General features: G+C 39.2%; 3 protein-coding genes across 3 annotated transcripts; all 3 read left to right on the top strand.

The window, feature by feature from the left end:
• The first annotated feature begins 5,145 nt into the window (after nt 1–5,145).
• Nucleotides 5,146–22,401, top strand: IMPACT (impact RWD domain protein). The gene is made up of 11 exons (XM_088526674.1): nt 5,146–5,224; nt 5,586–5,714; nt 6,426–6,478; nt 7,024–7,086; nt 10,722–10,807; nt 12,328–12,456; nt 12,706–12,800; nt 16,172–16,245; nt 17,727–17,817; nt 19,263–19,397; nt 22,204–22,401. Exons 1-11 carry the CDS (start codon nt 5,189–5,191, stop codon nt 22,273–22,275), a joined length of 963 nt encoding a protein of 320 aa, XP_088382800.1. The 5' UTR covers nt 5,146–5,188; the 3' UTR covers nt 22,276–22,401.
• A 6,936-nt stretch (nt 22,402–29,337) lies between these two features.
• LOC104570746 (histamine H3 receptor) lies at nt 29,338–36,053 on the top strand. The gene is made up of 3 exons (XM_010217784.2): nt 29,338–29,614; nt 32,374–32,540; nt 35,222–36,053. Exons 1-3 carry the CDS (start codon nt 29,368–29,370, stop codon nt 36,047–36,049), a joined length of 1,242 nt encoding a protein of 413 aa, XP_010216086.2. The 5' UTR covers nt 29,338–29,367; the 3' UTR covers nt 36,050–36,053.
• Nucleotides 36,054–42,074: 6,021 nt separating this feature from the next.
• Nucleotides 42,075–48,216, top strand: LOC104570747 (histamine H3 receptor). Its single transcript, XM_010217785.2, has 3 exons — nt 42,075–42,321; nt 45,609–45,775; nt 47,437–48,216. Exons 1-3 carry the CDS (start codon nt 42,075–42,077, stop codon nt 48,214–48,216), a joined length of 1,194 nt encoding a protein of 397 aa, XP_010216087.2.
• The last annotated feature ends 12,732 nt before the right edge of the window (nt 48,217–60,948 follow it).

The following is a 60,948-nucleotide window of genomic DNA, read 5'->3' as shown; positions in this document are numbered from 1 at the left end:
GATTAATTTGCAGATGGTGTGAACCTGGTTTACCTGGTGGTAGGAATGCTCTTTGCTGCTCAAAGCAGCACTGAAGCAAGCTCAAGCAGCTCCTGGAGGCATCCTCCTCCAGAAAAGAAGTGCATGACAGCGAACAGCTCAATGTTCAGATCGTAACTCACTCTGCTTGTCTGAATGCAGGCATGGTGCAACCACCAAGAAGTGAGGATTCACTGCTCTCTTTTGCCCGAAGTCTCCTCAGACTTGCTGGTAGTTACTACACTTACTGAGGCTTTCAAGTTTCCCCAGTTCTGCTGAAGACAACTCTACCATGTTTTAATGCAGCGTCACAAAGCCATCCGTATGTGACACATCCTTCTCCTGTGTTTCACTAGCCACGTAGTCTTTGCCAAAGGTTCGGTCTTTGTTTAATGCATTTTTCTTGTTAATATGACTGAATTAGTGTGGTTTCATTTTAATTCGAAGAAGATAAATTGGTTGTACGCAGAGGGCTTATACCTAGGAACCTTATAAATACAGTAATTTATCATCTAGCAAAATAAATACAGTACTATGCAACTGAAATGAGGTGAACTACTTTGTACTTAAATGCATATATGTTCCTTATGGGATGATGGTGACTGAGCTTATATGAGATGTTGCTTGGTAGCAAGCTTAACGGTAACCAAAATTCTGCGTGGTCTCCGTGAACACCTAACTACTTCTGTAGCAAAATGCTTTCACTGAACTGTTGTGGAGATAAAGCTATAGTACTAGCTACTGTCAAGCACTGTCTAGCTACTGTCAAGTACTAAAGCTACTGTCAAGCAAGTAGCCTCATTAGAAAAAAAAATCATATACAAAAATAGAACACAGAATTGAGGGCATAAATTGGCAGTATATATGATTTGACATAGCAATTTTCAACTGTTAGCGTGGTTAAATTGTACCGGTTTAAAGTTTTGCTTTAAAGGGCAAACTTAATAGACAATTAAATAATTGTCTGTATAATTGTCTGTATGCTGCTTATTTCTTGACTCTCATCTTGAGTAGTTAGGCATCAAATTTGCTAACACATGAATCTATTCACTTTTGTCAGCTTTATTTAAAGGCTTATCTGGAAGGTCAGATGTTCTTGATTTTTCACCTTTGGCTCATAACCTTTAAGCATGTTTTGATACCAATGCAGAATTAAACAACACATTTGCACATGATAATTTGAGGAACGGTTTGCAGATGTTAAAATTATCCTTCCTTAATCTTCCACTTTTTTAAAAGAAGTTGCAAATGCACCATGCCAAAAATACTACAAACAAGTAGTATTTTTGCTATTTAAAATGTGTGGTTCTGCATATTTTACATATTTGTGTATTATCCCTGTATTATGCTTCTATCTTTGCATATTGTGATTCCATAGAAATTAGTAGCCAAACTCTTATGAACAATACTGAGATTAAGACTTCATGATGTATGCTTTACCTGTGATTCTCAATCACAGCCAATCTTAATTCTTTATCTGTGATTCTTTACGTCTAAATTGCATTTACTGTGTGTTATCAATCTCTGCACAATTTTCCTAACATCAACGAAATACCAGTTTGGTTTATAAAAAAAAAAAAAAAAAAAAAAAAAAACCTAAGGTTTACAAGCTTTGGATTATGAAGTTTAAAAACTCACTAACAAAGATAAGAGGACTTTGCATTGCTAGAGCAATAAAATTCACACAACCTCAACTTAGGCTTAGAGGGAGAATGATCTGTGCTCAGCTAGTTCCTTTTGCTATGTACGAACGTAAGGATGTGGCTATTTACCTCCACGCTTTGGGCAGACTTAGTAACAGACTGTAAGCATTATTATATTGAATCAAAAAGCACTTTTTTGCAGTCTTGGTATTTTTTTCTTTCGAAACTATTGGTAGACTTATATGCCTTGCATTTAAATAATGTTCTTCTTGTTTAAGCTTTCTTTATACATTTTTTCCTGAACATCATAAATATTTTTATCTGGTTTAAGCTTTTGCTTCTCTAGGATTAGATTTTAGTTCTAAAAAGCCACCAATAATGACCAAGCATACTATAACAGCAGAACAAAGAAGCTGCATTCCCTCAAGTAATTGAAACCACTTTGACCTTCAGAGTGTTTTGTGTGTGTGTGTAATTGTTTTGATTTGATCTTCGAATGTTTTCTTTTGCTATCTATGGCTCAGGAATAGAGAACTGATAGGCCAAAGGTTAGATTTAACCATTATTTTAAATAGCAACACTCATGCACTGTTGTGAAGACTTGGGACACTCCTTGCTATTAAGACCTGAGAGGTTCAGAGTAAAAGAAGATCGCAAACACTTCACTAAATCTGGTGCCCAAGTTTGAAATTTATTTCATATCCGACTTTAATATAACATTTATTTTATACAAGCAGGAAATTAATCTCCTGTTAAGTACCCTTGCGCATCATATCAATTCATCTACCCTGTCATTAATTTAGTATATATAAACAAGTTAGAGATTCACTAATTATATTTGTCTTCATTTCTGTTCAGCAAAACTTGTATAAAAGCAAATAGCAGGGTCTCCAGAAATCTGCCAGAGATGTCTCCAATCCATGCAGTTTTTGTGCTTTATTCTTTTGTGATTTTTTGTGCAGTACAGCCTCTAATCCAAATGCAGGTCGCTAAACTCCTTCATGTCAATGCTTTTATAGGGGTGATAGATAACAAAAGCCATAAATATTGCCAATAGTAACCTTAAATCATTTAATAACAAATACAGTGAATATTCACATAAACTCACTTGCTCAGCTATGTCATAACTAGCAACTTACAATGTGCAAGCACTGTATAGCTTTTGCTATCAAGAAGTTCAAAGCTGTCTCATAGCATCATTGAGATTTATAAGAAAATATAATAGTAGGACAACCAGATGCAGCACTAACTGCCCATCTTTTGTAGGTCTTTTTTAAATTAAAGCTTTGTCGTGTTACATACATAAGTTTCAACATACATTACTTTCAACTAATACAGAATGGATTAATTCACTAAGAACATTTTTTCAGACTTCTACCCTGAGCCATCTGAACGTGAGATTTAAGATTTTTGGCTCAGATATCATCAAAATTATAGTTTGTTAACTTCTGATATGCATATTAAAAACATGCTCTAATATACTTCTAAACTTCTAAATTCCAACAGATTTTAATGAAAATTTAGGAGCCAAAATAGGAGTGTGAAACTTACATACTTTTCTGGAATCTAGGTCCAAGCGTATAAGAAATTTTTGACTTCAGACCATCTCTGTGATCTGTTTGCCCTCAGGTTACACTCTTATGCAATACTGGCAATCTCTAGTAGAACTACAAGCCCAAGAATGTACACACATAAGCATCATAGGAATTACTGCTTTCATACTCATCTGTTGTACCCCTAGGATTAACTGTACCCAGGTCTAACATTTCTTAGAACTTTTCAGTCATAATTTCTCAATAAACTGTTCAGTGCTAAGCTTTTCCCTGTAATTGTGTGAATCTTCCTTGCTGCACTTTAAGGTAAGGTGTTGCTTCATCGGTACCTAGCATTGCCTCCGTCCTTGCAACAGAGTTTGGCACTTCTATCACATCCCCTCCCTTTACATGGGATGACTAACTTAATTACTGACAAGTTCTTTCTAGCGCCTGATCTGAAATACCCTAACATCCAAATCAAATATACTTCGCATCTCTGAGTGGACGAACATATCTTCTCTTCTATGCCAATTCCTTGGCATATGAAGGATGCCTACCTCCCTCAGACTTCTCTTTAAACTAAAAAACTCCTCTCCAGTCTTTTTGGATGACAAGTTTTCTAGGTTTGTGATTGATTTTACCACTTTAATCCTGACTTTATTAATTCTTCTTGAAGGATGGTGCTAAAATTGGACACAATTGCAGCTGTGGCTTTAGCAGCTCCGTACAGAACAGGATTATATCACATTTGGACATCCCAGTATGATGGGTCTCCTTTAAGCAAAAGAAGGACATTATAGATGGACACTTAGTGTGGGATTCACTATAACCTTCACATAATTTCTGTGGAAGTCAACCTAGCTAGTATTTTTCTATCCTGAATGTATTCAGCTGGTAACACAGTCCTCTATTTGTCTCTTTTTGGTTGCATCTTTTTATTTTTCTTTAAATTTTTTTTGAAAGTGTGTCCCATTTGTCACAACTGTTCTCGATTCTAATTCTGTTCTCTGAGGCATGCGCAGATTCTCCCAACTTTGGAGGAAAATGCAGTTTAACCTTAACTTTTCACAGATAAATCAGTTATAAAAATACATTAGGGGGGGAAAAAAGCACAAGAACTACAAACTGCAGGAAAAAAAAAGTGCCAGCTATACTTTGCACAAAAGCAAAAAGAGAGACATTAAGATTTTTTTTTTAACTGAGCAGATCTGTATTTAAAACAGATATGGAAACTTATTTGAGAAATTTCCTATGAGAAACTCGGATAAATGAATTGCGTTTCTGGAAGTATAATGAAAATTTCACACAATACCAGTGATTTTTCAGTAATTGTCTTTTTATTAAGTGATCTTAAGTATGCCACTCATTAAACACAAGCTTATCTATAAAAATGACTTGGAATTGTAACTGCTTATATGGTGTATTTTAAGACCAGAATGCAAAGCTGGAGATGAAAACTTTCTGAAATAGGAAATCTTAAATCTTTGGCAACACAGGCCTGAAGTAGGTTTTTTTAAACAATTTATTAGCGCTGCGTGTTGACCTAGTTATGCGGGGCAGTTCCTGCATGTGATGGTTTGTTCAATCCGGGACCACGATTAGAACAGGTCTTTGATGAACACGGCTCGTGGGACACAGGCCACGGGCTGGTCTCCCTCCTGTCACAAGTTTGTGAGTGCCGCCGCTGCCCCGCCACCCTGCGGGACACCCCGCGGCGCTCCGGCTCCCAGGGCAAGGACAGGACACAGCAAGGCCGAGACACATGGAGCGCCCCCTCCGCCATGTCACTTGGGCTCCAAGTGCTGACGCAATCCCGCTGGCGCGCACTGCGCACGCGCCCTCTACCGCCCTCCGGGCGAGGTGCTGGCAGGGGAAGGGCGGGCGGCCTCACCGCCTCTAGTGCGCATGCGTCGCCGCCGGCGCCTGCGCACTGCCGCCTGGCAGCGGCCGCGGGCTGCCTTTCCCCTGCTCCCCGCCTTCCCTCAGGTGCCCATGGCGGCGAGTGAGCTGGACACGGCCCAGCAGCAAGTGAGCGGCCGTGGGCAGGGGGTCACGCGCGGGGAAGCTGTGTGTGTAAAGGGGGCGAGGGAAGGTCTCGCGGGGGCGACTTGGCCCCGCCCTCTCCATCATGGCGGGGCGGGGCTGGTACGTATCGAGAGCCCGGCGCCAACGGCCACCAACGGCCACCAAAGGCCGCGCCAGTGCAGGGGCTAAGGGAGAGCTGAGCAAAGTCACTTCACTGTGTGAGCCTGCATTGGGCCCCTGATTTTGCGGCCGCTGGGAGTGAATCTTGTCACATTTCTCACTTGAACTCGTGAGCAGCATGTCTTAAAATTGTTCCTGGCACACAAAATTATGCTTATTTATTTTAATGCATCCCCTTTTCTAGCTTGATGAAATTGAAGCCCTTTCATCCATCTATGGTGATGACTGGTGTGTTGTTGATGAAGATGAAAAAATCTATTGCATTAAGATCAGTGACTGTCTGGAGCAACCTAAATGGACCCTCTGCCTGCAGGTATTGTTAAAGCAATGTTTTTAAAAGTTTGGCACAGAACATGCCACCAGACCACCTCACAAAACCATGTTGCAGCGTGAAACCCTTTTAAATGGGATTGAGTATGGATCAACAAGCTTCTGGATTAGAGTGCCAGATGAGCTTTTCAGTGACAGTTCCTATAGCTCATCGATGTGCTTGTAACATTCTGTGTAACACTGCATAACCTGCATGCCTGTCGAAAACTAATTTCAGTGATTTTCCAGAAGGCTTTACTTAACATTGGCTTTGCATAGAAGTGAGTGAACCAGTTGTGGCCACTTCTAAACCAGAAAATGAAATCAGATCAACCTGAGTGACTTACTGCTGTATGTGTACAGTACTGAAAATAATAGATTTATTTTGAAGAGGTAACACTGATGTACAGAAGTACAGAGCCCCTTAAATATATCCAGCAGCCATGCATGTAGCTGCTTCCTTGCTTCTTTTGTTTGTATGACATTTATTGCCCAAAGTCTACACAGTGGAATATATTATTTGTATGTATAACAATTATTGGAATCCTAAGCATAGACGTAAAGGTTTTCTTCATTCTTCGTATCAACAAAGCCAACTATTTTCTTCATTTGGAAAGGTGATTGTAACCCTAATGCTCCACATCAGAGTCTGTAAGTGAAGCTCAGGTTGTTGAGAGATATAGTCCAGTGAATATATATATCAAGTTTCTTTCAGGTAGTTTTGCCTCCAGGATACCCAACTGCGGAACCGCCTATTTATCAACTAAAGTAAGTGAAATTTCTTGTCAAGAGATTTCAAGAGTTGTTTTTTTTTTTTTCTTTCTTTTGAACATCTGCATCTCTTTTCTGAATTACCACCATTAATTGCTTAAAGTGTAAGTTGAAGTTCAGTTCAGATGACTCCTTGAATTAAAATATCCTCAGAATTGGGATGTTTCAAGCAAGAACATTTTACTCTTTCTCCCAAGCCAGCCTCGTGGAGCTCTCAATGACAATTCATCTTGTAAATGTAATAGGTGCTACAGTGCTGAAGGAGCCAGAAAGAAAAGCTTACAGATATATCAGGCAACTCCAGAGCGATAGTGGCCTACTCTGAAAAATGAGGTAGACGTAAGCCCAGTTTGGAAGGGAAACTAGATGCTCTGGTTTTGCCAAGATTTTTAAAAAAGAAATAATGTTCAGCGGGAATAATTGGCAACATTTTACTTCTGTGTTTTCTGTCCCATTTGTTTTAAATGAACATTTGTTGAGCTCATTAGAGATGCTGGAATCAGTGTATGGGCACAGTTTTCATTGTATTCTTTTCATCCTAGTGCCTCTTGGCTTCGAGGACAAGATTATATGGAACTAGCAAATAGCTTAGAAGAAATATACATGTAAGTAAGGGCGGGTGGAACATGTTTAAAGGAGACAGTAGATTTCCAGTTTCATGACATGCTCTGTGTGTGCTTCTAAGTACCCATATTAGCGGTTACAAAATGATTGTTGCAACAGCCATACAAAAGTAGGTTTCTTTTATAAATCAAGCAGTCAAATATGCTGTATATTTACTATACTTGACATTTTGTAACAACTAATTATCTTAAAGCCTATGATTTATTTCTTTTTGGCTGTTTAGACCTGCTATTCTTTGTGGATAAAATTCTTAATTTTGCCTCCTAATCTGTGATTGTTTAGAATTCTTGAGATTCTTAAAGAATTTTGTGCTATGAAATGCAAAATTTCTGCATCTGTTCTGTATTTGAATATTAAACTGTAAGATGTGAGAATATTTGTTGATATCTTAGAGAAAATAGGCAAAACAAAATTATTAACAAAATTTCAGCTAAGGGATGAGTAGGCTTTTAAAGTAAATTAAACCATGTGAAGAATTCATTAGCTATAAAGTAATAGAGAGAGTTTATTGTCACAGCATGCAGCTAACTTAGCAGTGCTCATAACACATGAGAATAAACATAGCATTTAGAAATACTCCAATTACATGGTTTTGTAGTACTGTATACTATAGAAATTGTAATAGTTTATTTAATCCTTTTTGATGCCCAGATAATGTAGACTGAACAAAACTGAAATATGTAATAAGCAAAAATGGTTATGCCTAAAATGCTGAAATCTGGGCGTAAGAAAAGCATTGCTTTTTAATGGCATGCAACAAGGAAGGCAGTACTCTAGTCTGCATGAGAGTTTTTATCTTAGGTCACTGAGTTAATTAAGCAGCAGATAATTTAAGCAAATAAAATAGAAGTGTTAAAAATGGAAGAGGACACTCAGTAAAAGTTATATGAGATCATATTAATCACAAATATTCAATGGTGCAGAAGAAGCAGAGGTTGACCTTAATTCTCTGTCCAGGTACTTGAGTTGTGGGAGACTCTACCAAAAGTAGAGCTGCTGCAGGTTGTTCCTATACTTTCTCCTTAGCATCTGGAGCAATTTGCCCCATGACACTGCAAAGAGGAAGAGTGTGCTTCCAAGGCCTTGTAATTGGGGCAGTTTTACAGTTGGTTAAGTTATGTTGCTCGGGTCAGTCCCTGGGAGCTGAGTTTTGTCTATATCAATTGCCATTCAGAAGCCTTTCTGCTCTCTTGTCATTTTTAGTTGGGCAGCAGAAAGGGAATGTGTTTCTACTTTAGGCCATATGTGTGGTTATAGACTCTGTTTCAGACAGTGATCTCCAATGTAATATAACACTAACTCAGGTTAACCTAAGTGCTCTGCCCCTGCAGTAGCAACTGATGTGCACAGTATTTCTAAAAAGCCTTTGATCTGACACAAACTCCGTGTAATTATCTGAGTAATTATCAGGTAAACACAGTGCATGGTTTGCAGGTGTTTTTCTTAGCAGTTCATAGAATCATAGAATCCTTAAGGTTGGAAGGGACCTCTAGAGATCATCTAGTCCAACCCCCCTGTACACGCAGGGACACCTAGAGCACGTAGCACAGGACTGCGTCCAAGCGGGTTTGGAAGATCTCCAGAGAAGGAGACTCCACAACCTCTCTGGGCAGCCTGTTCCAGTGCTCTGTCACCCTCACTGTTAAGAAATTTTTCCTTAAGTTCCTATGGAATTTTTGATGTTTCAGTTTCCGGCCATTTCCTCTAGTCCTATCAGTGGCCACCACTGAAAAGAGACCATCACCATCCTCTGCACTCCCTCCCTTGAGGTATTTGTATACACTGATTAGATCCCCTCTCAGCCTTCTCTTCTCCACACTGAACAGGCCCAGCTCCCTCAGCCTCTCCTCATAGGGCAGATGTTCCAGGCCCCTGATCATCCTTGTGGCCCTGCGCTGGACTCTCTCCAGCAGCTCCACATCCCTCTTGTACTGTGTTGTTTGTGACTTACTTTGCTTCTAAGCCCCGATTGTCTAAACTGCTTACTTTTGCAATCTAAAACAATTTGAACTGTACTGTTAGTTATTACTCTTCATAATAAGATGGGAAAAGCAGATAATGGCAGATCACAAGTCAATTTGGGGAGACTCAAAGCACTTAAAAATGCAAGAGATACTTGGATTTTTTTTTGGACACTGACAAGTAAAAATTTTATTCACACAATACAGTTTTTTTTCAGGACTTAGATACCTAAGTGGCAAGTTTTTTTTTTTTCTTTTTTTTTTTTTTTTAAAAAAAAAGGTAAAAGTTGAAATTGAGTTATAACTGTAGATATTGCTAATAACTTGCTCCAAGCAGAAAAGTCAGATTGATCTGTCTCATTCCAAAGAATTTCCTAATAACAACTTCATATTAAGAAATATGCTATGAGATGGGAAATGGTAAATATATTTCAGAGGACTGTGTTGCTCCATTTTTGGATCTATAGTTAAAATGTCATAATTAAAACAAATGTAGTTGTTTGTGTATTGAAATGGTGCTTCTATATGATAAGCAGTGGCATGGATTTATTCTAGAATCTGTCCAAATTTTGAGAGTCCTGCAAGTTTATAACATCCTTATAAGTTCATTGAATATTTTTATTGAAATATGTGTATGTTTAAATTTCTGATTTTGTTCATCAATAGTATTGAGCACAATTAGCAAAGTCAGAATTTAAAAATGTAATTTTGTCACTGATGTGTACTTATGTTTTGCCCCAGATGGTGGCAGTAAATATAAAATTATTAATGAGAAAATGCGAGTTACCTAAGGCTCTAAATCTTCAGTTTTGGTTTGGAGATAGACGTGCATAGCTCATATCAAAATACTCTGAAGATTCATTTTTAAAGCACTGGTTTAAATATTTTTTTGGGGTTGTTTGGTTGCCACTGTGCTTGAAGGCAACAATACTTAACTCTGAATGTACAAGTAAAAAACATACTTCTCACTGGTGCCACCTAACTAAGAACTCCCAGACCTAAATCCTTACGGCTCCTCCCCTCCTACAGGCCTGCTTTGCACCCAAACTCCAGCGCATCTGTCCAGTTTGGGCTGCTCCACTTGTACTGCCACTGCCCTAATATGCAGTCCCTCAAACTTAACCCTACATGTCAGTGTGCTGAGCACCGGCATGGGAAGGGAGGGGGCACCTTTGCCAGGAAGAAGCTTTGCAAACTCAAAGGCCAAGACTCTCCTGCAGCTGCAAGGTGGTTGAAGCAGCTCATCACTGGCAGTGCAGTGCTTTGTTATATAGAATAGCTGACTAAAGAAAGCTCTAAGGCCAGGCACTCTGGCTTAGGATTCTTTCAAAAAGTCACTCATTAAGGGAGACTGCACAGCTTACCCTTTTCTCCGTTGCTTTCACTTTCCCTGTGGCCACTTTTTATCAGTTGCCTATTTTCCTCCATCACTGGTGACAAAAACAGTGTATAATGATGCAGTTTCACACAGTGAGCTGCCTAAATAAATGATTAAACAAGCCTGTCAAAGCTCTTTATCACCCTAGGCTGTATGTACTATTTTTACATGTCTGAAATCTGCATGTTATTTAATGTTTTTAATTACACTTTCCAAGTGAAATGTGCAAAAAAAAAAAAAGGGTTCTTATTCATTGTGAATTTTAAACAACTTCTAGACAGAACCTTGGTGAAAGTATTCTTTATTTATGGGTGGAGAAGATACGAGAAGTTCTGATAGAAAAGGCACAATCGTCAGATCCAGGTACTTAAGAAAATTGTTTGTTTCTGTTTACTTTTTTTTAAAAACTGCAAAGTAAGAGTTCACTGTGACTTAAAGCTTTATGTCCTGTTTTGTATTGGATCTAGATAAAAGAGCAGTCTCTAATTTTTTATGACTTATTGTTTTAACACAATGATTTTCCTTTTCTAAAAAACAATAAGAGAAAGAGATGGAGGGTGTCAGTGAACTGGAACAAGGACCTCAGTTCTCTTAGCAATTGAATTACTTCAGTGATAGCAGGGATAGCAGGAAAAAGGATAGCAAGGGATAGCAGGAAAAGGTGTCATGCATTTTCATCCGTTCTGCATAGGAATAGCAATAGTTAACTGGTGGTGTTGAATGCATTCTTGGAAAATTGGGAGTAGCCTGAAGAGAAGACAAAGTTCAGTTGAATATGCAGACAAATGGTCTTATTCGATCTCAATCCCATTATGCTATATTGGGATGAAAATGTATGCGATCACTAGAGTTGCAGTGATTCTTTGATTTTTCTGCCCTTGCAAAGAGGTGCATTCTGTTGCTTACAATGACAGAATTTGTGTAAAGTCATAGTTCTTTTGAAGAGCTGTTTTTCTTTTGCTAATCTGCTGTTAAAAGCATGAGAGACATACATACATCTCTCGTGCACTTGTGGCAAAAGAAAACAACTTCGGCTTCCTTCTGTGAGGAGTAAACAGCTGAAGAGAAAAAATGTAGGGCTAATTTTAGTCTTTCAGTAAACTGCATTTTGCTGCTACATCAAAATAAATATTTCTCATTGGCATCGCTGAAGGAAGGGGTAGTGAAAAGCGAGTTTCAAGGTCATTATTGAAAATTTATTGCGTATTTGGACTTTATGGCTTCTACTTCAACTATTTTTTTTCTAGATCTTTTTAGCATGCTATATCACACGTTTTTATTGGAAAACACCTGAGTTAAACCCATCATAGGACCTCTAAATGGGTATTTAGATTGTGGTAAACTAACTGGTCTATATGGTAGACGCCCCCTAAATCCAGTTGCTTGAGTGATGAAAGTGTGTTGTTTATACTTTTGCTATTGACTGCTATTTTCCATATGTCATTTGCATGAGGACAAATAGATTGTAAGACTCCCAGAGCAGTTGAAAAATGTCCAGAGAGATGTTTCAAATTTAATGACTTTATAACCTCATTAAGTAGTATTGTACTATAGCTTTACACTTTTCCAAAAGTGACCAATAAATGACTAAACCTCTCTGATTTGAGACTATTTTGGTTTCTAAATTCAGACTAGATTAACAGTAGCATTGTAAATATTTAATTTTCTTTTCACCTTAGAAATAGTGTAAAAGTGGAAGGTATTATGTAATCAATTGTACACAGATCCCATATCATGAGTGTTCTGTTCTAATTTTAGGCAAGATTTTAGCTAATACTGGACTAAATATTTATGATTTGTCTGTAATTAATATTACTATTTTACATTTTGTAATTAGAAGAAAAACATCTGGAAGTGTTTTGTTAATTATCTTCTGTTAGCAGAACCAGATAATAAGAAAACCAGTGAAGAAGTTGATGAAGATAATGAAGATGATTTTCTCCTGGACTACCAGCCAGTTGAGGAAGAATCAGTTAAAATGTTAAATTTTATTACATCTGAAAGCCAAGAAGGTAAAAATATCTCCTTGCTAATTCTGATGAAATAGTTTAGAAGAGAGAGAGACCTTAAGTTTCTGTTTTTTGCTTGGCTTTGAGTAATGCAAATTAATAATATTGAAAATTACAATAAAGTTTAATGCCTTACGAAAATATATATTTATAATATATATATATATTAGTACCCTGAATATATAGTTATATAAACCCTGTAATATATATTAGTACCCTAAAAAGAAACGTTTCCTTGTTTGCATTCTGTAGACGAAGAACTGCCATTGATACAACATGGAAACCCAATCACAGACCGAAGAAGCACCTTCCAGGCACATTTGGCTCCTGTGGTGACCCCAAAACAAGTTAGTAGAGATTGAGGAACAGACTCTTAAGAGTTTTTTTTGTCTGTACGTGTCAAAACACTGCTGAAATATTGGTATTAGCTATTTATTTGTTTTGTGTTATCTGTGTATGCTAATATTGTGTGAGTACTCATCAGCTTTTAGCTTTCATTATCACCTTCAGCTAAATAATTGCTTTGCAATTCTTCCCAGTAGTCCTCCAGTTCTATTGCTGAAGAGAGTCAATGTTGCTTTTTCTTTCTGTTAAGTGCCTTAGATGTAAGAGAGAGTAAAAGAACACTGATATTTGCCTTTTGGAGCTTGAGAGTTTGCATTATGATATTTGAAAGGTACTGAGTCTGCCGTATGCTGCTTGGAAAATGAAATAAATGATATTATAAATCTTTTCCCCAGAAAGAGATTCTATAGAAAAGTAAACCTGGTTAAAGCAAATCTTCATCTAGAATTAACTGAGAGGGATAAGCATGGTTATACAGTTGTATTTGTGTGCAATTAGTGTGTGCACCAGCTCCCATCAATCAGTGCAGCTGTGCCTGATATAGGCAAGCAGTGGATGTATTCCCAGGTAGGCTGGCCATATTTTGTTTTCCAGCATCCATCCCGACTTTCAGCAATTTAATACATTTTTCTGCATTCATTTTGTCAGCTTGTGCTGAAACCTAGCTTTGTGATAAGTCGCCACTGTTATGATCCTTGTCTTACTGTTTAAATTCACAAACGCTATGCAACCGCAGTACTCCTATGCAGCAACTGTGCTACAGCTGTATCTTTGAGTCTTTTTTTTTATATTTTTATATTATGTGTTGACAGAAAGGACTTCTGGTAGGCTTCTGTTCTTTATGTGTTTGAAAAACTATTATTATTACTTTCATTTTTACACTTCCAAAACTTTGACTTGCCTCGTGATGCTTTTCACATCTGTCTTGCCATCTGTACCTTCTTGTTCTTATCTTTATTTGGACATAATTTTAGCTTTGCGAACCCAGCTTCTTCTTTTTTTTTTTTTTTTTTTTGAACTGTTCTCTTACTATTTGTAAAGTGATAGTAATTATGTTTCTGGTCTTACTGAGAGTTTTAGAGCACTCCATTATAGCTTTTGTTAAAGTAGCACTGAACCTCAAAAGTTTTCTTAGCTGTTCCTATGAACAGTGTTGCTTCAGAAAGAGAGGAGATCAGAATAATTGGTCTAATTTCCTTTTCTTTTTCTCTAATATTGTCACTCATTAGTGATGATTTATGAGTAAGACCCTACTTAAAGGGGGTCCAAACCAGCAGACATGCATTTCCAAAAGGCATGGTATTTACTTAAAACAGGAAAGTAATTTTACATACAAAGACATTATTACTTTTTTTATGACTTCTCTTTAAAGATCACATAACTGAATAGACCTGGAAATTTCAGGTCAAAACTTTTTGATGTATGGTGAGTATAAAGGGAGAGCAATCCCCCAAGGGACAAATCCATCGTTTTTTTTCACTGAGTCTTGCTACACAGTGAGACTTGATCAATCTCCAGACAGCAGTTTTACTTTGGTATGGATTCATTTTTCTGAAAGCAAGCCAAGAGATATGCAGGGTGGGATAAGCATTGCACTTGTAATAAAAGCCAGGTTCTTGATCAACTGTGATATGATCAGTGCGTGCCCATAATGCTTCATCTGCATCATCTGTATGTTGCTGTGATTTTTTTAATACAGTACATACAGTATATAGATTGCTGTGTAAACTCTTTTATTGAGTATTTTTATACTGGTATCTCACTTTTTCTGTTGTTTTCAATGACAGCCAGACTAGTACTGTAGTTGTTTATGTAACAGAATAAGCTACCGTAAACCATATGGAAAAGGAAAGCAATAGACGTATTTCATGTAGCAAGCTGCATTTAGTACCATTGCTTTTCTTTGTTGCCTTTTGGCTCGTTCTAGTGCTTAAAAAATACATCGCTGTTGGACTTAACATTGATTTTGTTAAATGGTGCATAGAACTGACCTGTTGTTTAAGGATCTTTTGTGTCTTTTATGAGCAGGTGCCTGACTCATGTAGAGAATTTACATCTCTTAATTTTGAGACTTTATTGTTCAGATAATCTGAAAGAGAACAGTAATAGAAGGGAGAAACAGGGAAAAGACGGCTAAAGAGCTGCAGCATCGAGAAGGGTATGCTACTGTCTAGCTGTAAGGCACCTCTGTCAGAGGTTCCTTGCTAATACGGACATGTAATGCATCTTTAAGACGTTTTTAGGACCTGACAGATAACTAATGTCAGAGGTGGTGATCATTTCATAGGCTTTGTATCCTAAACACATTTACTATTTCTTTTATGAGTGTGTATTAAGTAATATAAGTTGTCTTCAGTATGCCCTTTAGGGGGAAAAAAAAGAAAATAGTGTCTGAGGCAATGTTCTCATTAATAATATAAATTTTTCGTTGAGGTATCTTATATTTGAGGTAATTTTTGTAAGTTTTTATTTGAATTTCTTCCAGAAGAATTGGAAACGGCACAGTATAACTAAAACAAATATTAAGTATGCATATTGATTACTCCACAGAGACATTTTTCTCTTGAATGGAAAGCAATTTGTTTGCCTGGCATGTTTGCCCAAACTTTCTCAACTTCAGTAATGCTTTGCTCAAAGTAATATCAATTATGTATGATCTATTAAAACAATGCCTTGACCAAAGCTCTCTTCTTTGCTAGACCCAGCTGATAAGGGTTAAGCAATTGCTATCTTGTTTAATTAGAAACCAGAGATGAACTAATATTGATGTGGTGGGAATATCTGTTGTCGGGAAATGCTGACGCTTTCTGACCTTTACAGAGAATTTAAAGAGAATTGTTGTGAAATGGAAACACTGAAAAAGTTGGTTTGAGAAAGCTCTAAAAGTGAAACAGCAAAATTTTCTTAACCTTTCATGGTTTTGTGGCATTGGAAAAAGCAGTATGTAACGCATATACTGTCAAGTTGTGTCATATTATTCCAGCGTAAGGTTGTTTTTGAAATAAGCAGTAAGGTGCAATTCATGTTTAATATTGATTTGAAACTGTTTTCTAGATCTTGCTGCCTCTCCTGTTTTATGAAATGGATTGGTGCTTTTACATATTAGGCATTAGCATGAATTAAGCACACCATGTACAAATTCAAGGAACAGCTGTTTTCAATATCCCAGAAAAAGAATTTAAAACTAGCTTTAGGGTACTGATAAGATGTTCCTTGAGTTAGTATTTTGAATATTTATTTTATTGCTAAATATGTCAAAGTTTAAAACTGTTTCATTTTGTTATTAAAAAGAAGGCATTTGTTTAGCACTTCAGCTGAGAGGGTGCTTACAAAAAATTGTAAAAGTAAATTTATTTCTGTTTTCTCTTTGAAGGTAAAGAGAGTTCTTGAAAAATTATATGAGAATAAGAAAATTGCAAGTGCTACCCACAACATATATGCATACAGGTGAGAGCTGAATAGTGATTTTTCAGTGATTTGTTTTTTGACAAAAAAAATAAAGTAAAATGAATAAAATCCATTAAAGAAGTTCTTTGCTAATAAATCTGTGCAGAAATAGGGTTCTTATTCCTATGTTAAAGATTTTAGGCTTTATTTTTAATTTGAGATTAAGAAAGTAAAACATATAGTAAAAGATTTTTAGGATAGTGAAGTAGTGTCACTAATAAAAAGGAAGACTGTAAGTGGATTTAAACACATTGTTATACTTTCTTTAGGATGTGTGAGCATATGTGAGGATGTGTGAGCATGGAAATGCTAAATCATCTCAAAATAAATCTTTTTCTTTTTAATGTGAGCAAAATCACTTTTTATTCCTGAGCTTATATTTAGAAACAACCAAAAAGAGATAAAATTGAAAGCCTGAAGCACACATCTGGCATATGAAATTTCTGCAAAAATTGAAATTTTGGGAAAAATGAGGAATAGGTTTTGCAGCAGCCCATCTCTAGCAACTTTTGCAAACACAGAGTATGTGAAATGAATGGGTCTGAGTCCATGTAGAGCGATGCAGGTTTTCTGAAGAGCCTAGCCCACGATGGGGCCAGTGAATGGGAAAGGAGCCCATTCACTGCTAGAGGAACCAGTCATCTGAAACAGCACAGTGGAAACCAGTCCATTTAGTCAGACCTTGGCGTACTGCTAGTGACACATGAGAATTGGAACAGCTGAGAGCTTTCTTCCCCAACAAGTCTCCTCAAGTTAAGGTTTCTTTAAAAAGGATTTCTTTTGTCACTACTGCTATTCTGACTACTTCTGGTCATGCCATCTAAACAGACTTTAAAAAGTACCAGAGACATTCTTGTTCCTTCATATTTTTCATCTGGTCACCTGTAAATGGGAAGTTATGAAATCAATGGGGGTAACAACAGTAGATGTCTGTGAGAATTGGTTTTGGAAAATTAGATCTGGACTGCATTCCTTTGTATGAAAAACAAGAGACTCCAGAGGCTTCTGGAGTGCTCCCTGCATAAACCTTTAACTGTGCCACAGCTTTGTTCTGGAGGAGGGCTCAGTAGATGGCATGGAGAATCTGAAGCTGAATTTCAGTAATAGTTTCACATTGAAATCCAGACTTAACTAATTATTAATAGTAGTTTTGTCATAGTTCTTCCAAATTCATTCCTACACCATAATTCATACTTATTCTGATAGACTTTGTTTCAGCCAGGCTTAGGGCTTACAACCAGAGGGCTTTCTTAATAGGGACTTTGCACTGATAATGGATTATGAGTTAATTTGAGGTAGTCAGAATTTGTAACTCATATTATTCTGTACAGATAAATATTCGTGGTTTACACTAAGCCTCATCCTATTTTCATGTAAGTGCCCTTAGGTGCGTCTTTAGGAAAGATTTCTGAGACTTCAGTAATCATGTGAAAATGTTAATCCATTCTATTCTCTCTCTCTCTTTTTTTTTTTTTTTAAAGAATATACTGTGAAGATAAGCAGACCTTCTTACAGGATTGCGAAGATGATGGGGAGACAGCGGCAGGAGGACGTCTTCTTCATCTTATGCAGGTTATAGGAATTAAACTTAGGGCTTCTGGCATTGTTTAATTCTTGTTCTGCTCTTAGTCCAATCGATGGTTGCTTTCTTGGACATGATAGAGAAGTATAGTGCTGCATGCATATAAAAAATACATAGTTTTCCACTCTTTGATCATAAAAATTAGTACCATTTGTAGATTGTGTTAATAATTTGAAGAGTTCAAAGGGAATTAAATTTTGATTCCTAAACTTGCTATGTGACGTAGGTATACAGAAAATGAAAACTGGAACAAACTGATGCACAAGACAGAAAGCCTGGCCTCAGCTCAGTATTTTGTTCTATTTCTTTTTATTGTTCTTAATAATACTATTTGAACTTACAGAGTTGGACTTCAAATGGAAAAGCTAGTGAGAATGAGGGAGTTGTTTTGATAGCTTTATATATTTCTTTTTGCTGTTTCCCATCTGGGTCCTTAGCCTTCATGTTCACATATTTCTTAGTTTCAGGGTTTGCAATAATATTCTCTCAGCAAAGTTATTGCTAGATGTGAACTGAGATAGAAAGTTGTGATTCAGCAGCATGATGCAAGTCCATGAGCAGAACCCCAAGTAACGTATACAGGGAAAAACAAAATAATAAAGGTGTTGAAGATTTTCAGTGTTTCTTGGCTTATATGTCAACAAAAGAAATCATAATTTTATCTTCTGTTTAATTCTCTCCTTGTTTATTTATAGTTTTGAAAACCCCGTATAAAGCTTTAGTTCTTTTCAGTCCTATTTGCTAATGAAGACCATCAGCATGAAGTATGTGCATATATGCTGTTTGGAGCATGGAAAGCTCCTCCTGGTGGGCAAGGAATCATGAATCAAACCTGTAAGATTCAGAGGGTTTTGCATATCCTCCAGCTGCCCTTGCTGAAATCCTGCAAATGGCAACAGCCCTAGCTATGGCATTTCCAGTATCTACGTGGCCCATGCCTCGTCTGTGTGTCCCCTGGCTGTCATTAGCTGCATATACCAGCATTTGAGAAATGTGGATAGATGACTTGCTTAATAGCAGGGATTCTCTGGAAATAATAATGTGCCATGTCAAAAAAAAAAAAAAAAAAAGCATAACTGAGTAAATGTCCCTATAAATAGTATCTGAGGACTTTGACACATGGATGAGCAACTGCAGTGCCCATGAGACAGCTTTGTCCCTCTCCGAAGGGTGACTCATTCTACTGTGAAGTTCCCTTTGGGTAAAAGCTCAAAAAAGGATACTGCTGACAGTCAACAGAACTGCTGACTTGTCTTTGTTACTCTGTGATAACATGTCTATGTGAAACATAGAGAGGTGACATAGAGAGGAATTTACAGAGGTGACTGTAAATTCTTCCTGAAAGTACAAAAAAGGTAGGTCCCTTCTGTGTTTAAGATGAATGTTAGCAGCAAAACTAGATTAAAAAAGAAGTTTCTTTTTTTTTCTTTAACAGATTTTGAATGTCCACAATGTGTTAGTTGTGGTGTCTCGCTGGTATGGAGGTATTCTGTTGGGACCAGACCGTTTTAAGCACATCAATAACTGTGCAAGAACAATCCTTGTGGAATGCAACTATGTGCATTCAGTGGTAAGTTATGACCGTTTAGAGTGAAGGTATTTATATGATAACTTACAGAAACTGTTACTGTTCAGATGAAGCAGGAAGAAAAGCAATACTAAATTTCATCTTCTAGTTGCTTTGATGCATTCATAGTAAGTGTAGGATCATTGCAAAGACTAAGAATAGTTTTCGTTTTTCAGATTACACAAATCATCATTGTTCTCTTTAAAAATTTGTGTATTTTTTCAGTTGTTTGGCAGTGTTGTAAAAAGAGGGAAAAATGAAAAAAACTCTAAAAAACATGATGCTGTTAGATGGTGAGATACCTGTATTATCATATATTTCTTGAAAAGTAGTCTCTTAAAATAAAAGTTTAATAATGAGTTTTTCCCTCCAGTAATGTACAGGTGCAGCTGGGAAAAGAAAGTTTCCTGAAGGCACTGCTAGAAGGAACTCCTGGTCAAGTTGTATATGTAGCAGTATTGTCTTGAAAGATACCAGGGTTTGCTTTAAAGCCATTTCCTTTGACCAGCTTTTTTTCTGCTGTTGTTGTTGCTTCTTTTTAGTTACTGTTTAGCAACAGAGATGATTTTCAGAAATGACGGTCTTAATATTATACCACGCCTTGTATGCGGTCCACTTTAAGATGAAAATACAGCACAGCTGTGCTTTTATTAAAAACTTTCAGAGAAGGAAACCGTGAAGCTGACTGCATGTCCTTGCTGCTACTGTGCCTGCCTCCAGGCAGAGCTGGGAGCTGTCTTTCCATTCCTGTCTGTAATTTCCCATTGCATTAGGTGGCTTTGAACAGATACCGGTGCCTGCTCTCCGTCTTCCACAGAACCCTTGTCTGAAAGAATACAGAAAATACAGGGAATGAAGTTAGGGAGCTGCTTTGTAAGTGTTCACAGGTGTTCACAGAAGGGTGGCAGCAGTTGAGGGGATCAGTGCACAACCTGAATTTAAGGGTTAGGGGCAGATGGGGGACATAATGTGACTCCTTCTGCACATACCGGGGACTGGCACTTGCTGCCGGGGCTTCTCATGGTTACACAGGCCACCCCTGCCAGTGCCTCTCTGTGTGTGTGTGTGTGTGTGTGTGTGTGTGTGTAGGCGGACTGAGCTTGGGAATCCCTGTCACCAGTAGGCACTTAAAGTCAAAACTTTCTTAGATCCAAATAAGTTTTCAGAGTTATAGGATAGAACATAGTACAGCTTCATTGACTAACAGAGAAGGCGATGGGTGCTATTTAAAAAAAAAAAAAAAAAAAAAAAGCTAGACTAGGGAAATGCAAACCAATTAACCTTAACTGTTTCAGCAGAAAGCAATGGAAGAAGTTTCAGAGAGACCTAAATGACTCAGGAGACAAAGTCCCAAATGTCTTTCAATGGCATTTTACCTCCTAAGGGGCATAGGAAATTTAATAAGCTAATATTCCTGTTTTTCAGCATATATCTTCCTCTTTCTCTCAGCAGCATATTAAATATGTGTATGCACATTAAAATACATAATTGCCAGCTGGGTAAAGTTTAAGGTGTAAGGAAATAATTAAAAATGGATTTTTTTTTAAAAAAAAATGCAACTGTCTCATGTAAATAAAAGTTGTTAAGGTTGCTGAGAAGGATGCTCAGCCTTCAGCCACAATTCGTCTGCCTTCACTTATCGGGTACTTTTTGCAGTTTAGAGGCGTCTGCTATGCTTACTGATTGCCCCTTTTTATCACCTGAGCAGTGTTTTTTTGTGTGTGTGTGTGTGTCTTGCTTATACTATAGAAAATTATATGCAATTTTTTAAGCATTTACTCTCAAGAGGAAGTGTAATATCAGAAATTAATTCTCAATTTTAATTACTTCAGTCAGACCATATTTCTTCATTGTGTATTAGCCAATATGCTTTGCTATTGGTATCTCTTGGAAAATGAATAGATGGAAGCTACAGTAATGGCTATTTTAGTCCTGTGGAAGTGTTCCTGAGAAAGTATATTTTTAGCTAACTTTCTTCAGAATGGCAAAATTCAAACACCCTCTTAGGGTCTATTCCCATGCCAAGAACAAGAGGGAAGGGTCCTGTCAAGAGTTCTGTGGATTGTAGTGGCAGATTCCTCACTATGCTGGGAAGTGCCCAAGGCGAGTGCTTACTGCATTTAATTAGTGAGCCTAATCTAACAGTATTTTGAAATTCACCAAAAAACCACAAGCAAACCCTATAACTGCAGTCCTTGAAACTCAGAAAGTGCAAATACTCATTCAGTAATTGGTTTTCTGATGTGAAGAAATATCATGTTTTTTAGAATTGACAGTCAGAGTAGGCTACATGATACAATGTTGATGCAGTAAGACTGTAAGAGTTTTGTTTTTCCCAGCGTAGGTTTGTTTTACTTAGGAAGCTGCTTTCAGTGTACGGGTTTATAGTAGTATATCTTCTGATATAGTCACATCCTCACTGGGAGGAGTTTTGCAATATAGTGTGCTAGTTCTCCTGTACTGCTCAGCTCCTTCTTGAGCAGAAATGGCTTAGATTCGTTTTGCATTAGGGGTTTCTGTTGATGTAGGTATGTCAGACAGTGAGGTTAGACCCTGCCCCACTTTCTAGATGTTAAGCTAGTAATTTCAGCCTTGTTGAAGGCAGAAGTTTATAAAATAGCAAGGTAAGCAGCAAAAATAAGGAAACTTTCTGATTAAATACTCTACAATTGTTAAAAATTGTCACGAATACCCGTATATTATGAACACTATCCATATTCAAGTAAGTTTTATAGACGACCTGGAGATAGTATTAACAGTGTGTAAGAATGTTGGTTTAAAGTTTTGATTTGCTTGTTTTTTATTTCAGGAAGAATCATCTAAACAGGTGGGAAAGAGCAAAAAGATAAAGAAGGACAACAAGAAGAGAACGGAACATTAATTTATTATTAAAAACTTAAAAGAATTACTTTGCACATATTTATAGAAATGAAATATGGACATTATTGCCTTATCTGCAACAGATATTTTATATTCAAAAGAAAAACCAGTAAAGCTATAGATATTTTTTCTTGTTCTGTCATTTCTTGAGCTATTCTGAAGTGGAGATCTTACACAAATGAATTTTCTGCAGTCAAGTTCTTGCTACGAAGGGCATCATAGTATCCAGAACCATTTTTCCCCTCAAATAGGGATGATTAATACAATGTCGATTATCTGTCCTTGCTGTTGTTGGGCTAGAACTCAAACATCTGCCTTATACTAAACTGGGACCATAATTTCTTGTCTTGAGGATGAGACTGATTAAGATTGTGCCAGTGACCTGTTTTTTAAAGTTTCCAATACCTAAGAGGAAGGCAGGTGACCTAATGCTATATGTGGTCTTGAAGAGCCTGGTCCTGCCTACCCAGTTCTCAGTCATGCCTAAGAGAACCTGCTCCGTGTCCTTAGGAAGTCTGGACAAGGGTGCTGGACTACAGAAATGTAAAGCTGCTGCTTCTGAATTTCTTTGAGGAACAAACCATGAGTGTTGGGCTCTGGCATCTTGTTAAATAGCTGAGGATAAGTGTCCTGTAACTAAGCAACCAGCAATCCCAGCAAAGAATGTGGAGATTTTGAAATCACACTGATTACAAACACTTACAATAAGATTATTTTTTTCAAATTAATTTCTAAGTTTCTTTAATTATCAAGTATTCCAAAGTTTCTGAAGCTTTCATTAGAGTTAATTGTGATAGCTGCAAAAAGAAAGAAAAAAAAAAAAAACCAAAATGAGTTTCCGGCTGTTCTGTTCCAGCTGCCACTGATTCCACTGCAGTCCTGGTAAATGCGTATTCTCTCTCCAATGAGCACCCTGCCGGTTCCATGTTCAGAACTGACAGGTGATTCTGAAGGTCTTCACTTTTGGATGTTCAGCTGAACACCCTGAAGTCTGAACTGAACTTTTTCAGAAGTGTTGATCCTTGTCCAAATCTCATGGTCTAGTTTTGCATAATGGTGAAAATGAAAGCCCCTGAATGAGAGTTTTTTTTGGCAGCCAATCTTTGCCTTAATGAAATAGACTCATACAAGTCCTCCACTTGATAAGCAGAATTAAAATACGATAACTTAGAATGTCTGGCAGCAACCCTCTAGAAGCAGGTCATCAATGTGGAGCGATGTTTACATTTTCACAGTTCTTGTCTTGGTGAGTGTATGATGTGCTTGCCAGCCATCCTTCCTGTGGACACACTTTTTAGAGAGAAGTTGCATTCTCTTCCTTTTTTTTCACTTATAAGCAAATTCTAAGTTTGAACTTCCTTTATTCTAAGAACAAGTTCTACTTGTGGCTTTGCAGAAGAGTTTTGCAACACTGGATTTTGTCTTTACCTTTGAGAGCAATGTCTCAGTATAGCTGGGAATGTTAAGAGCCTGTTATTCTTGTACTTCGGTTAGTAGCTGTCCTTCAGGGAATTGGCATCCCATCATTTCACTGAATGCAATTGTTCCTCCTTTGTCACAGGGATCTAGCAGTAGCTCTTAAGTACGGGGATCATAAAATTCAGCACTGACTTAGCTGTTGGAAGTCCTTCAGGTGTGTCAAGAATGTTCTCGTACTGGGACTATCCCCTTCAAGAGGGCACAGAATATTTGCACCTAGAGCAAAAAGCAACAGCTGGGGTATATATTGTAATCCTTGCACTTTCAGAGTTGTCTATAATACATTTGCCATGTTAATAAAGACACCAAGAAACAGTCTTCTTCAGAAACTGGGCCATGAAATATTTTGTGGTTCATTCTTACTGCAGAACACCCGTGCCTTAGGACCTGAAAAACAAAATCATAAGTGTGGCCTCTCTTACAAGCAGTGACCTGGCTTATGGAGCCATCACGCTCTCCATCACAGTGGTGGACACATTTGAACCTTGGATAGACTTGCGTCTCTGATGAACTTTGACAGTGTTGAAATGTATGATTTTGACAAGTATTTTTCAGGAGCCAATGTGTTACTCTTGGCAGATGGAAATGATTAACATCTTTTCATTTAGTAATTTTAGATTGGCACTCACCTATTAAAATAGTGCAGTGAGAACAAAATAGACATAGTGATTTTGATAACCCTGTCATTTTGATAACTACTGCTCATCTGATTTTTATGGTGCTAACAGTTTCTCATTTTTGATTTTGGGTAAAGTTTATGGATTTTAAAAGTTGTTTCCTTCAATATGCCTTTATGCAGAGAAGAGAACATTTTGCTTTTTCTCCTATGTATGTCACTGATTTAGCAGGTGTCAGTGGTAACTAGGTTAAACTACTTCATACTGTGGGATTGGATGTTTTTAGTCTGGGTGAACTAAAGTCTGCTGACGGGACATCTGCTTTAGGTTTGACACAGCTCCCTCCTCTACGAGGTTACAGGGATGGGATCAGCTTTGCTTTATGAGGAAGTCTGACCTTTAACCTGGAGAATTTGGCAGGGCTCTCCATATTCCCGTTAAATATATTATGATAAATACAGCTATTCTAAACTCTTACTGTTAAACAATGCAGCAATCTGATCAATGTACCATTGTAAGCTATCATGGTTTAATGTTTTACTGCTGTTTAGCCCGGGAATTGGCAGTGCAACTTGGTGAGGGTTTAAGCTGTATTAATCAAATTTTGTGTTTGTGGACCAGCATGTAGGATGAAGGAAAGAAAAGATTGCTAAAATGATTTGCAACAACTTTAATTTTAAAATTAATATCCTAATACAATTTATACTGTTAATAAGCAAGAACAACAGTTTAACAGTTAAGAAGGTTAACAGTGAATTTCATTTTTGCCAAAGATTATAAGGTGTTTTAAGACAGTTGGTCTCTAATTGTGGAAGAATTATAAGTGTAATTGTTGAAGAAAATAAGAGAAGGACTATAGAGTTAATTCACACTTAAAATACAGTTGCTGGTCATAAAAATATGTCAATAAATAATCAATAGCAGAAAAGGGGGGATTGTCGCTTTCGTCCTCTCTCCCATTCCCTCCTGTCCTGCCTCTGTTTTACAGTTCACATTGTTCTTTGGGGAATGAATTAGAATGCAGCTGAAAGCACATTAGCCATTACAGAAGCCCAGAAGGCTACCAGGTAGTATCAGAATGACTTGTTTTCCATGTTGGTCAAACTGAAATGAGTGGAGCAGCAGCAGGAGTTTATATGTTGTCTCTGATCGGGGGATTTTTTTTAGCAAAATACCTTCCAAAGAACTGCCAGGTGATTTCTGCGTAAAAAAATAAGCTTCTGTAGAAGAGCCTTAATAAATTCAAGACAGCTGAGAAGTGGAAGAGAACTTTGATAGTTCTCTATCTTCATGATAGATAGCTCAGTGTGCTGAGCTGTTCCGAGGAATTTGTTGCCTAGCAAGTTTATTTGAATCAAAATGTCATATATTTTTGCAGCGTATCTTCAAACGCTTTATATGCTCCTCTGACTCCCGTAGAAAATCAGCAATTTATTCAGTATCTACTTAAGGTATTTTCCTTGCTACACAGTGGGTTTTTAGACTGATTTAATCATAACTGCAGCCACACAACAAAATTCTGCAAGGAAAAAAAAACTTAATGGATCTGCTATTAAGCTTCACCTATACTGCTGATGATTTCGAAAAGAAATGCTGTTGGTATAGATTATGTTTTGAATGCTAACAAATCAGTTACATGACTTCATGACTTAAACAAAATAGGTCGATGATCTTGGAGGTACATCCACAAGTCGTGGAATGTAACATCAGTGTTTTTAGGTATTTTAAATCTTGAGAAACTAGATGGTTAGCTCCAAGACAAAATTTTGAGGCACGATGATGGAGAGGAATTAGGTACCTGTGTATTCCTAGAAAGCACTCTTGAATTCAAGCCACTCAGGTCATTTTCTTCCCATGTAAAAGTGAAGCTGCTGGTTGCTCAGATGGGATGTATCCTGCCTTCTGCTTGGCTTTAGAGGCTGTAAAATCATTTTTTTTCTCAGATAAGCAGTTGTATCTGTCTAGAGGTATGTCAGAGAATGTCTGTCATCTTCTACTGTTGAGTTTATAAATTCGTAAATGCATAATTTCTCTCAGATTTTGAGAAGCTCAGTAAGCTCTACTTTCGAGTGTGAGGAAACAGAAGCAAAGACATCGAGGAAGACGCTAGAGGCTTGCAAGGGAAATCTACTTCAATCAAAAGCAGAGCCCAGAATTTTGATGTTCCCAGGGGATTCTAAGACTCTTAGAATTTATTGCATTAAAACTGATGTTTTAATCCTTATACTAAATTCTTGTATACTAAGGACATGACAAAGGAAAGCAAGAAATTCAAAGGTTGTGGGGTTTTTTGTTTGTTGTTTTTTAAGAGGTTTTTTCCACATCTTACCTTAGCAAGACACAGCTCATTTGTTATGCATCTGTACGTTAAAGCTATGGTAATCAACATGCTGTATGCTACAAAACTGAGGATGTGGTCACTGTATATGGGGAGCTATTATTTGGGCAGATTCAGCATCGATGTCTTCCAGTTCAGTACCTGAGCACTGAAAATATGGGGTTCAGATACGAGGAGAACGTGGCCATACTTTGGAAAGCAGCCTAAGAGAGAAACAAAAGGTACAAACTGTTATACTGGCTTTTGCAAAGAGCTGAATTCCAGTTCTAAAGTGGAGTAGTTGTAAAGAATATTAGTAACTTAACTGCCACTGTAGCTTTAATGGTTTTGTTATAGATTATCACTAAAGGAAAAAAAATGCATTAAAAAAAAGGATTTTGCTATTACGAGACTAATTTTAACTGTAGATGCTATGCACAATGGTTGCCAGCGTTTTTATAAAAGTTTATTCTGGCTGAGCACAGTTTGGATCTATGGTGTTTCTGCTTTTGAATTTTTTTTACTGTAGTTAGTGAAGCTTTTGGGAAATTGTAACAAGTGCTTTTCTTCCAGGACTGGTGGCTGTATGCCTATCCATGACAGGAGCCAGTCTTTACAAAGCCCAGGTGCTCGAACTGACATCTGTGCCCTCTGAGGGGCAAGTTAGGAATTGAGAGCATGACCCCAAATTCCCAGTGCTACCGAACACCTAAGGGCATAGATCTCCCAGCTTCTGCAGTCGAAAAGGGAGGTGGTGTTGGCTGGTATGGACAGTCCAGTGCAGAACCCCTCCTGACTGAGGACACTCGCACGTCTATAGAAAGGAAACCTCTTATGTGCTTTCCTGGTGGGATAAGGGACTAGGGCCATTTATGGGCACCCAGTTTTGTGTGACAACTGCCCTAGGCTCAGTGCTTTCTTAGCGTGGGACTGTCACTTTGAATGAGCTGTGAATGAGCTAATGAGGAGAAGGTGACACCAACCAAAAATCACAGATTCTATCGGTTGTGAGGAAAGAGAGCGTAAGTATGACATGTACATTTTTATATATGATCTGATTTTTGGCTGTGTCTGTGGCAGATTTCTTGATATTCTTTGGATTTGCATGCAGAGAAGCAAACACAGATGGGACAGTTACTCTCCTTAGAGACCCTTAGAAGCACTGTAATGTCTTTTATTATCAATGTAATGCAGAAACAAAAGTTCTTGGTGTAAGTTACTGTTTAGAAGATGAAATGAATTAAGTGAATGCAATTTCTGATGCCATATTGGTACCCCGAGCTACAAATCGCCCTGAGCTACGCAAGGAGAGCATATAAATAAAACTGTGTCTTGCTCTGTTCTCACTCCCTTCTACCGGCTGTTGATTGCTGATGCACACAGGATATGGACTTAGCTGAATCCGCAGTTCGACCTGACTTGTTCACCACTCTTTTTTTTTCAACCTCATAATAACTGTCAAAAATTTACAACAGGTTTAATACAGTAGCATTACTTAGTACCTTTTGCCAAAGTGTGTTTTCAGCCTTTTCAGCATTACCTGGAGATGAAATAAAACTTAAAGCAAAAACAGACATGCACACTGTGCGGATATTTCTGTGGATAATAAAGCTTTGCATTTCTGTACTGATGCCATGAAAACATTTTGCAGAAGAACTTAACAAATGCTAATGAACATGTTCCCACACGTGGAGGCTACACATGTGAATATCTTAAACACCAAAGCGTTTTTAGGACCTGCAATTTTTTTTTTTTAACTATTCTGGAATAATCAGACCTCTCTGCAAACGGTGTCAATATTCATACAAACTCTAAGCAATTGCAGAATCATTCTTCCATCAGTGTAAAGAGAAAGGCCTAACCCTATTAAAGTTAAAAGCTCCCACTCAGGGAGCGTGTATTTTGTTCCTTGCTTCAAGCAACTGGTGCTGTGTCACTGCGGTGGGTAAGAGTTTTACAACTGATTTCAGTGAGAGTTTTGCAACCAACTTCTGAGGATTGCACCATTACCATTGCCATGGTAAGTAACTGTGTTTACAGTGTAATAGTTTTCAGCACTAGGATCTGCAGAAAAAGAACCAAAAGAGAAATGCTGATTATGCCTTTGGATGGCAAAAAGCATGCAAAATAATACCCAGGGACCACAGACTTAGTGAAATGTACTGTCCCTAGATAAATGAGGATAAAATCAGAAGTGTAATATAAAGTCTCATAAGACTAGGTACCCCAGAATAAGAGACAACTTCTAGAAAAAGTTGAGGTCTATAATGCTAACAAGCAAAACACTTCAAGACAGAGAGAGAACATGAGAGAAGAATGAGAGGAGGATGAGAGGGAATATTAAAGCAGCCCTGCTGACTCTACTGATAAAGATCATGTTGCATAAGGAAGAGCTTACATTTTAAGATATGAGCTTGAAAACACTACATATTTCTTACTGGTAACTCTTACAGTTTCAGATGAATTGCTACTTATTAAAATTACAAAATCATAAGGCAGAAAAATCTTGCACCAGAACTCTTTAATTCCCTCCCCTCAGTCTGTTGGGGAGACTTTCTGGTCTGGCCTCTTGATGTTCCTTGCATTACGAATGTTCCTTACAGGTTACAAATCTTACCCTTTTGGCTCAGCCTACGAGAGGTGAGTTTCTTCCCGGAGAGAAGTGACCTGGACACGCAGCATGCTCAACAGCACCGCCGAAGCTCTGCCGACCACGGCAATATGCAACAGGACGGCGTCCTCACAGCCATCCAACTCACAGTTCTCGCTGGGAGTGCTGGTGCTCCTGGCTGTCCTCATGGTGCTGCTCGCTCTGGTCACCATCCTTGGCAACGCCTTGGTGATCCTTGCTTTCCTACTGGACAGAAACCTCCGGCATTGGAGTAATTACTTCTTTCTCAATCTTGCGATTTCTGACTTTGCAGTGGGTAAGTTGCAAGGGTGGAGGCATGGAGTGTTTGTTCCTTTGCAAAGTTAAGAGAAGCCAGGAAGTATTTTGCTGGGTGGTTTCTTCAAAGATCAGTATTTCCCAGCTGTGTGAGTCCAGGGAAAAGATAAGGAATGTGGAAACTTCGTTAAGTGTTTTAGTAGTCTGTTATTTCTCAGAAATATTTTATCATATGCAAAGCCTTCTTTGTTAGATAAATACATATTGTTTAATGCTATTGCTTCAGGAAAACAATGCTACACGTACGAGTTGATTCTGAGTAAAGAAGAGGGGGAATTGTTTGTTACTAGTTTGCAGTAAAGCCTAGATACTTAAACTGAGCCAAGTATATATTAACTGATGAGTTTTGCATACATTGTTGTTATCTTTTAGTTTGTTGTACTGCGATACAATACTGATGATTACCTAAAGTTTCCCAGTGAAGAGTGATTATTATTTTTAAACATTTTATTGTACATGGCTTTACCTACAGTCATAACTTAGGAACAGGTAAATAAAAATAGCAAAATAAAAATAGGAAGTTTGATTATTAGGGTGCATATTTTTATATATGGACACAGTTACTTTTGAAATTGTATTGAGAAAAAGTACAGTTAAAATGTTAGCATCATGTGCAGTTGGAGATTGACTAATGTACCGATATTTTCTATGAAGTCTTGCATACTCTATTAAAAGTGTTGGTTAAATTATTGTATTATTGTTGGTTAAATTATTGTTGGTTAAATAAATTATAGGCAGAAGAATAGTTTAAAGCAAGTGTGGATATATCACCAAATCTATATTCGGACTTACTGCATGACAAACAGACCTTTTAATAATTGAAACTGTTTTCATTCTACGCTTTTTATGTTGTGTACATCTAAAAAGGACACTGAAAGAGTAGAAGACACTGTTTTCAAGTTTATAGCCACAAAGCCTGTATCAGAAATGTTGTCATGTGCAAGGCTTTTAATATTCCAGTCTTCATGATATCCAGGTCCATGATACTCTGATATACATGGATATCCATATCCACGATATTCTGTACAATATTTTGATGCCTTCCCCTGTATGGACAACAACTTCCCTGAGTGTGTCCTTGCCTTGTGGTGCTGCAGAGATTGCTCTCTGCTCTTTAGCGCATCCCAGGATGAGGACCTCCTCTCTGCTAGACAGTGGCCGGTCTGGCTCTAAAACAGCATGGGCCTCGGTGTGGAAATGGCAGCACTCTGAGTGCCTATGTAGGTGCTGCTGAGTCAAACATTGAACAGCAGACGAGTCAAAATTCAGACCTGTCCCAAGGCTGGAAGAGTTCTGCACATGCAATTTTGAATCTGTTGTGCCCCGGCCCACGGCATATTTGAGTCTCTCCTCTTCCATTCGCAAACCCTGTCCATGTCCCAGGTGCAGAAGCTTTTCATCCCAAGCACCTCTTACCCTGTCGCAGAAGAATGTTATATAGCCGGCAGAGAAACACCAGCTGTGAACAGAAAACCAACCAGTGGAACAGTGTCTGCCATGCTCACAGTCCAACGCTGCACTGAATAAGCAATGGCATCTAGCTGAGAAGGGGAAAGTAAATAGTTTCTCCTTGCAAAGGAAGTTGTACGGCTTAGCATTGCCTAACTCCTGCCCTTCAACAACTTTTGCTTTACCTCTCTTCTTCTGGACCTATAACATATAGCATATGAACAAAGATCTCTTAATTTTTCGTAGAGAGAGAGAATAACAAGAACTGTAACATTTTTAGAGAAATAGGAACTCTCAATAATCCTCAGTACCTTTGGCATTAGAGAACACTATTTTGAAGTGCATGTAAAATTGAAATAATCCTCCTCTTTTTTTTTTTCTGTGAATGTTAAAACATATACTATACCCTTCTGAGTGAAGAAGCAAGTATTAGTTGCTCTACAGATGCAGTGATACCATTTTACTGCAGCACTGATGCTGTCCATCCTTAGGGCTCACTGCTCTCTGGTACAGCAAACTACTCTGTAAGCTCTTCAGGCTTACAAGTTTGTAACTGCGGCTCTAATACAGTCACCTAGAAAATCATTAAAATTGGCACTTTCACAACATTTGGCTGTTGATAGCTTAAATTTAGGTAGCCATTGGTGCCGATCACTCATGTATGTTTTCACAGCTTCTTGTGTTCCTACAAATAATATCCTATCAGTTCACTGCTGAAAAGTGGTTATGGTCAAGCGCATATTATCAGAAGTTTTAGACAATGTTTTTAATTAATCATGCAGTTCTTTTTAGCTTTTTGCTTATATAATTTGAAAGATTAATGTGAAGTCCTCTTTGTATTTCTATAACAGTAAATTCTGGAGTATTTTCAGACACCTTGTCATGCTTGTTTTGTGAGAGAATTTAAGTATGACAGACTGTATTTTGTAGAAACCAGTTAGTAAATTACACCAGAAGGAAAAAAAAAATCTTTTCATTTGAATTTCAGTGCCTTAATACAGCCTAGCGTTTACTATAGCAGCCAAAGCAAAGGCAGTTGCTTTGTCTTTTATCAAGCGATGTAAACTTGGGAGGTGATGCTGAACATGATATGCTTTCAAAAATATTTGACTCGTGTCTAGTACGCAGTAAAGTGTTCATTGTCTGCATGAGAATACAAAGCCTTCTGCGTGGAAATCCCAATCTGAATAACTTTGTTTTTTTATCAGACAATGCAAAGATGTTCCAGTGCTTTCATTAGCACTGCCTGCAGCGCTGCCTATGACATGTTCATTTGGTTTATTTCCATAGGTGCTTTTTGTATACCTTTGTACATCCCTTATGGCCTGACAGGGAAGTGGCACTTGGGAAGAAGCCTGTGCAAGCTCTGGCTAGTTATGGACTATCTTTTGTGTACAGCTTCAGTGTTTAATATCGTCCTTATCAGCTATGACCGTTTCCTGTCAGTTACAAAAGCTGTAAGTAGAACATTTCTAATTATTTATATATATATAAAAATAGATATTTTAACTTATTTAAAACTCTTTTTTTCCCCAATAATACTAAAAGCTCAATAGCCCTTCATTGTGGGGATTAAAAGTTTGAGTGGAAATAATTCAGCTCTTTGACAGCAAAGCTGGGAAAAGTTCTTTATTCTGAAAACACTAAAGTGTTTATTATTGTACTTTTTTTTTTTTTCTGGAGAAACTTCGGTGCTTCTGGCCCATTTTTTAGCATATAGGTTGCTGTAGGTATGCCTTTTCCTAGCCTGTAAAAATTTGCCTAAATATGCAAGTTTTCAAAAACTTTGTAGAGACTTAGTAGAGGTGGGCAACTTTCAAGATTTTTTTTCATGCTTAAGCTAGATACACTAGAAATAAGATGTTTTCTATCCATTTTCTGGCTGCTCTACATGCTGTGGTACTGAAACATGGGGAAATGAGAAGATCTTGCTTGAGTTTTTGGTGTTCCCCTGCAGCTGCTCACATGAGAAGCTGCCTAATTACAGTACAGAGGAGGTGGAGGTCAAAGCGAGAAAGTAGGTGGTGTGGAGGACTTGGGCTTTGATTGTTAAAAGAGTGGTAATTAAAAGTAGGTTAAGTCAAGGAGGTGCCTGAGTTTAGGATAAATTTCTAAAAGGAGAAGGGAGTATGGAGAGAGATGTGGAGATGGATTGGCTGGAGAACATACAAGGAACTGTAGTACCACCTAGGGTGACTGATGTACTACCAAACAAGCACTGGGATGGAAACAAATCCTTGGAGGTGAAAACAATAATAGATAGAAATGTGCAGTGGAAGAGGAGGTATTTCTTGAGTTTTATCATCCTCCTGCATCAGAAGATACCTGGGGAATCTACAAGTAAATATCAACGTTCACCATTTCTAAGCTCTTACCTGATGTTCAACCCAGAAGGAAGATGGGCATCCTTTGCTGATAGCCGTCTGTTAGCGCAAGTGGCATGTGCTGTGGGGTAGATCTGGAGCTTCGCATTCAGAAAGTGCTGATAAGAGGCCTTATCTCTGTTTTTTTCCCCAGTGTTATGGTTTTGAGTTTTTGTTTATGTTTTTGTTGCTGATGCTACCACTGCTGTTGTTTTAAAACTGAACGATCAGGTGCAAAAATTCCTGTGTTTGAGAACTAGTAATATTGAGGAATATTAATATTGCTGCAGAATTCATAACATGAGAAGTGTAAATTAAGAAAGTGTCTGTAACCCAACTGGGCCCATGGTCGTATGCATTGATGACAGTTTTAATGACATGATCGCATTCTGTTTTCCTCCTCTGTGTTATTAGGATGGAGTGAATTTGGGAGTATGCAACTTAGGACTGTTACCCAAAAGATACCATGGTTCCTTATGGACTTGGGATCTTCCCCTGCACCTGCTGCAGAGCTAGCACGTGGTCAGGGCCCAGTCAGATTAAACTTTTAATGAAGCAGCAATGAGCTTCCTGTTTTCTGCCTATTAGCTGAGAAGCCTTTGGTCTTATTGAAAATTCATAATTGCAGTTGATATGAACTGGAGTGCTGCTTTGAGACAAAATGGTGCTATAAGATGTAAAATACTGACACTTCAGGCTACAAATGTTTACAATATGGAATCCAAAATAAAGCCTGTAACACGTTCTCATTGCTTCGTTATTCAGTAGTAAAATAGGGACAGTCATGTCCGTAATGCCTTATGCTGTGAAGAAAGCATTCAATAATATTTGGGTAGCATGCAGATGCCATACTAATAAATAGCGTAGGAATTTCAGTGAGGAAGATAATAGTTCTGGATCTCAGTAAAGCCTGAGATTACAAATACTGAACAGTGTGGAGGAAATAAACATTGATTAGCTTCTCATTAACTGATCATCCCGTGCTTTGAAAGATACAGGGGCCAAGAGCTAGAAGTATGTATTATTCTTACATGGGCTGTTAGAAGGGTGGTATTAATTCTTGCCTGTCCTAACTTTGGATGATATAATTTTAATTTTTAATATTTTTAAAAAACAGATATTTATTCATGGCTAGACAGTAAGATAAATTAATACAATCTGGGTAAATTAATGAAATCTGGGTAGGCAAAAGAACTTCAACATTTGCAGTAGAAAAAGACCTGTTTGCAAGGTAAAGTGAGTGTTAGAATGTTTCAATAAAGTAAGGACTATTAAAGCATATGTGTGGGATAGATTTTCTTTTGTGGTAGGAGGAAATAATATTAACAATTCAATTTTCTACTGTTTGCAGTCTTTCTTGTCAGTCTGTCTAATGTAGAGAACCTCTACTGTTGCCAGTGCAGGGAGGAAGTCCCATAACTGTCTTCACTCTACTTGAAGATTAAGGATTTCTTGAATCATAAACTGATTATTAATATTTCTTTACTGTGGTGGTGAAGAAATCAAACAATATCCTTTCCCCTAGGTTTCCCCTGGATTTCAGGATTATCATAATTTATGTGCCCCTTTCCAATCCCGAATAGTAAAATCAATCACAGAACTACAGTATTTCATGACCAAGATTAATAGAGCTTTTCAGGACTGTACAGAAGTGATGAGCTTCTGGGTGTCTGGGGAACCGCAGAACAAAAAGTATACTTGAGTTATTTACTTTTTATGAGCTGTTTGTTCCAAAATGCTGTATGAAGGAGCGATGTGTCCTTTGCTTCTCACAGGTGTCCTACCGAGTGCAGCAGGGAGCGGCCTCCAGCCCCGTTGTGAAGATGGCAGCTATCTGGGCCTTGGCCTTCCTGCTCTACTGCCCGGCAGTTCTCTTCTGGGAGCTCGTGGCCGGCTGCAGCGTGGTGCCGCCGGACGAGTGCTACGCCGAGTTCTTCAACAACTGGTACTTCCTGCTGTGCGCCTCCACCGTGGAGTTCTTTGTGCCGCTGGTCTCTGTGACCTATTTCAATGTGCACATCTTCCGGGATATCCATAAGCGTCAGAGACGTGGCAGCGCTTTGGATAGTGAGCCGCCCAAGAGCGGTAAGCGCCAGAGACGTGGCAGTGTGTTGGACAGCGAGCCGCCCAAGAGCGGTGGCCTGTCTTGGAGATTTTGCCTCCTGCCAAGGCAAGGCTTATCTTCTTCGGAAGCAGAGGACAGCGTTTCATCATTAAGTAGGTCGTGGAAACTGGCAGGTTCTTCTCCAACACGAACCAACTCCATAATCATCAAAAATGATTCCTCTGCTTCTTTCCGTGTAAAAAACAGATCAAAACTGCAACGGGATAAGAAAATTGCAAAGTCACTTGCCATAATTGTGTGCATCTTTGCCATTTGTTGGGCCCCGTATACGTTACTAATGATAATTCGTGGGGCCTGCCAAGGAACCTGTGTCCACAACTCCTTGTATGAAATAACCTTTTGGCTTTTATGGCTCAATTCATCTTTGAATCCATTTCTCTACCCTCTCTGCCATATGAGATTTCGAATGGCTTTTGTTAAAATATTATGTCCCAAAAAGTTTGCAACATTAAGATCACATTACACACCTTCTTTTTAGAGATTTAAAGCAAAGGACTTACAGATAATATTTCTCTCTTACTTGCTACTTTTTTAAAAATATTTTCAGCAGAAATATAGGAAAAGCTTTTGTTCATTGATGGTGTTGTCTGAGAGTGCAGCAGAGGCGTGTACTTTCCCTGATTTTGTTGTTTGTTTTCACTCGTGTTGTGACAAGATAAACATGATCTAGAGCAAAAAAATGTATAAAAACATTTTATTTGGTGTCCTTTGTGGGTTGTTTGTGGATTTGAGTTTCTCTCTCTCTCTTCCCCCACCCTCTCTTCCCCCTCCCTTCCCCCCGTTCCCCCCTTCCCCCCCTCTTCCCCCTCTCTTCCCCTCCTCTTCCCTGCCCTTCCCCTCTCTTCCCCCCCTCTCTCTTCCCCCCCTCTCTCTTCCCCCCTCTCTCTTCCCCCCCTCTCTCTTCCCCCCCCTTCCCCCCCTCGCTTACCCCCCTCTTCCCCCCCCTTCCCCCCTTCTCTTCCTCCCCCTTTCCCCCCTCGCTTCCCCCCCCTCGCTTCCCCCTCTTCCCCCCCCTCTTCCCCCCCTCTCTTCCCCCCCTCTCTCTTCCCCCCCCTCTCTTCCCCCCCCTCCTCCTCCTCCCCCTCCTCCTCCCCCCCTCTCCTCCTCCCTCCCTCTCTTCCTCTCTCTCTTCCTCTCTTTCACAAAACTCTCTTCTAGATATCTGCACAGATGTTCCCTGAGGGAGATACCCTTTTGTGCATGTATGTAAGACCCCATACACAGCCTTTTAAGAACAGCCTTACATGATGCCCACGGTGAGAAATTTGCAAGTGATTAGATTGTCTAAACTAACATATCTGTCCTTATAATATAGTCCATACTTGATGTTGCAGGACATGATACAAATAGGTTTGTATGTCTGGACCATTTTCAGTGGAAACATAAATATTTCCATAATAATGAAAGTTTGAGATGGGTTACAGACATTGTCACAGGGAGATGTAGTTGTTACTTTTCATATCGGTACTACTTTCATTCTGACAGCATTTGCCTCTTTGGGCGTGCTTTCATGATCTTTAGTAACGGATCTGTGCACTATTTGATTACTAAGGGGTAGTCAGGCTTGACTGCGTGTTCACATGCCTGATGAATTAGCAGAGCAAGCAATACAAAGTTCATGCTGGATTTATGCTTTTGGCTGACTGTGAGAGGACAGACAATACTCTACCTGGCATACAGCTGGTTAGTGAAATGATGTTCCATCAAAGTGTCAGGAACAGATTTGAACTGACAAGAGTAATTTTTGTCCCAGATCAGTTCTTTGTCATGTTATTGTGACATTAGATGGATTTGCTGTGTCATTGAACCAGTATCAAGTTGAATTTTTCTCTATCACTGGATGAAAGCCATATTCACGGCTGGAGAATGGGATTCACAGAAGTCTGTCTGAAATGAGGGCACATACACAGTACTGAAAGGAGTAAGTAGATATGCTGAGGAGTGCAATGGAGCTTGGTTATAACTTTTCATATACTGCATTTCTTGCCTGGTGTTGGGTGTTGCAACTCACCCTGAAGGCTTTTGTGGATATGTGAGAGTCACCAATTATGTAAATGGAGAGGGGAAAAAGTAATTCCCTTCTCTCTTTGTATATATGTATAAATGTATAAAATGTAGAAAGATAATCCAATCTAGTGCACAGAATAATGCACAGAGGCAATTTGCAAAATCTTATTTGAAATAAATATCTATTTTGAAATTGGCTTTCAAATGTTGCAAAAGCAGTTTTTATTTGTAAGCGTGGTTCAAATGCATGTAAACAGCTTACTCATAACACAAAAGTTAATGGCTTTGAGGAACTTAAATGCCATTCTATTTACAGTTTTGTGACTGAGGACTTCCTTTGCTGTTATATTTCACTATTCTTGTTACGCTTCCTTGCTTCATATGGATAGTGTTATGCCTTGTGAGCCTGATTGCTGAGAGGAGCCTTCAGTTTCAAGAGGACTTTGATTCAGCACACCTATTTTCATTGTCATGAGTTAAGGAACTGGCAGAGATTTATTCATTTTACTTTTTTGCAAGGCTTAAAAAAATCAGAACATTTATAGACTACTATTCTATAGACCAGTAGTCTATAATCAGAACATTTATAGTCTAAGTAAACATCTGTTGAACAGAAAAACTGTAGGTAAGCCCAAAGTATTTGAGCTGGCTGCTTTTCTATCCCTATACTTTTAACATAAAAATGCTTATGTAAGAGAACTACTTGCATTTTGTGAATAAAGAATGGATTGATTACTTTGGAAAAATGGCCTTCACAATTATTGACTAGGTAAACTGGATCCAATCTTTGAAGTATGGGAGGAGGAGCACAACATGCAGTAAATCTAAAACCACATAGAGGAGAGTGGTGAAATTACTACAGGGCAATATTTTTGAGGCTGTGGATTGCATCTAGTGTTCCAACCATTTTGTCATACCATTCATCTATTTGAAAAGACTGTCATGTTTTTCTGAGAAATTCTTGCTCTCCAGCACCCGGGATAAGTCAAACATCTGGATACTTAATGCTTGCAGCATTAAAGCTGTTTTGACCAGTATAGTATTCTAGAAGTCTTCTCCACTCTATTGGATGTTTTTCAGGGTCATGTTAAAATGTATGTTCAGTATTTGTTTGTGAGTGCACCTTTAATGCAGTGACACGGAGTGCTTTGTTTGCCAAACTGGTTTCTAGACAAAGTCCCCTCATCCGCTCACTTGCTCGCTCACTCATCCATTTCACTCCTTCATGCATTGCATTTCCTTCTGTCTTTGCAGATGTCTAATTGCTATTGTAAATACAGGGTGGGGATTAGCCTATGAGTGTCAGTGAGGTCCGTCCCAAACTGCAGTAGCCTTTCTCTGATTTACTCTCTCAAGTCTTAAAAAACAAACAAACAAAAAAGCCCAAAACAAACAAACAAACAAAAAACCCCACCTGTTGTAGAAAATGCTGTTTACCTATTATTTTGGACAGATATTTAGCCCTAGTGATTTTCATGTCTGTCTCCTTTATGTTAGCATTTAATTTTCCCATCCAGAGGGGAAGGAAGGAGAGACCACAGAGGTTTTTCCCACAGCCCCATAGAGAATGATAAAAAACTTAAGCCTTCCATGTGACCTCTCTAATTTTAAAAAACAAGAGATTGACTGTCCTCTGATGTCACACGGACATCCACTGATGTCAGTGAGAATCTCTACTTTTAATGTCATGTCTGACTTGGCTCCAAAGCAAGATACAAAACCAGTCATGGTTCAAAAACTCTGCACCTCTCTCATGCATTTACAATCAGCCACTTGGTCATAGGATGATAGGACAGGTCAGGTAGGAAGGGACTTCAGGAGATTTCAAGCCCCCACCGCCTTCTCTAAGTAAGTTCAGCAGGGAGATCAGACCAGGTTGCTCAATGCTTTGACCAGAAGGATGTGAAGGACTGTTCAGCCTCCCTAGTATGCTTGTTCCTATGTCTGTTGTCAGAGTAAAGAAGTTTTTCTCCTATACGGTCTGAATGTCTCCTGTTTCAGCTTATGCTCACTGTCTCTGGCCTTCCACCAAACACTCCTATGAAGAGCCTGTCTCAGCTTCCTATATAGCTTTCTCTTTGCTGCTGGGATGCTGCTGCTAGATCTGTGACTTATCCTCACACTCCCTGAAGGTCTCTTGGAACTCTTTCATCAAGCACAGAGAACTGGAAGACCTTGACAGTGAAGACAGAGGCAAAGAAGGCATTAAGTACTTCAGCCATACCTGTATCTGCTGTCACTAGATCACCTGCCACATTCAGCAGTGAGGCCACATTTTCATTATTCAGCCTTTTCATACTAATGGAGTGGTAGATGTTCTCTGCATGGGCCTTGACATCCTTTGCACGTTTTCCTAGACCATGCTACACGGCTGGATTACATTTTGAAGTTCTTCCTTTGTAGCCTGTTCCTGCTTCCAACTCCTCTACACTGCCTTTTCGTATTGTTGTTCCATTGCAAGTCCCTTCCTGATATGTCTACTTGTTTTTCTGAGAAGTGGGATGGATAAGTTTTATTTTTGGAAGGTGCTGTCCTTAAAGACTTGCAGATTTCTTGAGCTCCTTTGGTCTTCGGAGTTGCCTCCCATGGGATCCCATCTACTGGTTTCTTGAGTACATGAAGTCTGTTCATCTGAAGTTCAGGGTCTGTACTCTGCTACTCCCCTTCCTCACCTCTTTAGGAACTGGATCACTACTTCGTGATCCCCTCAGCCAAGGCTGCCACTCATTACACTTCCCCAGCTAGTTCCTCCTTGCTAGCGAATAGCAGATCCAGCTGTGTGCCACCCTCAGTGGCCAACCAGCTATTGTATCAAAAAGCTGTCACTGACACCATCCAGCATTCTTTTCAACTGCTTGTACCCCGCTGTGTTGCTCTTCCAGCAGATGTCATGAAGATTGAAGTCCTCCATAAGTAACAGGGTCTGTGAGCCAGAGACTTCCTTTACTTTCTTAAAGAAGATTTCATCCACTTACCTTGTTTGGGGGGGGTCTGTGACATACTCTCATCATAATGTCACCTGTGCCACTGTCCTCTTCTCTGACCCTGACTCAAAAAATTGCAACCAAGCTCTTGTCAATCTCCATATATTCAACCTGCTCCTGCACACAAAGCGAAACTCCTCTTCCTGATTTTCCCTGTCTTTACTGACATGTCTGTATGTGCCCATTGCAACATGCCAGCCACGTGAGCTGAACCACCACATCTGTCACTGCAGCAATGTTGTGACTTTGTGATGGCACGCAGAGCTGTAGTTCCCCCTGTTTGTTTCCCCAAGATGTCATGTTGGCCTCTGTCCCCTGCAGGGATGCCTCTGTTAGCTATCGCCCTGCTTTTCTTCTTGTGTGAGCTCTTGGTTGAGGATCAGCTGGCTCTGAGGCCTCCCTCAATGAGAGGTTCCCAGAGCATGATACATCTGCTCTTTTTCCTCCAGAGGCCACTCAGTGCTGTAGCTCTTAATTGCTCTTTACAATATGTTCCCCTGTGCCCTGCAGCCTCTCATCCCCCTAGCCTATCCAAGTGCATCTTTCTTTCCTTGTTTCTTGCCCTGTGTCTTGCTGTACACTCAACACCACAGCCTCAGTCTGAAAAAAATGGTTGTAGCCTTGCTGTGGTGCTGTGGAGCTGTGGAGCTGGTGAGCTGTAGGCATGGGTCATGGTCTGCCACTTTCTCTGTCACTCTTACCAGAATAACTGAAATGAGGAGGAGGAGGAAGCGATAGGCCTCCTTACACTTGCAAACGGCTAAGAATTTGGCATTTTGTTGAGGAGAAGATTGCTTTAAATTGCTTGCAAAGGATTAAATAGGCTAAGCCTATGATGTCCTCTGAAGCACAGGTATTTGGTCTTCTGTATTCAGGGTTTACACTTGTGTTTTGATTAGTTTGAGTTCAGAAGGTATTGATGACATTTCAGCTGTGTATAAGCTTGAATTTTAGAGGCTCTGTAATCAGCAGCATTAAGAAATATACATCTCTGTGTTTTAACTTAATTCACACAATTCAGTTTAAGGTATAACAGCAGGCACAACAAGGCCTACATTTTACAGTAAAAGTATATATAGTCCGAATCCAGCTGACCACTAGGGAAGTGAAAATGAATTCTGGTTTTAGCTTCAAGAGAATTCAGTGTGCAAAAATGCTTACATAACGCTAATATGCAAACCACTTGTCTTTTAATAGAGTTTTTTCAGACTTTTCAACCTCAGTAGATAAGGATCAGCTCTTAGGAGAAAAAGAGATAATTTACTTAAGCATATGCATGTAGTACTGCTTATGGGGAGTCTTTTACAGGTTTTCTTTTCAGGCAAAAATATACCTGCAGATCAAGGAAAATTAGCAAGTCCAGATGTAACAGCCTAGGAATATTGAATTATGTTATTTTGATACTGTGATTTTTTTTGATGTTTCAATATCCAGCCCATACTGAACCTCAGTCTTTTGGCTCAGCCTACGAGAGGTGAGTTTCTTCCCAGAGAGGTGACCTGGACACGCAGCATGCTCAACAGCACCGCCGAAGCTCTGCCGACCATGGCAATATGCAACAGGACGGCGTCCTCACAGCCATCCAACTCACAGTTCTCGCTGGGAGTGCTGGTGCTCCTGGCTGTCCTCATGGTGCTGCTCGCTCTGGTCACCATCCTTGGCAACGCCTTGGTGATCCTTGCTTTCCTACTGGACAGAAACCTCCGGCATCGGAGTAATTACTTCTTTCTCAATCTTGCGATTTCTGACTTTGCAGTGGGTAAGTTGCAAGGGTGGAGGCATGGAGTGTTTGTTCCTTTGCAAAGTTAAGAGAAGCCAGGAAGTATTTTGCTGGGTGGTTTCTTCAAAGATCAGTATTTCCCGGCTGTGTATCTAGGGGAGAGATAAGGAATGTGGAAACTTTAAGTGTTTTAGCAGTCTTTTATTTCCCAGAAATGCATTATAATGAGGAATACATCTGTTGTTGTATAAATATTTTTAATGTTACTGCTTCAGAAAAAAAGGAGCAACCACTGAATGTGAATACTGACTCAAAGAAAGATTGTATGCTATTAGTTTTGATTTACCTCTGCTCCTCCTGTTAAATTATTCATTGCAGACTCAAAATATCCTTATATTTGACAGTGTAACCATGTTCATATACAGCTACCTGTGTTACATGAAAGTAAATAAATGAAGTCTCTACATAGTGCTGATGGCTAATTATATGGAGTGCTCTACGGTATATTCTTTTTACTGGATGGACCTCAGGGGCAAGCTTTGGGCAGACAGATTGTCCTGCTGGCAGCAGGAGTCTTCACCTCCCTGTTTTCCTTATTAGCCCCCTCTTCCCATAATGTCATTGCAGAAGTATGTGTGTGTTCCCCATGGGTGTACAGTGAAGCCAGCAGCAGTGGGCAGTGGCAGGTCAGGAGGGGGGTGGTGGGAACGCACGGTGAGCAGCCCTTTGGCGTTCAAGCCAGGAACCAGCGCAGCAGAGAAAGCTTCATGCCAGCATCGTTCAGAGCAGATGTCCTAACAAACAGGAGATGAGGTAGATTCCTAAGCAAGTTCAGAAGTGCCAAACACTGATTTTTAGAAGGTTTTCCAATGAAGTCTGCCTGGCTCTTTTAATGTAGCTGCTTCAGTATAGGACTACAAAATTTTAAACCTGGATCCTAGGAAGAGGTAGTAACTGCATTTTGAGAAGTATTATAAAAATCTTCCTGCGTTGTCGTGACTTGAGGCCAGCAAATTGGTATTTCTGCATGCAAGTGCTTCTCTTTCAGGCGGTCACAGAGACCAGTATTCATCGAACCACAAGGAGGGAAGTATCACCCTCACTGATCTGCACTACTTCCAGCTATTCATATTCTTCACAAGTGCCGTTCTCTTTCAGTGCTGAGTAGTGTAGCACATGAGTTTTGCCTCTAAGACTACTTAATCTGTGTAATTTTTGGCAGACAGTCTCTAATTCTGAGGATCAGTCCATGGGGCAGAACCTAAATGATGCCTCTGCTGAAACATTTGTTTTCCTGCTGTCTACATGCAGTTGGCTAGAACTGCCACTCCATTACTCAGGTCTACTGGAAAAGTCTGTTTCTCCTCATAATTTATAATTTAATCAAGAATTTTTAAATCCTACCTTCTATACCAGTTCTTGTTTGTAGCTTTTGCCTCATGGACTCTTAAGTCAGCCAAGAGGAAATGGCTAATACAAGTATTTTGTTGGCTCATAGACCATCCACCTAGATCTGGTGACCTTTTTCTCTGAGATCAGTCAGAAGATGCTCTATTTTCTGAAACTGTTGTAGTATTTTTTTAATGTCTTAAGAAACTGGGATCTTTCCAGACAGTGTGACTCATGTCTTTTGCATCTTCTTGTTATTAAAAGTGAGAATAATTTCAAATACAGAAGCCTGGTTCTTACGCTATAGTTATACCTATAGCTAAATTCAGAGATTATTTTGGACATGGTGTCACACATTGTTTGATCACATTGAAGTTGGTGAGAACAGTAGCTGTTATCAGCAACTCTGTAAAATGAGTATTTTGCAGAGGAGTGATGCTGCTTGTATTTCAAGTGCGTATTAAGCGTATAAGACAAGTTATTGATATTGAAAGTGCTGCACGCTGGTGCCTGTGATAGCAGCCATTGCTATCAGATCCTTGCCCCAAAGATGATTATTGTCAGTGCGTCACACCAGCCTCAGTATGTTCAGTAAATTTTAAGATCTTGCCATCTTCAGCTGACATATTAAAAATAATAATCTGAAAAGTTTACAGTGGATCTTGACACTGCATAGCATTCTGTATTTGTCTCTAGTGGGGCAGCTATTTCAGGCATGGAGCATCAGACATTTTTGAAAGAATATTTGTGGTGGTAATATTACATTATAAGAAAGAAGTTGCTGAATTACTATCTTAAAAATAAAACACAAACAGGACTTGCTTGTGAAAATAGTTTGCTGGAAGCCAAAGTTTTGGTATCCTGTCTAAAGGCAACTCCCTACTTCAGCTTTATTTGTATTGCAAGTAGCTGTTACAAAACTAATATATGTGCTAGCAAATTAGCAATGATTAGTGGAGTCTTTTTTTTCACTTCTGGCAAGAAAAGTTTTGTTTCCTGATAGATGGAGAAAGGAAAAATTACTGGTAAATTGTCTTGGTAGCAATTTACAAACATTTTGCATTTGCAAACAACTACAGCACATTATAACAAAATGAAACATTACCTGATTTCAGATAGATTTGGGGCGGGGCAGGATTTTCATCCTTACTGTTTTATTTTGTTCTTTTCTCTGTGTTTAACACCTCCTTAACCGCAAGAATTTTAGTCTCTATTTATCAATCTTTCTTCCATGCTAGGGTAAATACTGACTTGTTTTTCTCATTGCCTAAATTTCTTTGTTCCTTGGCCTTTTAGGTGAAAGCTAAACACAGTAAACCAAAAAAAAAAAAAAAAAAATCAGAGTGATCTCAGCTAGAGAACCAGCACGATTAACATATTGCTTACAAAGAGTTTCATATCTCTGCTGTGATTACTCTATCCTTGGCAGGTTTCTAGACAACACACAAAATCTTCAGTATATTTTTGGTAACTTAGAAATGCTAACTAATCTCACATTAATAAGCAACATTAGCAACTTTTGTAGATGTGTTTGGGGGAAAAGTCTAACGCAAATGAAACTGTAGGATATATAGTAATAAAGTTACTTGTCTAAGCATAGCCGCAATGCATACACGCTGGGCACAGATCGTTAGAGTCTATAAAGCTGGTTAGACTGCAGTTTTCCTCTTCAGCAGATCCTTTGTTGCTGATTTCTCCTAAGCCTACTCCTAACATTTGGCATACAAAATTCTCTGAGGTCTGACATGTAGAAAGTCATCATCAGATTTCATGAGTATTTAAGAATTTCTATGTATAAATTACTTGCTAGTCTAAATTATTGGTATCTTACTAGTATTTCTTTTTAAATAAAGACTAAAATACTCTCTGCTTCCATGAACACCCTTCACAGTCCTGACTTTAACTTTGCATTGTGTCTTTACCATTGCTTTTCATAGGTGCATTCTGCATCCCTCTGTACATCCCTTACAGCCTTACAGGGAAATGGCAGTTGGGAAGAAACGTCTGCAAGTTCTGGCTTCTTATGGACTACCTTCTCTGCACAGCTTCAGTATTTAACATTGTTCTCATCAGCTATGACCGTTTCCTGTGTGTTACTAAAGCTGTAAGTACCCTGTTTATAGTGCCTCTGAGTTTTGTCTCAAGAATGCGGGACGTGGACCTTGCTGGATCAAATCTTGATATTAGTGATATACCTCTTGTTGCATTAGTGAGCATAGGCCCAAATTAACTCAAAACAAGAGCTCTCAAAATTGTGCTGGCATGTGAAAATTGCTACATTTTTGCAGGCAAACGAGGTGAATATTCTGCACTGAGCACACTCCAGGCCAGAGACAGTGCATCAGCTCTTTTCTCCTCGTTCTTGCTATGGGCTGCTGTTGTGCTACTAGAGAAACTGGAGGGGTGAAGAAGGCAAGGGAGGAGTGTGGCAATAAAAAAAGAGGGCTAAGGAAAGAGGAAGTTTGAAGTAAACTGTGAATGCCTGAAATTAGGCATGAGAGAAATAGGCACTGGTGATAGGGCAGTGATATGAAGTACACTGGGGATATGCAGGAATAAACTTTCAGTATGTGGAGCAGGTGCTACACAGGACTTCAGGTGCATGTTGTGTCTCTGTTTTCTGCAGAGAGCCCTTTGTACTTTATAGCTTGGTTCATATGAAGGATGGAGGTCAGCTTTTCTCACCAGTAATTGTGTTAGCTGAAGTGGTAGTGAAATGCGTGGGAGAGATAAAGGTTCCAGTTCTTTGGTAATTTATAAGGATGTCAATATGATATCTTATGTTACATTTCAGCTTTTTAAAAAGTATTAGGATTATTATACTTGTGTTCTTTTTATTAATTATTATTATTTTCTGTTATTTAATTTTATTTCAAGGAAAAAAATCTGGGAAATTAAACACCTGAACATTTTATATTTAGGAAACATTACATTGTAAAGGCAAAGACTCAACACTTACAAAGGGCCAAATTAAAAGCACCTATGCAAATTCAATTAAGACCTATGGATATTTATATGATAGTCTTTAATGACATTCATAAATATATGTGTGTGTGTGTGTGTGTATTTAACTGGATGTCTGACTTTGCTCCCAGAGTAATAGATTCTTCCTAACATCCTACCAAAGGGAATGAGCAGGGCATGAGAGCTATAAAATATTTGCCTCTTCTAAATCATATAGTGAAAAATATGTTCTAGGCCAGGAGCTGGGGGAGACAGGAAGAAAAGGGATGATTTCATGGCTTTGTCAGCTAAGGGCTGCAGAACTGGAGTCCATCCCTAGCTCCTCATGATATATATGGTAAATGCATTTTTCAAAGGTGTCTGTTAAATATAGGTGGCACATTTTCTGTCAGTTATACAGTCCCATTTCCCTGTAAAATGCTGTCAAAAGGCAGTGTGGTTGTCAGCAAATGGGAGTCATGCACCGAGCAACTGTAAAATGCTAATTACTCTGGCGAATCAGACTGCAGATGTCTCAAACAAAGCACCACAAATTAAGAGATGCTTCTGACACTGATGGATGATTGTGTTTCATTGCCTGGACCAGGACCCTAGCATTGTTACATTAACCTGTCAAGAGACACTCCTATGCTATGTCAACATCAATAAATTAAACATAACTGGGGACGTTTCTGGGTGAGCTTCAGCTGTTCAGCATAGCTGTAGCTCAGAATTATCAAACAGTATAGCTGCTCCTTTGCTGGTATTTTTGTGGCTTCCAAATATATCTAAAGGTATGATACTCTTCTTTGCTTCTCACAGGTGTCCTACCGAGTGCAGCAGGGAGCGGCCTCCAGCCCCGTTGTGAAGATGGCGGCCATCTGGGCCTTGGCCTTCCTGCTCTACTGCCCGGCAGTTCTCCTCTGGGAGCTCGTGGCCGGCTGCAGCGTGGTGCCGCCGGACGAGTGCTACGCCGAGTTCTTCAACAACTGGTACTTCCTGCTGTGCGCCTCCACCGTGGAGTTCTTTGTGCCGCTGGTCTCTGTGACCTATTTCAATGTGCACATCTTCCGGGATATCCATAAGCGTCAGAGACGTGGCAGTGTGTTGGACAGCGAGCCGCCCAAGAGCGGTGGCCTGTCTTGGAGATCTTGCCTCCTGCCAAGGCAAGGCTTATCTTCTTCGGAAGCAGAGGACAGTAGTTCTTCCTCTATGAGGCCAAAGAAAGAGTCTTTGGTAACTGTAAGCTCACTGCCATCCAGAGGTAATTCTGTAACCCCAGAGAATGACCTCTCCGCTTCTTTCTGTGCGAAGACCAGATCAAAACTGCAACAGGATAAGAAAATTGCAAAGTCACTTGCCATAATTGTGTGCATCTTTGCCATTTGTTGGGCCCCATATACATTATTAATGATAATTCGTGGGGCCTGCCAAGGAATCTGTGTCCACAACTCCTTGTATGAAATAACCTTTTGGCTTTTATGGCTCAATTCATCTTTGAATCCATTTCTCTATCCTCTCTGTCATGTTAAATTTCGAATGGCTTTCACAAAAATATTATGTCCACAAAAGTTTGCAGCACTGAGATCAAGATCTTTTTAGAAGGGGAAAAAAAACATATTTACATCTGAAAAGCTGTTGTAGTTCTACTGAATGAGGGATGTAAATGGCCAGGGTTGGTAAGCAGAGGTAATATCTTTCGGTAGGTTAATCTAGATAGAAAGGTAACAAAAATCTCTGGGTAAATATGTCCTTCTTCAGAGAAGCTTCCATGTCCAGAGACCATGTACTTTTCCCGGCTATTTCAATTGCCCAGGTAAATTATATTGCCTTTCTCTTCAAAGTTTGCCTTGACTTACCCTGTCAGACCATCCACATTATTTTAATTCTGTTTGTTGAAGATATTATTTTCAATAACATTATAGATTTTGTTTGTGTTCACAGATGACATTAGTTAATAATGAAATATGGATGTGTACTGCTATAGCTGGTATTGCAAAAGATGTAGATAAGGAAGAAGATGCAGATAAGGAAGAAGATTGTTATATCAAGTTAAATGTTTTCTGTTTTTCCTCCTCCTTGCTCTCTTCTTTTGCTTGCTTTTTTTTTTAGTCTTTTGTACTGCATTCAGAAGCATTTTTTTTTCTTACTATGTAATAGTTAATTTATGATTTCTGTTGTCAGGCACATAGCACAATTACTTGCTTTCACAATGTTTGAACATTAGGGACTAGTTTTAGAGACCTTAATGGCACCCTCTGTAGAAAGACATTAATCTACATACATGATCAGATGAAGTGGTAGAGAATCCAGAGATATAAGGCATTTATGCACATCTTCGGCTATGTACAAGTCTTCTACAGCCATAGATTTGAAAGATCATAGAAAAGAGTAGCATTTCCTATTCAAAGCTATTACAGAAATCAAGGCCAGGGCCATAAGCAACAACCTGCTGATCATGGTGGGGATTGTATCTGTTACTGAATAACCCAATAGAGCATCTTACAGACTTTGGAATATGATCTCTTTGGATCCCATCTGCTTGTGCCTCCCTCCACAAGAGCATTAGCCCAGCCGTGAATGGTGGGGATGGGGCCTGGCTTAAATCATCCCAAGCAAGAACATATCTTCTTTCTCTGTGAAGGAGGGGGGCTGCTCATCAGAGAGTCATCTGCTTTTTCTGAGTTTGTATAGTTATAGAGAGGAGAAATTCTGCTGCTCCCCAGCCAGCAGCACATGTGTGCAGTGAGCAGAGCTGTGCCAACACTTCATAGCTCCTCTAAGTCTTTTCCTGACTCCCAGTGAAACAGAAACCCACACTTGCCTTGCAGGCCACACTTGTCTTGCAGGCCTTTCTCATTTCCAACTATGGCATAATGCATGAGGACCAACGCAACTTCAAACTGGAGCAAAACCCCATCCAGTTCAGAATGTCCATAGCCAAGCAAATTTCTCAGTTAAAATAACTGAGAAACAGGTTAAATGCAAATGCATTTCTTCTCCTTTGTACATCTTCTCTTTATTTTACAAGACCTTTGCTGGAAGTTAAGATACCGGTTAAATGTCTTACACACTAATGGTGTGTTTGGTTTGCTGCAGGGACCAGAAGCATGATTAACCTTAATGGCTACTCATAGTATGTGTGGTGAAATAGCTGAGACAGAGGAGAGGTAAACTTCTCCCAATACTCAGCTTCCAAAATGTTTAAGGTTATTTAGTTACAGAATTCTGGAATTACCAGGTACTAGATTCCTTACTTACTTAAATAAGTAACTTCAGAATCTGCAGTTTCTTTTCTTAATATTGCCAGTAAGTACGAGGCTTGCAAATACTAAAGAAATGTGAATGGTAGTGGGTGTCCCTTCTATATCACAGTTTTGCTTAATGCAAACCCATGTTATTATGTTTAACTTAATGCTCTTTGTAATGTTCTGCTTCTAGGCTGGAGTGGCACTTAATCACAATCATTTGTCCTGCTGTACAGTATGACAGTGTAAACTACTCAAATTGAATATGTATTTGCTAATGTTGTAAGAAGTATTGTCTCTAACATACATTGGGAATGGAAAGAGATGACACGAACTACTTCAAAGATCTATTTTTTAAACAGAACATTGCTGAAGATACTCATCATGGACTACAGCATATGAACTGAAAATAATATAATATAGAAAATTCAGGAATGAAATACAGAAGTAGTATTTTAATAAACTTAAAGGAACATAAGAATCTTAATTTTGTCATTTTGTGAGGTTTAAAATACAAGGAAACACTGATGGATGGTCAGCTTTTTGGGAACAGTCTTGCTCAGGACTTGCCCAGGTTTAATGTTTTAAGGAAGGAAGATTGTTCATACACTCGCATGTAGAAACATGAAGTAAGTTCAACATCAGAAGAATAATGGCCAAGAACAAAGCCATTATTTTATTCTCTAATCACTAACATAAAGCTGCATTTTACAAATTCAGGAAGCAGCTGTGCTTAATCTGACACCTTCTCTAGGCAGACCAGGTCTTGTTTTCACCCTGATTTTATACTCTGTGTTTACCTGGCCTAGACTTTTTGTTCTGTTGTCAGTTTTAGTTGTGGAGATAAGACCTTTCCTTCTACAGCCTCATGCCTATTAACAATTCCTTTGCTTTATTTCTTCCTGTGATATTTCTTTTTGGCCTACTATAGGCTAGAATCTAAATTTTTGAAGCTATCAGGTTTCAAAACTGAGAGATCTAAAAAAACACTTCTTTTGGGGCTTTTCTACCTCCTCCCCACATTCTTTGAATACAGTTTTGCTTCATTTTTAGATCGGGAGTAATTTTTTAGTTGATGTTTAAATGGGAGTGGGCAAGATAGGGCCTTAGTCCATCACTTGAGCTTATAGTTGCTGCTAAAAGTCTGCAGATTTACTGAAATGGAGCAAAACACAAAACACAGGTGCCTGCTGCACCTAGTCATTTTCTTTAAACACAGTGTGTACCCCGCAGAGTTTTGCCATTCATTTAAAGTACAACTTGAGTAATGTTTAACATGCACAAAAAATTATTTTGTGTCAGTCTGATGAGCAAATAGCTCCTTAATGCTCTGTGGGAACTGTTTTGTGATGGTGTTAGGGATAGAGGGCTAAAGATCTCATTCTGGTTAACTTATCAAAGGATATCTATGAAATGAAGTCTTAGCCAAATGTAGATAAGGAAGAAGATTGTTATATCAAGTTAAATGTTTTTTGTTTTTCCTCCTCCTTGCTCTCTTCTTTTGCTTGCTTCTCATACCAGTGTGATCTCTGCCACAGCCATCAACCAAATGCTCGTATCAACAGGGACTTACTTTTCAGCCATTTTTTTTTGGGGTAATCATCAGCAGTACCCAGAGCAAAGCCTGGGAAGGGCAAGACATTTTCAAAATGCATTAACTTGAGTCTAAGCTAGTTTGACAGAATATACTGAGGACAAGCCTAGCTCCCCTAAGAGTCAATAGAGCACCTAGCTCTGTCTCTGGACATACTTGATGTGTTATAAGCTGTCCAAGTAATTTTTGTAACTGGACAAGTGCTTCTTGATGTAAACTTAGTTTTAGGGGTATGGGCAGATAGCTCAGTAATATCCATTGCCTAGTTCTAGCGGCCTTTGCAACCATTCTGGGAAATATGTTGGCAGTCTAATTGTTCTTGCCTTCCCCCACCTTCAGTCAGATATTGTTAGTAGGAGAGAGAAGTAAAAAAAGAGCTGATGGGCAAGAAAAAATAGAGTGGTTTAGGCAAAGGGCTAGATCAATCTCTCTATTCTTCTAACGTAAATGTTACTTCTAACAGAAAAAAGGCATGGGATTTTTGTAATTTATACTGCTAGAGAAAATTGCTTTGAAAAGAAAGAGGCCAGAACAGTAATATACTTAGAGGAGGGAAATTAATTTGGGAAATTCCAAATGGAAATTTCCCCTTGGAGGAAATTAGGGGAACAGTAGTTGAAGAAAACTTGTGGAACAACAAGAGGAAGATGGTTTGAAAAACACAGCTAAGCTCAGGTGAAAAAGAGAGACATCCTGATTTCTGAAAAGTGTTTTATATCACTGAAGATTGTTTAGTCAATAACCAGCCATCTTTAACACAAACAACATATGTATTATTTGTTAATCCTCACTGGACTCTCGCCTACACCCTCACACTTGGGCCCTGATCTCCCCTTGGATGGGGAGAAGTGGCCAGAGCTACCCTAGAGCTTGCAGGCTCTAGTCTACGCACTTTGTTGCATTTTTTGACACTCGACTGGACTTGGCATGTTTACTTTGGACCCAGATCCTCACCTGATGTTTGTTGATGATCACTGGGCCCTTGATGGGACTGTGATTGTGCCCCAAAAAAATTCTTTTTTTTTTTTTAAAAAAAAAACAGGTTACCATGACATGATGTACAAAGCTGTCCTACTGCTTCATCAGCATAGTGATCTCCCCTGACTATTACATCCTCCAGCACTGTTTTCCTTGCAGTCTCACCATATTTATTTTATTTCTGCACTACCCATTTTGCATCAAGAAGTTCATATTCCTCCATATTGTTGTGATGCCCAAAGGTTCACTGCAGTGCATGTTTCTGTGTGCCTTGCTCAGCAGTTCTCTAGGCATACTGGTATGACTTTTTCACTAAACATGTCAAAGATCTGATTACTGTTCTCTTCTACGTTAGTTTTCTTTCTCATTTCCTGTGCGGTAAAAATATCTTTCTTTTTAAGAAGCCTGAACAGAAATTGAAACTTTTCCCGAGAAGAACCTGTTGTTGGTAATATGTCAGCAGTCTAACCCAGTCATAAATATCTTACTTTGTAGGAGTTTGACAATTTGTGAGCCTATTTACTGTTATGCTAAAAGGCCCATTGTAATTCCAAGATGGAGCACAGCATTCCTGCATATCATCACCTCAGCGCACATCTATCTCCAAAGTAATGTTTTGTATCACTAATGCCAAAACTTAATGACCATTTTTTTCTAGCAAATATAAATGCTCATAGCTTACTTGCTTTGAAGGAATGGAGATTCTGACACAATATGTTATGTTTTTGGGGAACTTTACTTAAATTGTTCTGTAAGAATGACCAAATGCTGTTTTAATAGGAGTGTTAATGATGTGGATTAGAAACAGGTTATTGAGCAGGTAGAGTGGTTTTGAGTTTTAGAGTGGAACGGTAACACACAATGAGAGAACGTGGAATTTTATATTTTACTATGTATAAGGGGCAGCAATCTTGAAAAGAGAATCTAAAAAGGAGACCCTATGCTTCTTTACCTCTACAAATCTAGTTATTCTTCCCAAGACTTTTTCCCTGTAGCAATTTTTTTTTTCAGGATCTGGCTATTATACTTCTTTAGACTGAATCAAACTTTCTTGCCTTTAAGTGTCTGCACTTTGCTCTCACCTTCACTCATGTGCATGTTCACTCGCTTACCTGCTTTCCTTTCTAAAAAAATCCACTCAGAGGTTTTATCTGAAAATGCTTTTTTTGGTAGGAACTCTTTTCTTATCATTACAGCTTCCAAGAAGATTCAAGAGACTTAGCAGTTGTAGCAAAGGTCAATCTAACCAGTAGTAGCTCTTACAGACCTGCCCTCCAGTGGTGGAAAAAAATAAATGAACTGCTCTCTTTCTCCCCACTTTCTGTGGGACAAGGCACAATTATTTGTGTTTGTCTCCTTCATGCTGGTGTCTCTAGGCTCATTTTATCTAGTCCCAGTTGAGGAAAAAACACAAACTACCATGGAAGAAGTTTTTTGTTTTGTTTTGTTTTGTTTTCATTTCCTAATTTCTGGAAAGAGAGGGATAGTCATACTGCTACACAGGGGCCTTGCAATTGGGGGGTAGCTTTCCAAAAACACTTTAATGCTAATTAAATGAGCGCAATTTAGGAGAGGGGCTTGTCTTGCCCCTGTGTGACAGTGGTTCAGAGGGCCCTTTCCTCCCTGGCAGGCATGTGAAGACTGGTGCTGTGAATACACCTGTTGCTCTTCCTTAGGAGAGAGTCCTACGGAAGCCTGATTTTTGGCATTTTCCTACTGCTGTTCCAACTGATATGTTCCTGCAGATGTCACTAGTGCTACATGGTATTTTTAAACCTTTCTAATCTGTGGGTTTTTGAAAAGGTGCCGTTTATACAATACTGCCTGGTTTGACACCAGCAGCTTTCGGCTAAAAAAGCTACCAGATCTGTTATATTACATCTAATATTTACTCTACAGCAGAAAAGATTAGTGGAAGGACTTAGTACTTTGGCAAAAGAAATTTCAGTCATACAGATAACAGTAAGCCAGCACAGTCGTTTTTCCTAAGTTGCCCTGCATAGAAATCATCTTATGCTCTGCATTCAAAATGCAGCTTCCTTTTACCCATGAGAAAGGACAGAAGGTCCTGCTGAGCTGAGAGCAGATTTCAGTACCAGCTTATTGAAAAAAAAAAAAAAGACAAAACACATCCCTTTCTCTGATATGAAAGTCTTTGTCCTCATGCCCATGTGAAGCAGATCTAGCTGGGACGTGCTGCCCGGCTCCCCCAACCTGCTTGCCACTGCTCCTGGCCCCACATCATCTGGGGGCAAGGATGGGTGCAGCTGTACAGGAACCGAGGAGCTGATCCAGATGAAAAGCAACCATTTTTCTTTCTGATTAGTTTAGACCTTATCTGGTTTATCACACAACCACATATGTGCTAGCTGCTGGTGTAAAAGGAGCAAGACCCGTCCTTTTGTCAGCATCTTACTTTAGTGTTTAATACAAGGTCGATGCTGTGGCTTTGGATATGTGTCTTGTTTGTTTTCTGCAGAACAGATCTTTAGCTGGGCTGTTTTTAGTAAAGCTGTGCCAGCACAGACCAGAAGATGAAATTGCCTGATATGCATCACTACACATCTTCAAAGGGATCTGCTCATCCGGGTTTTGGGGCTGGAGCACTTGCAGAGATGGACAGATCTCAGTTCTCTTGCTTTCCCTGCCATGCTAAGGGTCTTAGCAGCTTTTACTGTGGCTCAAGCTCTTTGTCTGGGAGAGACTGTCTGTAACTGTTAGAATTAGTGGAGTTCCCTGCTGAGTCATTTACATTCAACTGCTATTGCTGCATTTGACAACTGCTTTTGACAACTGCAAGTAGAGTCAGATCTCAAAGACAGACATGGACAACATCTCAGTGCAAATGCCCATGCTACAGGACATGTGCCAAATTAATTCCTGGAGTAATGCCATGGAAGTTAAGGAATGGGTATAGCCTCTGAAGTTTAGCTGTTTACATTATTTGTATTATGTTTCAGTAATTAATTTCAGTCATTTTTCAACCTGTTTTGCTATTGCTATTTTGACTTAACCCATTGCCTGCCTTTTCTCATTTTGCATTGACAGATACAGTGTTTCTTTTCTGTCTCTGTCGATGGATTGGTTAGGCTGGTTAATCTTACAGTGCACTCGTGTATCTTTTCATTATTGTACATCTGGCTTCCCTTACCATGGTCTGCCTGTGCGGTTGGTGTTTTGTTGACACTGCACCAAGACAGCAGTGCAACCTCTGCATCCTGATGCAGAGCTAACAGCACTAGCCTCCAACTCACCTCCAGTACAGCCACATACCCAGTGGCAAACCCTTCCTCTCTATCTTGTTGGGCAACTGCAGGTAGGGCTCTTCGAGGAGCTGTGCATAAATGCTTGCTTCTTATTTTCTTTTTTTCTGTTCTTTTTCTTAAATAATTCTCCCATCTAGCATGCAGGTTTATATCTTCTTTGTCAAGATGTATATCTGCGCATATAATAGAATGAGGAAATGAAAGTTTAAAATAAAAATGAGGCAAAAAGATGTTTTAATTTCCTTCTGAGAACATCTCTCCTTTTGGACATTATCCAGACACTTGGTCCTATCTCTGTTTATTTTTTTCTTGTGAGGCAGCTACATTTGTTGTCCTTTGGTACTGTGGGAGGGCACAAGTAGGCAGGGAGGGAAAGCAGGTTACGATTAAACCTGTTCCAGCTTCTGAGCAGTAAAAGAGAGATGTCAGCTCCATTGGGGAGCCAGTGTGGAGTGCAAATCACCATAGTAGATCTGCAAAAACAGACAGTACTGAGCTGAGAAGCTGCCTTGTTTTTTTTAGAACATAGAATAAAAACATAACCAACTCGCAGAGGGAAATGAATTTTCAGATGGAGCTATGGCAGTGAATAGGATCAAGCACCTCTATCCCTGGCAGTTTCTTGCTGACCAGCTCATTAGGGAAAAAACTCATATCTTATTTGATCAGGCTTACATGTTGAAATTAGTGGTTTTACTGTGGAGATATGGGGCTCCCAGTGACACTGAGGGTGGTGGGTACACAAAACTGGTACAACCATTTGAGAAGAGGTGCCCTGGATAGTGAAGGGTATCACAAAGGAGAAAAAAAATCTTCTCATAAGTTTTTTTTGTTCTTCTAGCAACATTTCAGTTTAGTCTGGTTTCATGTATAGATGACATGTTTTGTCCATGTTGACCTTGGTGGTGAAGTCGGTTTCGTTGGCTGGAAAAGTGGAAGTGTGGTCTCCTCTGGCACAGCTTAGCTACTCTTGGTTTGGGTCAAATAGTTTTCACTTAGTTTTTTTTTTTTTTTTAATTGCTTGACTTGGAGAATTGAGCAATGAAACACATTTTAGTTATGATGAGTAAAAACTTCAATGGCTAAAAGATATATGACAGAAGCATATACATGCAGCTGGCATCAATATGGCGATGTATTGAATCGCCTGACTTCTTGACAAGTCTTGAAAGGTAGAAAGGTAGAAAGAGAAAGGCTGAACCTAGTGGTTACTGACCCCTGAGAGGAAATAACACTATGATAACAAACAATTGAGAAAATCTCTGGACTGGGTGAAGACCTTGAGCCATATCTGAATCCGTTTTCCCACATAACATATTAGATGCTAAGTGGGGTTGTCTGAGGAACGGCTGGTTCAAAAGCCACAGAGAGATCTAGCAAACTTCTGTGGATGTATTTCTTATGGAAAAGAGAGCAATAAATCAACAAGTGTGGTTAAATGCCACCCTAAATGTGGCATTTGTGGCCTAAATGTGACTGTGGGCTGGAGAAGCTCCAACAGGTTTAACTGAAAAGACCATCTTCTTTCTTTTCACCATTTGCTAGTTTTTGACTACATGGTTTTAAAGAAAGGATGTTAATTACATAGGTGTAGTTTGGCTAGATTGCTGAGGTAAAAAAAGGGGTTTCTCTAGTTTTTGACAGGTATGTAGTGAAATACCTAGAGGGGAAAGAGTGCTTGTTGGGATTTCACACTGCTGGCAGCATCACATCCCTATAGTCAGGTGGGAATGACCTCACCCACCACAGAACAGCTCTCCATCTGTAGTATTCCTCCAACAAGCCTGTTTATTTCTTGCCCTTGAAGCCACAGAGTGTTCACAGAGGCCATCACCTCCTCTCCTTCCTCCCCCACCCCAGCTCCAACCCTCCCAAAGAAAAATCACCAGTGTAAGTGCTCCCCTGGGCGCTTTTTGGCTGAGCTTGCTGCTAGGATCTTTTCATCTTGGATAGTCTTCCTTCTTGCTTTAGGCCATTAGCCTTTGCTTTGTCTCCTTTGACTATCCTGAATAATTCCTCCCCCCTCCACAGTGCTTCCCCTCTCTATTTTGATTAGTTAATTGAAAGGAAAGAGGGAAGCTGCCACCCTGGCCCAGCCACCTGCGGAGCCTGCGGTTAGGCAGGAGCTGTGAAGAGAAGTGCTGCCTCGCAAACTGCCCCCCTGGCTGTTTTCTTTGCCTGTGCTTTGCTGGCGGGCAGAGCACTTGTGGCCATGTTAGCTTTCCTAACAGCTGAAACCTCCTCCGCAGCTATGAGGTTAACTGCAAAGTTGTCGCTCGCCCCAAGGAAATCTTGGCAGGGAACTGAGGTAGGTGACATGACACCAAGCGCAGGAGGCAACTTTCAAGATCTGGGTATCCTGTGCCTTGGGCGCCTGCATGTCTGAAGTCTGTGAAGGCTCAAATTGGAAATTATCTTCAAATATAGCGTGGGAAATTGAGGGCAGGTTTGCTTAATTTGTGATGCCCCTCAGGCTTGTGAGTTCAAACAACAACATCCTCTGATTCTTTCTGTTTCACACTTAACTTTTTACAAAAAGTCTTTTTTTTTTTTTTTTTTTTTTTTGCTACAATCATGCTTTTAATTCCTAGCTCACGTTAGGTCCAAAAGGTAATGACTCCTATTCAGTTCCGCAAATTAATGGTATAAATGTGGTCTCAGGATGCTTCCAGGTTATAATTGCAGATTTGCTGGTCAAGGGGGAATGCAGCTTAGGTATTTTCTTGCAGTTAGAAGCAGAGAGACAACAGCCACCTACAAAGCCAAAGCGGACGAGGCACCACTATGGTTACATAGAACAGGGAAAGCAAGATTTCCCTGAAAGAGGAGGAAAGATTGTAAAAAGAAAGTGGAAGGCAGATTGCTGGATTATGGATGTTTCACAATACTGGTGTATTTTGTGCAATTTGTGGCTAAAAGCCATTGAAGGGAAATAAATTTTTACAAAATCGAATGCATTTATTCATACAGAATCACAGAATCCTTAAGGTTGGAAGGGACCTCGAGAGATGATCTAGTCCAACCTCCCTGCTCCAGCAGGGACATCCAGAGCATGTGGTACAGGGTGGCATCCAGGCGAGTTTTGGAGATCTCCAGAGGAGACTCCACAACCTCTCTGGGCAGCCTGTGCCAGGGCTGTCACCCTCACAGTAAAGTTCTTCCTCATATGGAGGTGGAACTTCCTGTGTTTCAACTTACACCCTTACAAAGCTTTGAATACTGTGGAATGCATACCTTAGTCATGAAAATGCTATAATATCAATTTAATAACCCCTTTTACAGTGATTCACAACTTCAAAATGACAAAGTGGGGTCCCTAAACTTATGCCTGTAATGCAGTGATTGAAGTAGCTCTGAAGTTTGAAACTTCACACAGTCATTCACTGCATATGTGAAGTCAGCTGAGAGGCATCTGATGATATTTTTTTAGCAAATAATTACTGGTATGCAGTTCATACTTTTATTCACAGACTTAAATTTTAACAAATATTGATCAGATTAATGTTCGACAGTGACATGGTGAGTTTCCATTCTTTTATTTTAAGACTTTGTGTGAGCATAAAAGTTTAAGATGATTTAGGGATTTAGACAAGTATAAAATAATAAATTTTCTTAAACCCTTAATGCAGCTTAACTGAAGCTTTGCAGACCATTGCTAAGACAACTTAAAGATTTTAAGGCTTCCTTATGCAGCAGTTTGCCTCTAATCCATCATTTTTTTCAAAGTGTACTCAGAGACCTTGTATACATCTTTGACCTATGGAAATAAAATTATTGAAACCCATAGTTTAATTATTATTTTTTTCTCAAAATGTTCATGGTTTTAGGGGTGCTGTAAGTAGTTTTCTTATGACTTGATCTTGAAGTGCATCCTTGTAGAGGGATGGAACCTGGCATTGAATGGAGCCCTGGTATTCCCTATCATTTCCAGCTTCAGGGAGACTGTGTAGCTGGAAGAGGATGAAGAAGCCGTTAGCACACCTTCAAATAATTTTTGTTAGAAGGGACCTGTGAAGGTCATCTGGCTCAATCTCCTACTCAAAACAGGAGTATCATACTGAAGGTAGATAATCCTCTGGGCTATTTCTCTGCACATTGCACAGCTGTAACCAGTCCTGCAGCTACCAGGGCTGTGACTGTGCTGCCACCAGTGATGGGGCCACCAAAGCCCATAGCTGAAGAGAGCACTGCTTGAAGGATGAGGACCTGACAACTTTTGCCTGAGCTTATGTGCATGGGCATGGTCAAGCTATGGAAAAGCAACTTGCATGAGATGGGGTTAAAGGAAGAAATATCCAAAAGGAAATGTAAGTACAGGAAGATATACCAAATGTTAATGAGCTAGTGGACATGGTTCACTGGAAGTTGAGTTGGAAAATTTGTCCTTTAGTTGCAGCTGTAGATGAAACAGTGAACACATTAAAGGTATAAACTTTTTTTTTGACTTTTTTTTCCTTTTATTTTAGTTCTGATTTTCTGAGGTAGTTCATGATTAGTGAAAGCATGAAGAGTAGTTCTACAATCTGTGATCATTGTCCAAGTTAAGAGAAGGCTTAATTTAGAAAAAAATGTAAATGCTTCTGAGGTCTTGAGGTTGTGAAACGAGATCTCTATGCATGAGTTCCCCAGCAACATGATACTTATGTCCACATAGCACTTTGCCCCTTCGAGGTGGGAAATGGGCTTTACACACTGTAAACTGCCAGCCATCCTTCTTCCTACTCTATTACCTTCCTGCCGTTGCTCACAGTTCCTATTTTGCTGATCAGTTAATGCTCATGGTACCACCAACAACCACTGAATTGGACATTAAGGGTGGTATGTATTAAAATTGTGGTTATAACATAAAAACATTTCCTCTTCTTTTTTTTGTCCAGTCATCTTGACCTCCATTTACTCCAACAGTGTCTTCCAAACTTTGTGGACCTACTGATCACTGTGAGCCATTGCAATTTCTTTTATGACCTGGATTGCTTAAGAAAATTTTGATTGAAGAAAATTTGCCCTTATACAGCACTGCTAGCCTCTTACGATTACTTTGCAAATACCACAGTCGGAGAGTCAAAGCATCAGGTGAGAAGTCCTTTGAGACAGAGATTTCTCTCCATCTCTATCCTTTGAGACAGAGATTTCCTTTGTCTTCCGGAACACTAAGAAAAAGCCAAAAATATTTCCAAAATTACCATATTTTGCTTTATCTGTGCTAGGAATGCAGAGTATTTTCTAAAATTTAGTTAACTTCATCAAA

The sequence above is a fragment of the Tinamus guttatus genome, unplaced genomic scaffold (assembly GCF_059628265.1).
Source record: "Tinamus guttatus ecotype Peru unplaced genomic scaffold, ASM5962826v1 Tinamus_guttatus_pri_ptg000249l, whole genome shotgun sequence".
Taxonomy (NCBI): domain Eukaryota; kingdom Metazoa; phylum Chordata; class Aves; order Tinamiformes; family Tinamidae; genus Tinamus; species Tinamus guttatus.
The sequence above is the reverse complement of the archived record's forward strand: the minus strand, read 5'-3'. Positions and strand labels throughout refer to the sequence as shown.

Coding starts and splice junctions, on each gene's coding strand:
- IMPACT (XM_088526674.1), top strand. CDS start 5,189: ATGGCGGCGAGTGAGCTGGACACGGCCCAGCAGCAA. Junction 12,457..12,705: donor TACATCTGAAAGCCAAGAAG/GTAAAAATATCT, acceptor TGCATTCTGTAG/ACGAAGAACTGCCATTGATA. Junction 19,398..22,203: donor GCAACTATGTGCATTCAGTG/GTAAGTTATGAC, acceptor TTTTTATTTCAG/GAAGAATCATCTAAACAGGT.
- LOC104570746 (XM_010217784.2), top strand. CDS start 29,368: ATGCTCAACAGCACCGCCGAAGCTCTGCCGACCACGGCAATATGCAAC. Junction 29,615..32,373: donor GATTTCTGACTTTGCAGTGG/GTAAGTTGCAAG, acceptor TTATTTCCATAG/GTGCTTTTTGTATACCTTTG. Junction 32,541..35,221: donor TCCTGTCAGTTACAAAAGCT/GTAAGTAGAACA, acceptor TGCTTCTCACAG/GTGTCCTACCGAGTGCAGCA.
- LOC104570747 (XM_010217785.2), top strand. CDS start 42,075: ATGCTCAACAGCACCGCCGAAGCTCTGCCGACCATGGCAATATGCAAC. Junction 42,322..45,608: donor GATTTCTGACTTTGCAGTGG/GTAAGTTGCAAG, acceptor TGCTTTTCATAG/GTGCATTCTGCATCCCTCTG. Junction 45,776..47,436: donor TCCTGTGTGTTACTAAAGCT/GTAAGTACCCTG, acceptor TGCTTCTCACAG/GTGTCCTACCGAGTGCAGCA.